This window comes from Rhamphochromis sp. 'chilingali', assembly GCF_963969265.1.
Source record: "Rhamphochromis sp. 'chilingali' genome assembly, chromosome: 9".
Classification (NCBI taxonomy): domain Eukaryota; kingdom Metazoa; phylum Chordata; class Actinopteri; order Cichliformes; family Cichlidae; genus Rhamphochromis; species Rhamphochromis sp. 'chilingali'.
The window spans coordinates 39,597,248-39,669,336 of NC_137936.1; the positions used below are offsets into that span (position 1 = coordinate 39,597,248).

At 44.6% G+C, this 72,089-nt stretch overlaps 1 protein-coding gene across 2 annotated transcripts; it reads left to right on the top strand.

The window, feature by feature from the left end:
- Window positions 1–25,078: 25,078 nt before the first annotated feature.
- On the top strand, window positions 25,079–35,418 carry nicn1 (nicolin 1). 2 transcript variants are annotated; one of them, XM_080890547.1, is made up of 8 exons: window positions 25,079–25,471; window positions 25,744–25,943; window positions 26,307–26,456; window positions 29,149–29,328; window positions 31,663–31,776; window positions 33,159–33,227; window positions 34,505–34,609; window positions 35,129–35,418. In XM_080890547.1, the coding sequence occupies exons 3-8, from the start codon at window positions 26,310–26,312 to the stop codon at window positions 35,168–35,170; spliced, it is 657 nt and encodes a 218-aa protein (XP_080746673.1). In that variant the 5' UTR covers window positions 25,079–25,471; window positions 25,744–25,943; window positions 26,307–26,309; the 3' UTR covers window positions 35,171–35,418. The 2 variants fall into 2 exon arrangements, with proteins under 2 accessions (XP_080746673.1, XP_080746672.1); XM_080890546.1 differs by lacking the exon at window positions 25,079–25,471 and adding an exon at window positions 25,486–25,590.
- The last annotated feature ends 36,671 nt before the right edge of the window (window positions 35,419–72,089 follow it).

The following is a 72,089-nucleotide window of genomic DNA, read 5'->3' on the forward strand; positions in this document are numbered from 1 at the left end:
TGTTGTGAGCGTCTGACTCTGTCGTTGCTTCGAGTGACACATGGACTCGTTTCTTTGTGAAAGACTCAAATTTTCCACTAAAATCCAAAGATGGGATGTTTCTGCTCCTGCTGCCTCAGGGTCGCTTTGTCCAACAAACTATGGACATAATTAGATATGAGGCAGCATCAGGAAGCAGCCAGGCTAATGTTAGCCTCCATTATCCTTATCTGAACCACCACAGGTGAGAGGCGGGGTTACTCTGACGCAGGGCTAACACGGAGAGTAGGTTAGCATGCTAGCTGTAAATGAGCAGCACAGCATGTCTTTGCACTGGTAGCTTCATCACATATCTTCAGGTGTAGTTATACTGACACTCAGGTGTAGCTTTTTACATCATACGTGACATATAGAACATACAGCCGAGCAGCAGCGCAGTGCATGACGGTTCATTAACAGTCACGGGTGTAATTAACACCACGGACCTTCTGACTTCCTGCGGTGCTCCTCTGGTAAAGCGTTTGGCTAGTTCTGGTTCATTCTTAGCCTCTCTGCTCTGAAGGGCTGCACACTACGACCAGGCTTTCAGAGGTCATTGAGCATTTTCATTGAGGAGGCCATAAGTACTACTATGACTGAAGTACTTTACAGTGCGTCATTTCTCCTGCATTAGATGTGGTAGAATTGCTGTTGAGAGCTTTTAGTGCAGGTTCGATAAAACCCGAGTCACTGACTCATTGTTATGAGGATGTTAGTCACTCTCCAATTTACAGTTTTGGTTTGGTGGAAGTAAAAACTGTCGGTTTTGCCAGAGGCTTTGAAGGAGATGTATTCCCTCGCAGAGAGCCTGCTTTTTCATTTTGCTCTCAAAGTTATGACTGAACAGTTTTTCTTCTTCTGCAATTCAAGAATAAATATGAATCCAGACCAACAAATCTTTAAATGCACTTTTTTTATTTCCCCATGCTGTTTACCTAAAACACGTTTCAAACCAAATACTCATTTTTCATTTCCTGTGAAGCTCATCGATAAATACAAATGATTTCCTTGTGTGTTATTTATGCACATAGATTTAGTTGAAGAAGCTCTGACGAGGCGAGCACGATGCTAAATTAACTTCCATCCAGCTTCTTCACCGCGTACTCTGATCCATTTTCTCTGTCAGGGTCCGGACATGTCTCGTTTTCCTATTCCTCTCTTCCTTCTCAGGTGGAGTTTTCTGTCCTGCTCTTCCACCACTGCACCACCTCTCCATCATCTCATTTACCTCAGTACTTAAGGACCAGCTCACACCTCCACTCTATGGCCGGCTGTCGTTTGTTGGGGTTGTAATCAGGTGATCAAACGTCAACCTTGAATGCTTTCGCTTACCTGGTCACTCGTTTTATTGTCGGTGAAATCTTGTGAGTCAGTGGAACACACCCGAGTTGATCAAGGCTGTAAAGATTATTTAACACACACACACACACACACACACTTTTTTTTCCACCTAGTAAGGACTGCATCACCAACTCCAACCACAGGTCCAACTCCACAACTTCACTCTGCAGCCTGATTTTGCCAGCAATTTAAAAGGAGGCTGTCAGGGGTCGTGTGCGGAGGCGAGGAAGAGATGACCCACACGCAGGACTCTTGGTGCAGAATGAGCAGGTTTATTGGAAACGGAGACAACAGAAGACCAGATGGCTGACTGAACTGAACACGCGACAAGAACGACATCAATGACACGACAGTGAACTGGTAAAACTGAGGAACTTAAATACACAGACTGAATGATGACGATAATTGTTAAACCGGTGAGTACACGGCTGAACATAATGAAACAGGAAATGGAACATGTGGAAAAAACAGTGAGCATGAACTGAAAACGCTGGTCAATGACCCAGGAATCTTGACAGGTGGGGTGGCTGTAGCTCAGGAGGTAGAGCAGGTCACCTACTGATCGGAAGGTTGGTGGTTCGATCCCTGGCTCCTCCAGTCTGCATGTCAAGTATCCTTGGGCAAGATACTAACCCCAAGCTGCTCTCCGATGCGTCCATCATGAATGTAGTTAGAAAGCACTACGTATAGAGAAAGTGCTTGTATGAGTGGGTGTGACTGGGTGAATGTGGCATGTTGTACACAGCGCTTTGAGTACTCTGGGAGAGTAGAAAAGAATCAGTCCATTTCTTCCTGTTAAACGGGGTTTTTCCTTCACACTGTGGCCAAGTTCTTTCTCACAGGGGGTCGTCTGCTTGTTGGGGGTTTCTCTGTGTCGTTGTAAGATCTTTATCTTGGAAATAAAGTGCCTTGAGTCAACTAATATCGAATTGAATTCAATTGATTGATTGATAATACTTTATTTATCCAGAGGGAAATTGTTTTAAAGGCTGCCAGATGATCCGGCGCCATCATGAGCACCCCTTCTGACCATACATAGAATACACAAACATCACATTGGAAAGACGGGTCAAAGAGGTACGAAAAAACTAAATGCACAATATATTCAATTCAACTGAACCAAACGATGCCGAGGAGCAAAGCATCACTTCTCACAAAGAAAATGAGTTTTTACTAACAGACCTGTAGTGTTTGAGCGTGTCTTACCATCACCTGCTGGCAGCACAGGCAAATTACATCCGATCAAACAGTAAAAACAACAGTAAAGGCAGATTTATAAGATCAGGGGTACAGAAACTAAAGACGTCATGATTTTTAACATCTGAAGTCTCAAAATCCAGAAAAAGCATCTAATAGTTTCATCAGACTAACTCTGATAAAACTCTACTCTACTTGAAAACAAGAAGAGCCTGCAAATCAAACACATTGGACGATTGTGCAAAAGCCCAGATTATGTTTTCTAACTCTGTAATGTCTGTGTGCAGGGTCACTGTTGGACAGGCTTTGGTACGGGTGTATCGTTAGGGTGGAACATCTGAAGTTCCTGCTTAAAGCTCACTGAAAAGGTTTAAATTGCAGGTCTGTGACTGAACAAAAGTTTCATCCACTATTTTGACTTTCCAACTTTCTACATATCATCCATATGGACTTAATTTAGGAGATACTGGGCCAATCACAGCTGGCAGCGTCTGCCTACAGGTGTCACAGCAGGAAAATATATACATTCACCACCATCTTGGCTCATTTTAAAGAGGTTAAAAAAGTTAATAACACCAAATGTTCCATCAGCACAGCAGTAGAATCAGTTTATACGCTGCAGTGAAATGAGGGCAGTAATCGACACCTTCCAGTGCTGCAACCTTTGCCAGCCGGCGTGCAAACTGAGAGTGTGTGTGGGTGAAATGGAAGGAGGGCATCTGTGGGAAAATAGCCAGGCATGAATGTCTGTGTGGTTCTGGAGGACAAAAACACACAAGTGTGCACAAAGTAGGAAACTTTCAGGAAGTCCCTTCTTATTAACACGGGAGAATATCACATCTTTACAGAGAACATCCACAAGATGTCCCAGAATACACATGACGGGTCACAAACATCAACTACATCCAAAAACAAGGACTCGTGAAACACTGTGCAATATTTAATTTATGTGCAATAACCCACACTGTCAATATATCACCCTGTTTATGCATATAGTGCTGCAGAACTGTGCACCTCACCTCCCTTTTTTCTACATGTCTGCACTGGGTAGGAGTTACTCTGAATCTCACTGTACATGTTTATTGTCACAATAAAATGCATTTTATTGTATTCTATTCTATTCTAACACAACAACCTGAAAGACTGAGGAAGTCAGGAAAGACTACACAGACCAGAGAGCAGGATAATAAAACCTGTGTGAACTCAGTCAAGACAATAATGAAGGCAGGCAGAGAAACAAAGAAGGAAAGTAAAACACAGAGGATCACTCTTCAAAATAAAGCAGGAAGTAAATGCAAAACACACAAAGACTAAACTTTCCCGAGACGCACAGTGTCTGCAAAGTCAGTGATACCAAGACACAGCTTAAAGAGAAAGACCGTGTGTGTGAGTGTGTGTGTGAGGTCAGAAAATTAATAAATATGGTTCTGGAAGACCGATGTCTCCACACTGGTGTTTTGACCATGGCAGTGTTGGTATTTGTGCTAAGCTGTCAGCTGTTACCGTCACTCAGACACCTGCTGATTGGTGCTCAGTAACATCCAGGAAACAGAACATGAGGATTTCACCCAAACTGATCTCAGACTCCGTGGACAGTTTGTTCGTACACTTAACGTCGCAGCAGCCACATTATTAATCATTTTCAATAAAATACTCCAAAAGGCTCCAACCAGCAGCTACAGCCGCCTGTGTCAGATGTGAAGTTGGACCTTTTTACATGGAAGTCTATGGGCAGAGACTCACTGATGGAGCCTCTGCTGGACATTAGAGGAACTGCAGGTTTAGCTTCACGCTTCAGACACAGAGGTTGCTGCTTGGTTCCTTATTTCACCCAGCAGGTGTTGTGGCCACTCGAAGATAAAAATAAGGCATCTGGTGGCATTTTTGAGACAACTGATGAATGTTGGTGTCTTAAGGTTTGGTGCTTCCAACTTAGTTTAAGAAAAAACCAATCAGATGGCACCGTGTGTTTAAATGTAGTTTTGGCTGCCACAGCAGATTTTTCTATACACACTTGTGACCTCTGAGGCCGTGTTTGTATCTCTGGCTGGTGCTGATCTGGTGTAACTGAACCACATCAATGGGATCACTGGGAACTGAAACGAGCTGGAGTTGATCTGGATAAACAGCTGTGATGGCAAAAAAGAATCGGACAGAACGAATGAGAGATAAATAAAAGATTCGTGACTGCAGTGGTGTCATATGCGTTTCGTGTTACAGAGAGGTCGGGTCACAGTACAACAGGCCTGAGAAGCACTTCTGTGCAATTTGTACCACAAGATGGAGCAAATGTACAGTTTATCTAACTTCAACAACGCACTCAGTGGTGGCAGAAAGAGAAAAGCTATTTAAAAATAAATATCCAAAGTTTAACAGCAGCACATGTGTGAAAATATTTCACTTTTAAAAGCCTGCCCCCTGGTGGTGCAGGGTCTACCCTCTGCAAAAAATAACTACAAGTTTCTTTGAAAAAAAATTAGAGGATGTTTTTTTTTAGCTTCCTGTTTTAAAGACTAAAGCAGCTCTTTGATGATCTCAACGTCCTGTTTCTCCATGCTTGTTTTTTTATTCATCCTTTCACTCTTCTCACAAGAGGATGAAGAAGACTGTCACGCTGTCAAGCTTCGCTGCAGTGCTAGCTGGCAACATTTCTTCACACCAATATGTCACTCAACGAGAGAGAGAGGGGTGAGGCAGATAGGGGGGGAGGGAAAGAAAAATAGTGAGGCAAAAAAGAGAGCGAGGAGAGGGCACAAAGAGATGAAGAGGGGAGATGGAAGCAAAAGAGACGGGAGACGGGAAGGCTGGGGGAGAAATGAAAGATGACCCGGGGGAATGAGGAGAGAAGCGTGAGGACAGACATGCGGACCGACAGACGTCGCATGGCAGCTAACTCTGTGACAGCAAGTCAACCACAAGCTTGTGTGCATATTAGAGCGCTGCTGGTCATAAATCATACATCTCTCCCTGTGAAAACACAGACAGGCAGAGACAGAATAAACCTGTTTGGGGTATTTCCCTCTGCAGTCATTTAGATTTGTTCTGAGCCGCGCTATTGCTGCTGCAGAGCCCAGCACTTCTTTCAACTCCAGTAAAACACCCAGAGTGACTGCTCTACGAGGTGTAGCAATAAAGTTTACCCTCTGCTAACCCTAACCCTGCTCTGCACGCTGGGAAAGCTGCACCAACCATTGCTAGCAAACGGTGCTTTGCAGTATCACGCTAAAGCTAATGCTGGAATCCCAAGTGATTGAAATGATCATGATCTAAATCATAAACTGCGCACATTTTTACCTTCGTACATACTATTTAACATAGTTATATATATCTATATATATCTATATATAGATATAGATATATATAGTTTGAAGCTGACATGTCTTGTCAGCTTCAGACTATTTTTTTGTGGACTTGCATCAGTTGGGATATCGAGGCAGAATGAAGGAGGAGAGAAGTATTTTACACTTTAGCTCCTGGATGGAAAGCTCACTGCAGGGTGTTATTGCGAAGCTGCAGACTTTGGGTGTTAATGTGCTTCTGTCTGCAGTAAAACAGTCTGCTGCTGTCCTGGCTTTAGCCACACAGGCAGAGATGTGCCTTGTGGAGTGTGTCAGTGAAGATGAACTTTCTCTGTTTTCCCAGCTAAGTGGAACTACCCCAATCTGGGACTGTTCGATGATTGAATCAGAGCACGTGGCCACATTGGCTTTTTGCCGGCCGATACAGCTCAGAGCCCACAGGTATAAAAAACACACTTCGTCTTGAGTAATGTAGTGTGCACGTATAATGTTATAGATAGCAACAGGAAGTCTAGCATTGTCTGTAATCTCCAACACACGAGTTAATGCTGTTTAGTTTAGTTCACTGTATGGGTTTTGTCTCTTCCACAGGTATGTCCATGCGGCTTTCCAGGACTCGGAAGAAAGAACCACCGTCAAACCCTGCAAACCATTGGAAAGAGATCAACAAATGTCGTGTAGCTGTGATCATTTTGGCTGGATACACTAGGTGGAAGCAGCGATTTCTAATCCAAGGTACCTCAACCAAAGAAGAAGCACAGAGGCGAGCGATCCTTTCTAACTAACGGTGAGCAAAGTCCTTACACATGGAACATGTCCTGCAGCGCTAGCGAAAGAGGAGCGAAAGTACACGGATAACACCAGCTATGGTTCGTACTTGCTGTGCGGTCGGTTGTAAACTTAGATCGCACAACACCGGTAAGTTATATGTTCATATCACTCTTTATCCGGTCTTTAAGTCTGACGTCACTAGCATGGGCTCAAACGCTGCTGCAGGTCCATAAATCACTGAGAGTTGAAAAACTATCTAAAGTCTTTCATCTGTAATAAAACGATCAGCGTTCTGCTCTACCATGTGTAACAATTGAGTTTATCATCCAGGCATCCATGAAAACGGAATTTATGACATTTAACAGAGTTAGAAATTAGCAGGAAGTTAGCTCGCTAGCTTCTATCTAAATGAGGGATTTTGGAAACAAATTCAAACGTACAGCTGTGTTATCACTTTTTAGTGTAATATTTTAAGACATTTCGTTTTAATCACAAAACATTCTGAACCTCTGTTATTGTAACATGTCAATATTTACATGTATTTTAGGATTTGCATATTCATATCAGACTAACCAAAACATCAGGTTTTCTGTTGCTTCTGATTTAAAGAATTACTTTGTATTTAATGTTTTTAACCTGAAAGGACATTAAAAGTTTTGGTTTTTCACACTTTATTAGAAAGCGACGATCTGTTGTAGAAAATGTTGTAGCCACAAGGCTTCTGTGTAGGAAATATTTGGTGTATCCTGCACTTGTGCCAACAAATATTGGTGCCTATTCTTTGCATTTCTGTAGTAATAATGCTTTTATTACACTTGCTATAGCCATGTGAGACCCTGCAGTTCAATTATCGTCTCTTTAGACTACAGTAAACTTAAAATAGCTTAAATTAATTGAGGAGTTTACTAGTTAATTTGTGTCACAGTAAATTGGATTGTGTGTGAAGAGGCTCAACAGTCTGAATCATCAAACAGTGATCTGATGAATTGTTTCCTTTCTCTAGACTGCTGATCTGATCGTCTCAAGTCTGGTAAGTAAAGGTTTTTCTGAGGTGCAGTGCTGGGAAATGTTTCTCATTATAGGAGATTCAGTGTAGTGCTGTGAGTCAGCACAGCTATTGGTGATCATCAAATCGGATTATAAGGCGTATGCAGCTAACCAAATATTCAGATAACTCAAACTATTCAACTCATTCACAATAACTCTCAACATTTTTCAGTGGTAACACAGAACAATACACTCACTTTTTCTGTTCAGTCCTCTTCCACAAATCTATCAAATTCTTCATGGATTGATCGGTTTGAACTCTGCTTCGTACGCATGTCTCTAAACAGATGCCAGGTCCTCATACACACACCATAATATTATGTTTAAGCACAATACGAATTACTCGGCGAGGCTCCTGACTACTGTAGCGGTAATGCTCCAACAATCCATCAAAGCTGCAGCTTTGTAGCTGCAGCGCCGTGTTTGCGCGCCGTGTAGCACATAAAATTGGGTTGAGGTCAGTAAGCACAGCCAGAATTAAATGAACCTGAATTTGAAACTGTCACGGTCCTGGGTCGTGCGACCCGGTGTTTTGTGTTTAGTCTATTTTGATGTTTATTGATTGTTTAGGTTCATTAAGGTAGTCCAGCCATTTGTATATATCACCCTTGCATTACGTCTCCCTTGCCCTTCGTGTGTTTATGTCTGTGCGTCTTGTACTGTCAAGTTCATGCTGTCAGTATTGTCACCTCCCCCTGTACTACGTCTCCCCGTTCATGTCTCATGTTTCCTGTTTTACTTTGAAGGCCTGCATTCACTGTCAGTGTATTCAGTTTCACTCCTCCTGTCCTGTCGTCAAGTTCATGTGTGTCAGCTGCGTTCCCATGTGTGGCCACTTCCCCTGATCATCCCTCATGTGTATTTAGTCTCTGTGTTTCATGTAGTCTGTGTCGCGTCGTCTGTGTTCCCACCCTCCGTGTTTCCATGCCCGGTCTGTTGTATTCTAAGTCATAGCCTTACCTTAGTTCATTCCCAGTTTAGGTTTCTGTTTAGTTATTGCTTTTGTGCTGCCCTTATTCTTGTTTGTGTCTCTTGTGTTACCAGTAGTGATGGGCAGATGAAGCCCCATGAAGCACTGAAGCTTTTCATCCAATTGGTTCACCCCAACGCGAAGCTTCATGAAGCTTCATTTGCTCTAGCAGGGCACCTACTGGACGTAAAAATAATAGCTGGCATGAATTTGAAGAGTGTGGCATTTTGCACACAGCCTGTAAATGTCAACAACAAAAGGAGTGTGTAAAACATGTATATTGTAGTGATGGCAGTATACTGTGTATATTTATAGTGGCAGTATGGGAAATGATTATTTGGAAATGCTTGAAATGGAAATGATCATTTACTGTGAGGTGAGGTGTGGTTGGGGTGTGGACAGTGGTTGTGCTTTTGTAACGTTGAGGTATGGACAGCTACACACTGAGGCTTTGAGCCTCAGTCCTGCCTGTTCACATTTTATTCTGTAAAAACTAAATTTTCACTGCTTTTATGACCTTTAGTGGGGAGAACATAGCTGGGATTTAATGATTTAACAAATCTTTTGAATCCTTTGTCCTCCACAATGCTAAATGGCTGGGAGTCCTCAATCACCATGGTAACCAGGTCTTCATCTATTTGAGATGGTTCTCTGAGGAAAGACAAAGACAAAGCACAAGTATAAATATCACACACGTAACTTATAACAGTTGTATAATATTGTTATATCATTTAGTAACATTACTGCATGCTATATTATCATTGCATTTGATGGCTCACCTGGTCTTGCTCCACAATCGGTGTTCCCCTTATTCTCATGCAAAGCTCTGTAGTGCCTAAGCATGGATGAGGTGTTGTTGTTATATCCCAGCTCCCTGGCACATAGCAAACACTTCACCTTGTACACAAGTAACGACAGCTTAACATAAATTGTATTGCACCATCAGTATTATGAAAATACATCTTCTGTAGAAATTTACATACCTTGTTGGGAGGAATAATATCAAAATGTTCCCACACAGGGGAGGACATCCTCCTCTTCTTAGCTGGCTCCATTCTCTCCTGACTTTCTCTCCTCACTCTCATAAACCTCCAAACTGTCTACAAACTCTCTCTAACCGCAACTCTCCATCAAACACGTACATTTTTGAATGAAGTCTGAGGGGTTTATATCGCTGTCATATCTCGCGGCAAAGTTCGAACCACTTCATGAACCAGTCACGTGGTACAGCCGGGCAGCGAGGCTTCGGACGTCATCATTTTCAGCTCCTCCCATAAATGAAGCAAGCCTCGATACGCGCTTCGCGGAAACGCCCCCTCCATTACTCGACACACGCTCCGAAGCCTCGATACAGAACGTCACATCACTAGTTACCAGCCACAATAAAAGGCTCGCCTTCTGTTAAAGCTCACTCCCGTCTGCTCACTTGTGTACGCACCTGGGTCCATTACACGCATTCTCCACTCGGTCCGTCACAGCGGACCGTGACAGAAACCCCAAAATCCACTGAGCAGACACAGAAAACTGTGGCCGACACTTCAGCTGCTGAAGTGATGTCATCCAGAGCTGATTCTTCAAATGAGACAGCTGCTCCTGAAAACAACCATCATCCTTCTGATTATTTTGAAAAGGAAACCTCTGCATCTTCTGTGAGAGAAACTCCGGTAACTCCAGATTCTGTTCCTCAGAATGATTCAAACACTGCCTCCTGTTCAACTAAGACAACAGAGGAACTCTCACATACAGTGTTGAAACGTAACAAACAGGAAAGGAAAAAAATGAGGAGAAGATTATTGACCCAACAAAAACTACCAGAAAGGAAGGAAAATCAGAAAAAGAAAGAAAGGGAGATGTACACTTCTGATGAACGCTTTAAAGAATGAGGTTGCAGACGCAAGTGTGAAGAAGTCTGACTCAGCCTCAGAATACTCCTTCACATCAGAGGGGGCCAGCTGAGGTGGCTGATTGGTTATCTGATCTGACTCCCGGAGGCTTTTCGGGTTCGCCCAATTGGGAGTCAGCTCACTGGGGAGGTTTTATATCTGACCTGGCAGCACCCCGGGATCCCGCAAGGAGGGCCTGGAAAATAGAAGCTGTAGAACATCCTGCTTACCCCGTGTGACTCCACGTAAGCTGAAGGGATGGATAGAAAGTCAGGGAGGACGGGACAGAAAAGCTGTTTTTGTGCTGGGTCAAAGTGGAAAATAAGAGCATGAAGGGGCTGCCGAGGAGGCCTCTTCGGGATCGCTGAGAGTTTCTGACGGTGGGAGATAAACTCTGAAACTTTCTACCAGCACAGCTACATCGCTCCGAGGCGTCAGAGTGAGAAAGGAACAAACCAAATTGAGTCCTCTGGAATTAATTTGAATTTTGCAGACATGTCCCTTCTACTCCCTGAATTAGCCTCTGCTTCGCTCGCTCTCTCTTATTAGCCTGTTGAGGGCAGATAATTAAAAACACATTCAAATGAGCCAAAGATGGAAATGAAGAACAAATCTAGACAGACACAAAAAGGACAGACAGGCGCCCAGATCCCCGCAGACACTGATGCAATCAGTGACCTTTGGATGTGTGCACATTTACATTCACACGCGGGATAGGAGAGAATTCATTTGCCTTTTTAGACGAGAGGGAAACAGAGGAGGAGGCGAAAGGAGGAACAGCGACAGAAGTGATGGAGGGAGACGCGAGGGAGAAACGCAAACCCAGCAAAGAAATGAAACTGAGCGTGAGCGGCAAATGCAGTGGATGGAGATGTGTTCGTGTTGCTGCTTTACCTCCTGCTGACTGTGGCGGTTACAGTCAATAAACGCGTTTTCTCACTGTGTGTTTTTTCTCAGCGTGGATTCCCGTCTCTGCACACCTGAAAGAATCTGACTCTGTAATGAACTTCAAATCAATAAAGCAGATGGGAGGCACAGAGCGGCTCAAACTGGAGCGAGGAGCCGGTCGAATGATCCAGCCTGTCACCAGGTAGCGACGTCTGGGCTGAAGTGCCACAACCTGCAGTTCCTCTAACGTCCACCTGAGGCTGGTGTTTACGCCCTGATACAAGAAATGTTTCTGCTCTGATTTTCCTCCTTCAAAATAAAATTCTGGAGGTTCACTCAGAAGAGCCTGTCCTTTGTCGATGGGCACATCGTGTCCTTTGAGCTCAGTGTCCACCCTCAGACTGTGACGGACAAAACCATCAGCTAACCAAAGGTGGCCATTAATGCAACTACGTCCATTTCTGTGAAGGTTCTCAGTCACACAGGTCAAGACGCCCAGTCGCTTTTCTTTCCAAGCTCCTTATATAATAAGTGAGACGCTTTACCTCGTACTTCCGGTTAGGGAGGACGAGGCATTCCTCAGAGTCAGTAAACTGCTATTTGGCATCTTCAGTTGTTGGGTGGTGCTCCCACATCGGGGACGCAACAGTAAAAACACAGAACTTGTTGAAAGCAGTGATTCTCAGGCTTGTGGACATCCAAAGTCTCAGTTAACACATCATCAGATGAGGTGTAATCAAATGTCACCAAACTAAGAAACAATAAAACGTTACCCAGCGTGAAAACCCAACTTTCTGAACACAATAACTCGAGAACGAGGCAACATAAGATTTTCAAACAGATACCTTTGATGCATCGACTAAAAATCTTGGATGAGTTTGAATATCTCGACCTCAAAGTCAGAGATGACGTCACGTGGCATTTTCGCCTTCGCTGGGAGGCTGTGGAGTAGTGCTGGTAACTGAAATGTTCCATCTAGTTTTAGCTTTAGTTAACTTCACTATAATAACCTTGAGAAGACAAACAGCTGCAGGTAAACAGAGAGAGGAGCGTTTGGCTTCTGAGCTCAGGTGGTTGTGAGGATCTGGGCAACATGATGGAAACAAATGTGTAATCGATGGAGAGAGGGACACCTGCAGAGTCCAGGCCTCAGCAGGTCAGAGGTGAGGAGGCTAACCTTGGGTGAGGACGACGCTGTCTGCCTGGAGATCGAGACCTCAACCAGCCTGCTGTCGAGCATCCGTCCTCCCACGTCATTAACTCAATAAAGGAAGGAAAATGGCACAAATGAAAACAAAGTAGACTACACGACAGTATTAATCCACCTAATCTGTTTACACGGCGCACGCTCATTTTCAGACACAAAGAAGCAGCATTTCTCGATCTCTTATTCCACTGTGACGTCTCAGCTTTTAACAACTCGCCTCCATCTTCCTCCATTATCCATCTTTCCTTTTAAGGAGTGGTGGGCCCGCCACTGCTCCTGACTTGTCAACTGTGATTTACCGTGCCATTATAAGAGCCGGGTATAAAACACAGGGCTGATAACAAATGCATGGAAAATAAAAATCTGCAGATGTTTGCACTGCTGGGTTTGTGTGCTTCTTCAGGCGAAAAATCAGACAGAGTTTACTGAGATCATTTCTCTTCTTCTCTGACGATGCCACCAATCTCTTTCTCTCTCCATCTCTCTTGATGCCGTCTTTCTTTTCCAACTCAATCTTTCACCGTTCCTCTCTGTTCTCTCTCTCTCCAAAAGCAACGTGCATTCCTCACTGTATGATTAAGAGAAAGCGGCAGTAAAAAATAGACCCAGACATCACTGGAAAAGCACATAAATAATACTTTTGCCAGAGGGATAAAGAATAAAACGATGGCACGGCGTCTTATTCGCCATGTGTCTTTGGAACAATGTGATCTGTCTGTTAAAGCGGGACGTAGAAGTCGGGGCACACAGGGGGTGAACGCGGCATATTCATCTTTTTAATATTTGAGATAACAGGTAAGATAACTCACGAAGTTCAAGCATTACTTCTCTGACTGCTGAACATAATGAACTTCAGATTTCGAACCTCTCTATTCTCACGAGCTGTCGTGTGATGCTGCTTTGTCACCGTTACACAGAAAGCTTTCTTTGGTGTCGGTGCCGTGGCTGTGGAGCGATACCAACCCTGTTTTATAGACCCTGAGGTCTCCCGAGGAGGCAGCGGCGGTGTCAGCTGGTTCGTGTTTGTCTCCTTTTTGTTTAGAAATTCCTTTGGGTTCAGGAAACGTTTCCAGTGTGGCTAAAAAACTGACCAGTTGAGAGCGGCTGAGCTGTCTGAAGCCATAAAGCGGTCACAGGACACATTCTGCATACATGAGCCACACCAGCATCTTTGACAAACTGGCACAAATTGATACCCGGGCAGTGATAATGGGCTGGACTGTTGGGCTACAAGACGTGCTAAAAGAATGATGATGTTAAATCTCGTGTTGTTCCTGGTTTATTCCTACATGTTCCCTGCACAACATGATTTATACACAGATCTGGCTGTTTTTTAAAGGAGCAGGATGCTTGCAGTTTTTGTCCCCAGTTTGCTATCATGAAGTCCTGTTTTTCTTAGAGTGCACTTCAGTTCAGGATGATCAATAAGGTTGTAAATCACAGTCTGCATTTCTGCAGAGAGCTGCTTGCAAATCATCAAGGCGTTAACAAATGTTGATGGGGAGTAAAATTATGTAGATGATGTTGAATATTTTCTAATTTACTGGAAAACTGGAGGTAAGCAGCAAGACAGAAATGACTAAAAACCCCAAAAAGTGTATCTGAGAAATGAAAGGACAGAAAACTGGGCTGGTGATGGTCAGACGATGAAGAAAGCGGTCATCTTCAAACAGAGCATCGCCCCGGGAACATCGCTGTGATCTCGCAGAGTTCACAGGTCCTCCGAGCCCAAGCCAAAGAAGCTGATGACATCATTTTTTTGATTTTTATTCCTCACATGAAACATCCAGGCTCCGGTGTGAGAATTTAAAGAGAAACATGATTTCTGACTGTAAATATGACCAAAGATGGATTACATGCAAAATATTTCCTCCGATAGGTCTTGTTTTTAATCATTCCAAGAGTTCAGTTCAAACTGTTGATGTTTCCTGTTTTCTAATTTGTTTGAATACAGCAGAGATGAAGCATTTTATACTTGATCAATCTCCAAAACTGAAAAATAAAGCAAACACCCAACCACCAAACACTGCAGTTCCTCTAATGTCCAGCAGGGGCAGCAGTGAGTTAATCCCCATAGACTGCCATGTTAAAACTTTGCAGCTGAAATAAACACGCAACACACAATTTGGCCCCTCATAACAACTTCACAATAACTCACACTTTTAACTTACAGTTTGCATTATTAGGGGCGTGGCCTCTAGCTGTCTGCTAGCTTCACCTGAACTGGACCTGTGGACTGTGTTTGTGCTGTTGGAGCCTTTTGGAGCGATTTAATGACACTAACAGAGGAGTGTGTGTAACATTATATGCTAAATGTCTCCTGTGCACGTGAAGTCGTATTTCAAGAAAGCGAACCATCTTAATTTTTTTAATCTTTTTTAGCCACAGTTTTAAAGTTTGATGTAAAAATCTTTTCTTTTTCACAGTGAATGTGGGATGGAGCAGGGAGGACACCACGGTGGGATAAAAGTCTCAGCAAAGAAAGCACAATATCCGTCTTGTAGAAGTGACAGAAAAACTTAAGGGGAAAAACCCTGACTTGTCCCCGTAATGAGGCCACTGCATCCTGAGGCGACGCTCTAAAGCCACAGATCGATAGCAGAGGAGATGGCTCTGACAAGGCTGACTCACTGAGGTTAAGACAATCACAGCATTTTTCAATCTGCAGGCCAGAGCTCACTGATCTCTGCCATCAAACTGGGACTCGACTGCTCCTCCACAGTCCTCATACTTGAATTGTTTTTTAACACAGCTTCCTCTTATGTTGGGTCATTTCCTTGGCATACCTGCTGCAGGTAGGCATGCCAGCGCTCTTTCTCAGGACGACCCACTAATGATTTTTTTTAAAAATACTGAAATCAAAATAAAATCTTGACTTTTAGAGGGTGTGGGGTGTGGCACAAGAGAACAAACTAAAGCTAAGCTCGCTCTAGAAACAAGAATAACTGCGCTGCTTCATGAGTGGATCCATCAGGGCCTTATGAGATATTGAGATAATGTTAAGTTCTAGTTATTATTAGTTTGTCTTAGTTGAGTTTAGTCTAGTTCACAGGTCTCAAACTCCAGTCCTCGAGGGCCGCTGTCCTGAAACTCTTCCATGTGTCCCTGTTGCGGCACACCTGGATAAAATTAGCAGGTCATTAGTAAGACTGACTGCATGCTGAGGTGGAAATTCAGCCATTTGATTCATGTCACAGCAGCTCATTAGTGAATGAACATGGTGCAATAAAAGTAAAAAATTTCAAACACTTATATTTACTTCAGTTTACTTGAGCAGGGTGAGGGGTTGCCTTCTCAGCAGTCAGTCTTGCAAACTGTATCCAGGTGTGTTGCAGCAGGGACACATTTAAAGGTTTCAGGCCCTCGAGGACTGGAGCTTGCCAGCCTGGTCTAGTTTCTGTTATCATCTGTGGCTCCCTGTTTATGGGTCTTTTCCTGCTTGTCTGTGTGGGTCTTCCTTGTGTCTCTATCCTCTGTCCCTGTTGGTGTGTTTCCTCCTCGTGCTCATGTCTCCTGTCTGTCACGTATATCCATGAATGTTTCCTCATGTCTCGTTCCCTCCTTCTCATGTCCTCTGTGGTTCAGTTTCTCTCTCTCTCTCCTTTGTCTCAGTGTATCTCTCCCCATGTTTCCTGTTTTATTTTGAAAGTCTTGTGTTTCCATGTTCAGTGTGTTTAGTTTTGCTGCCCCTGTGGCGTCATGTTGTTTGTGTCAGCTGTGTTTCCTCTTCTCTCATTCTGTGTATTTAGGTCCTCTGTCTGCCTCTGTTCAGTGTCAGGTCGTTTGTTCAGCTCATCTCATGTCTGTGGATTTTTCACGTCTTCATGTTTCATTTTACTTAGTTTCGTTTTTCCCCAGTTCACCTCGCCTTGTTTTCTGTTGTGCTGTCAGGCTAATAAACAGCTTTTTGCTATACTTAGTTTTCTTTCCCGTGTCTGCACCACAACACCCGGCTGCTCCGCTGTAACGGGACCCTTCAAAATCTGGGAGGTCAGATTTGATGAATCAATTACATGATACAATTATGGTGATTTGCTAATAAAATAAAATGGTAACAGACTTTACCCATATTTAAAAGAACCGCATAAATTTGTGACCCACACGCAGCATTTCATGGACAAACTATGGCATCAGTCAGAATCACCTGAGAGTGCTGCTGCAATCAGATGTTTAATCGTTAAAGCCCTCACACACAGACCTTACTCTGCCAACTTTGTGTTTCAGGACAGTCCATCTGTGCAAAGCATATATGTTCGTAATATTTTGTCACTGTGTGTACAGCTACAGAGTCTAAACTCAAAAACTTGATGAAAGCAGAGTTTAAAGCAGCGCTGCTGGATCGAATCAGATGATTCAGCTTCTCATATTCCCTCTTAATAGAAACTCATCTCTCCAGTTTTCTTCAAAAAAAGAGAAAATCTTTATTGGAAAACCTCGGCAGTGCCATCAAACATTTAAAGTGTTGTAAGCGGCGCGTATGAGCATCACTGACTTTAATTAGAAGATGCTTTAACACCATGCTGTGATCTGTGGCTCATTCAGGAAGCTCGGTTTCAGCGCAGCGGTGGATCCAAACATCAGACTGCAAACACACCAACACTGAGCTTTATTTTAATCCCAGTAACTAAACCCGAACACCCCAGTGACCCTGACGACCGGCTCGATGACGAGGTGAGGCACCTCTGAGGTCATTATTTGATTTTTGATTTTGCTTTTTACTCTGTGTCAGTAAAAGATGACTTGTATGTAATCCTGTTTGCTTCACGCCGTCTTTGCTGCTCCACACGACTTCCTGTTTGTTTGTGCGTGTGAGAGAGAGAGAGGTGGAGTGAGAGCTTGAACAGGAGGCCGGAGCTGATCCGCCGCTGTCAGGCTTCTCTAACTACTCATTTAATCCCTCTTAACCCACACTTCACCGGGTGGCTGGAAGGCAATTTAGTTTCACAACAGGTGAAACATCTTGTTATGATTATTTTTCTTATTTCTTGTAAAACTGCAGCAAATTGAACACACAGTGGGAAGACCGGTGCATAAGGAGGTCAGAATGACCTCGGAGCGGCTGCCCCCTCTGCACAAACACAAGCTGTTGTGTTGAAATATGAGTCGCATGTTCACAGATCAAATTCTGGTAAATAATAAACAAACACAACATTTTTTAGATGGTTTTCAAATTTCAGCACTTTGCCTCAAACTGGAATTTTAGCAGTGCTGACATTATAAAAGTGACCACAGCAAGCTACAACTTTCAGTATGCACATCTGCAAAACATCAAATATTCACCTTTTCAGAGCAGATTCTTCCAAACTCACAGGGCTGCTTAAAGCTAAGGTGAAGGTGACGAAGGTGAAAACAGTCAAATAATTTAAGACCAAATAAAAAATGATCAAAATACAACAAAAACCTGCAAAAAGGATCAAACAGATACAGCAGGTTAAAAGTCACAATAAATAAATGTTAAAGGGCGACAGAGTCAGTCAGTCCGCAGCAAGAGTACGAGGAGGGAAACTGTATGGCAGTTGGTTCAACAAATGGATGAAGTATGTTTAAATATTTATATATTAAAACATATAGAAGAAAAAATACAGTATGAGCAACATATTCTCATTCTGGGCTTAGCAGACTGATGACCTGGGGGGACGCTGATGCAGAACCTGTGCAAAATGTTGTAGAACCTGTTTGCAGAGGCCAGCGGGGAGAACAGTCCACGTGGGGGTGTGAGGAGTCCCTGACCGTGGTTTTGGCTCAAGACAAGCAAAGGGAAGAGAAATCTTCCAGTCAGAGGCTCCACAGTCTCACACAGACATGCAGCCGGTTGAAAGGATCTCTGTGATGTTTCTGTAAAACGTAGCGAGGATGGGCTGGCTCTCTCTCAACTCCACAATGATCTGTATGAATGAAACGTGACAATGAGATTAGCAGTGGCCTTAAACTGGATCGCTCCTTCTGAAAGTCCAGAAATAATTCACGGCGTTAGTAGAAATGGAAAATCCTTCCAGGTTTGCCGAACACAGAGAGACACAGAGAGTAGCATTAAGCTAACATTGTTGTGTGGTAGCAGTGGCTAGCCTGCTGCTGCCCACACAGCCAACGACAAGCTTTGTCGTTTGTTCACCCAGAGGCCGCTTGTGTGTGTTATTAATGAGACCATTGCACACTTTTGTTGCTACATCCATGTTTTATGTTGCTGTGAAAGTGAAATATGAAGCTCACATCAGACGCCCCCCCCCCCCCACAATGAAGCTTCCTCTTTCCTCTGTGCGTCTATAGATACGCACAGTTCGTGCACATTACAAAAACATGCTGTCGCACAAAAAAAAGCTGATCTTCATAACCAAATCTTTGTTGTTCTCTTTGCACACTGAATAGCAACACAACAGAAGTACCAGCACAGGAGGGCAGCGGCTCTGGGCCTGAAACAATGTACTCTTCATCACCAGCCAGAGACCCCCTCCTCTCCTCAACACGACCCCCGTCTCCCTCTCCGACCCCACACACTCCACATCCTCAGTGTTTCCTGCGTCACCACAGTGCCACTCTGCAGCCAGAAAGAGAAAGCGGGCAATGGATGACATGCTTTTACAGAAACTGGAAGCGAGGAGAGGACAGACTGCAGACGTACGAGGACTGCACACAGGAGAGAACAGGACAACCCAGAGGCGCGTTTCACCCTGCATTTCACGTCAGCCATTCAAAGCTGCAGCACAGGACACAACTGAATAACCTCTGTTACCTTCACAGTGCAGTATGAGTGTGTGACTGATGAGAGCTTTCTTTATTTTGTTCTTTATTTTTTGATGCTTGCACAAATAAAAACAGGACACATCTTGGAATTACACAGGAGACGGTCTGTTTCCCACTGCTTCCCAAAGACGTGCAGCGTTACAGGTACTCTCTGCTGAGGCTTTTGTTCAGTGAGAGCTGGGTCTGATGCAACAAGTCACCAAACTGATGTGCAGTCATGCAGATTTAGCTCAAGTGCATCTCTGTGTGAACAACATGCTCAAAGGTCATCATCATCATCATCACCTTTATTTATAAAGCCCTTTAAAACAACCACAGCTGACACAAAGTGCTGTACATTGGAACTGTAAAATAAAATTACATGAGATATAAATAAAAACCAAATAAAAGAAGAGTGAAATCATTAATTAAATAACTACTTCAATTAAAAGAGAAACTAAGTCTCACTGAGGTTAAAAGCCAAGGAATAAAAGTGGGTTTTAAGAAGTGATTTAAAAGTGGACAGTGAAGGCGCCTCTCTAACATGCATGGGCAAATTATTCCATAATTTTGGAGCCACGATAGAGAAGGCCCCGCCCCTCTGAGCTTCCTCCTGGATCTCGGTACCTCCAGGAGCAGCTGGTCAGCTGACCTGAGAGACCGACAGGGTATGTGGGGATGAAGAAGCTCAGAGAGGTAAGGCGGGGCAAGACTGTGAAGGCACGGGGGTTATATGCTCTCTTTTTCGAGTTCCTGTTAGGAGTCGTGAAGCCGCATTTTGAACCAGCTGCCGACCTGAGAGCAATGACTGACTGACCCCCAAATAAAGTGAGTTACAGTCCAGGCGGAAAGAAATGAAAGCATGGATCACTGCTTCAAGGTGCTGCCTCGAAAGAAAAGATTTTACTCTTGCCAGTCGCCTTAAATGATAAAAACAAAAAGGTGACATTTGTCCGCCAACGTCTCGAGTTCTGCTCTTTGTTAAGGAAGAGATTCCGAGCTTATCCTCTGCTCTCTTCTTTAACTGGCTGTGGCTGTGTGATGACATCACTGTCAGCGTGCGAGGAATGAGTGTGGTGGGCGTTGTCCTTGGTTCAAACCAGTGTTCCTTCTGTCGCCAAGATCAAGTCAGCAAAGAGAGCAGTTAGCCAACCACTGGAGCAGCACAAAGGTGTGATGAAGAAGGTCCCTAAGAAGTAGAGCAAGCTGCTCAAACCTGAGGTCTCAGAAACTGCCAAGCAAAGACTCACAGCCTTGGCTAACTGCCTGAAGAATAAACCAGCTATTCCCTACAAAACCATCCAAAGTGTGCATTCAGCGAAACAATATGAGAACAGCCCCACCAAGGCTGGAGACGGAGCAATACTGGAAGAGCATGTGGGATCTGAGCATCCTCCCTGAACAGGATCCCATAACCATCACAGAGTGTCGTGCATGAAGCGTTGGACGGCACCAGGCCCTGACATGATTCACATCTCCTGTCTGAAGAGGCTGACTGCACCCCATGAGTGTTTGGCAGCACAAACGAACCAGCTGCTAATGGACGAGACACACCCACAATGGCTAACGGAAGGCCAGATAGTCCTGATCCCCAAGGACCCTCAGATGGGACCGCTCCCATCCAGCGATAGGGAGGATTGATAACCTGCCTCAGCACCACATGGAAGCTCCTGTCAGGCATCACAGCGGCTACGACGAACAGGAACGTGGCTTCATACATGAAAGGAAACAGTCAGAGACACCAGAGGAGCAGAACCCCAGCTACTCGAGACCGTGAGACCAGACATCAAAAGTCGGAGGGTAACAAAGAGAGGGAAGGTAGTCAGAACTGAGGTTTATACTCTTGTAAGGCAACACTGCAGACATCGAGGAGAGCTACAAGTACCTGTGAGTCCCACTGAATAAACCCTGGTTTGGCTTCCCTAGATGAGTTTGGAGTTGTGGGTGTGACGTGTATAAAAGCCAGAGCACTGAGATCTGAAGTGATGTGCTGAACTTTCATCGAAATCTGTAATAATCACGTCCACCGTTAGAGTCACATCAGAGGTTAGAGTTCACGTTTGTATTTGTTTTTATTACATCATTTTAATTTCTTCTGTTTTTGGTTGGATTTCATCAGTGTGTTCTTCTGTTACTCAGGTACAGCTATGCTTTGAAATATTTGAAACAATTTTAAAGAACTACATTGAACTTTGGAAGTTTTTCTCCCTCCAACAGCAGCCTAGAAATCCTCAGACTACCTACATTTTCTGCACTAATTGGATCCGTGGATGGCTTACAGCCAGAGTTTGAAACTGTTTGAAATTGTTTTGGCATCTTCTTCTTATTTTACCATGACAAATACTCTCCGCAGCTCTCCTCCCTTTGCCTACATTCTTTCAAGGTTATCCTGTGAAAGGGGAAGGAGGCGGGACTTTGTCAGCTGCATGTTTCTTACGTAAGAGTGACACCTCAGCAGCGCTCTTATGTAAGAAACATATCATCGACCGGGCCCGGTGAATTTTCTCTCCCGTCTCAGAGGTGTTTCACCCGGCAGGGGAGACGGGTTCAAAAGCGACAGAGAGGAATATTACAAACAGTCATCAGCCTGTCCTCGTTTGTCTGCTTTAAAAAACAAGTTCTTATCGTGGAGAAACCAGACAGATGGTGCTGACAACTGGCACACAGACAGAGAGAGAGAGAAAGGCAGAAGGAAATAAAAGAAGGAAGGAGACAGATAAACTGCCAGACAGACTGAATGCCAGGGCTCCGGGTCTCTGAGATAAAAACTGGATGTTGCTCCTTGGACATGATGGACTTCTCCCCCCCTCTCCTCTCTCTCACTAAGCTCCTGCAGCTCCATGCTCGCTTGTGCAGACCATCTGGGAAAAAAGGGGATTGTTTTTGCCGAGGGACCACGGTGCCAGCTTCCTACACCGACTGATCTGAGGGCTTTGGAAAGCCCATCTCCCCCTGCTTCAAACACAATAAACAGAATGGATGAATGTATGCCATTGTACTGTATCTCGGAGGCGGGCGGGCGGAGGGGCGGGGGGCACAGTGTTTGGTTTCAGAGCTGGAGTGATGGCAGCACAGGGATAGAGGGGCTTAGAGGAAAACACGGAGTGAGAAACTGAGTGACAGAGCAGCCGCTCACAGCAGAGATGCCAACATGAAATCTATTAGTCTGGACACCCGGTCGCATTTCAAGTCATATGTTTACGGTTACGTTTAGCTAAACTAAATGTGATTTTTCATCATTAATCTCATATGTACCGATTTTTTTGTACTTTTACCTCAAAGGATTTTCATGTTGTGCCTGCAGGAGCTCCTTGCAGACACTCCTGCATCTGATCCATGCTGCAGATCTGCACCTGCAGTAGTGAGCTATACAACCACTGATCTGCATCAGTGTTAAACTGCTAAACCTTTTTTCAGTTTTACAGTTAACTAGCAAGACTGTCAGAGCTACTAGTTCAGCCAAGAGGAGCCTACAGCATGAAAATCCAATTGGATCAGACCAGTTTGGGATTTGGATCTCGTGCCACAGAGTCACTAGTGGATAAAGATCTAATGATGAACTAGTACTGATGAGGAAAAAACAGTGTATACCTCTTAATGGTCAAACAGCCTTTACCAGGTGAAAATTAGGCCACGCCCTCAACCATGCAAACATTAAGGCTTAAAAGTCAGGAATTAAAATAGGACATGATCTATAGACAACAAAAAGAGTTTTTGTGTCAGACTGCAGTCATGTTTATTCGTTATTATGAATCTCTGGCTCTCTTCCACAGCATGTCTTTGTCCTGCCCTCCTTCCTGTTTGTTAGCTAAACTTTGTCTTTGACTATGAAAGTCAAACAATGTCAGAAATCAGTAATAATATGTGATATATTCTGTGAGGCCTGGGCTGAAGATGATTTTGCCAATTTTGGTGACGATTTAAAAATGAATGTGCTGTATAATGTTTTATATTTGACCTTGTCAGTGCCTAATTTCAGTCCTCTTCACCACTCGGCCTCAGTGTGCAGAAGAGGAAGATGTAAAAGGAAAGGTAGAAAGGTGGCAGCTGTGTCCACAGCTTCAGCGCTCAGCCTCTAATAACAGCTGATTCCTGCTGCCGGCTGATAAAGCCATAGGTGTGCTGCCTCACCCTGATACCGCTGCTGCACACCCAAATCTCATTTTGACCAGAGATTGTCTGTTTTTATGTTTTTTGTGCAGGGTGGAGAAGGAATGAAGCAATGACTCTTGGAGGAGGAGATGGAGGCCGTTAAAATGATGCAGGTGAGATCCGTGCAGTAAGGATGCCATCTGCTGTCGGTGAGAGCTCACAGAACAGGCTGGAATATGTAACTGGTACATATTTACCCCTTAATGGTCTCACCACGAGATGGTCTCTAACAATGAGACTTACACTTGGTGTAGCAGCACAGTAAATAACTATTAAACATGTTTTATTCATATTATTATCTAAGTTAGCTGCCAGACTTGTATCTGTTTCTTTAATCAATGATGAAGGTGAACATGTATCAGGTAGCTGACTCTGTGGTTTCCAAGTGATTTGATTGGTTTTGGATGCACTGTGTGTTTCAGTAAGAAGCTCGTGGGATCAGTAGCTGGCAGTTATTTTAAAAGATCCTTTATTTAAACCCAGAGTTAAACAGGAAGCTTGGACCAAAGTGTAGGAAAAGCAGCAAATGATCCCAGATCTGAATAAGAAGAAGACAACCTGACAAAGACACACAGACTGAGCTCACAGAGAGGAGGGTAACGAGAACAGGTGAGCTGAGACTCTAACCAGGACAAGAAATACACAGGAGGGAAGTAAAAACACAGAAGAGCACACCAAGAGATGACTTTCAAAATAAAGCAAAAGAGACAAGGGACAGAAAAATGAACAAAAAGCAACTAAGACTCCGTGCCAGGTTTCACTGACTAGTGTCCGTGGCTGTTTATTCAGAAGAAAACATGATAAATGTTTAAAGAATAAAGACAAATGTTAGAACAAAGCTATTATTTGGGAAAGCATTGGTTTGTTAGGAAAAAAAAGAATTTAAGGTCAATATTATTATTTGATCCCCATGGCGGCATATATAAACACTCGTCTTAGCAAAGCAAAATCAAATAAAGAAACACGAGTTTTACTAAATCAGTGCTGCAGCAGTCACAGCGCAGTGTCTCGGGACCAACAATGCAAACTAAATGCATTCAAAATACATTAAAATCAATCAACAAACAACCAAAAATTCTTCCAAATATTGCGTCACATTCACACAGGATGAAAGGAAAGAACAGTGGCACATTTTCACTGCTGTAAACTGGACTGTGGCACAGGACAGGCCCTGTGGTAGGTGTCTGTAAATAAGTACAGGCATGTTTCTATACAGGATTATGATGTACACACCTGCAACATTATTAGGTACACCTGTTCAACTGCTCATTTTAACAACTATATAATCAGCCAATAACATGTCAGCAACCCACTGTTTCAGACTTGGAGGTGTGGTCATGGTGACCTGCTGAAGCTCAAACATCTCTCATGTCTATCCAGTGTGCAGGAGTTCTCTGGGAGGAAATGTCTTGTTGACATCAGAGGTCAGAGGAGGATGGACAGACTGCTTTTAGTGATGTAAAGACAACAGGAACTTCTGCATTCTTACGACCAAAGAATGCAGAAGCGCTCAGTTCATCCCTGAAGCAGATGAGCTTCTTTCTTTCTTTTCTCTTTCTTTTCTTTTCTTTTAACTTCAGCAGAAGAGGAAGAGCAGGAAACCGGGGCTATAATCACACAGACTGACCAGAACTGGAGACTCAAATTTTTTTTTTTTATGGTTTTCTTATTTGTTTCTTTGTATTTCTTTCTTTTTTCTCTTTTTTAAAGTGTTAGGTGTAGAATGATTTGATTTAATAAAAAGAGATCATAGGCAAGCTGGATGTGATCTGCCAAGCTGTCATGAAAACAGTGGGAGGACCTCAGTTAAACTTCTTTATGATTGGGGGGACTTTTTAAGGGGCCCACACTCGCCTTCGTTCTGCCCCTGCACATTATTATAAACTGAACAACAGGCTCCATCTGTGAGGAGACTGCTGCGGCTCAGAGGGCTGCTGGCCCTTTAAGACTCTTCCGGTCAACAGAAGGATTTTATTTTGTAAGTTACACTAACTAACCAAAGGCTTTTATGCTGAGGAGTGCGTAATGGCGGGCGGGGGGTAGGAACGACACTTTTTGAAATGTCCTGATGACTTCTTGTCACTAACATTTGGAAAAGTATGAAATATTTTAAAGTATACGAGTCTTTCTATAAGAAACCAATAGCTTTTACTTTGAAAGTTTGATATCATGGCACCCACCACCCTTTGTGATACGTAATGAAAAGTTTTCATAATTTTTCAAGCAAAAACGTATATTTTCTGGTTTCAGCTCCATTGACGGGACGGTTTCAATTTTTTTGACATACTGCTGGCCCTTTTAGACTGCCCCGGTCGCCATGGTGACAACCAGGAAGCAAAACTGATTCTCTTTAGCATGTTGACATCTGCGACTTTCAGCGGTTCATTTGGGCCTTTTCTTCATCTTTCTGCTGACCTCCACCGACTGCGAGCCCTCTGAAACACGGACAGGTGAGCCCCGAAGCAGCGGAGCTTTTCCGCTTCGGTTTGTTTTAGCCTGAAATCACCGACAGTGCTTGGCCGTCGGTTAGCTGTGGAGCTTTTAGCCTCTGTGCTAACTGGATCCAGCGGCGGTGCCGTCGCTGTCCGTGGTGCTGACAGAGCGCGCACATCTGCAGCTGCAGCACTGACAGCTGTCCTCCTGATCCTTTCATTAGACTGCAGGACTAGGCCCAGGTTTAGCTTTATTTGTCCGAGCTGTACGGCGCGTAAAGAAGCGTTCAGAAACCACAGATCAGCTGTAGAACAGAAGCGGGAACTCACCTTGTGTGGCAGACAGGTCACTCACTTCAGACCTCTCATTTGTTCTTCCAGACGATGAGCGGGACCCCTGACGACACCAAGCCTGTGAACTTCACTGTCAAAGCTCCGGTCTACCTGCAGATTGGAGATGCCAAAGCAGACACGGCTCACTCCGGTGTCTGTGTCGTCGACGTCAACCTCCCGTTTGGAAAGCCTGTTAATGTAAGCAAACGCAGAGAGCCCCCGAGTGCCTCACATGATCAGTTACCTACAGCATCCTCCATGTTTTTTGTCTGACATCCTCCTGAGGCTTTATCAACTTCTATGCTTTCTTCCATTTGTGCAACATCTCTAAAGTTAGAAACATCCTGTCTCAGAGTGACGCTGAAAAACTAGTTCATGCATTTATTACTTCCAGGCTGGACGACTGTAATTCATTATTATCAGGAAGTCCTAAAAACTCCCTGAAAAGCCTTCAGCTGATCCAAAATGCTGCAGCAAGAGTCCTGACAGGGACTAGAAAGAGAGAGCAGATTTCTCCTGTTTTGGCTTCCTGTTAAATCCAGAATTCAAAATCCTGCTCCTCACATACAAGGTCTTAAATAATCAGGCCCCATCTTATCTTAATGACCTTGTAGTACCATATCACCCTATTAGAGCACTTGGCTCTCGCTCTGCAGGCCTACTTGTTGTTCCTAGAGTATTTAAAAGTAGAATGGGAGGCAGAGCCTTCAGTTTTCAGGCCCCTCTTCTGTGGAACCAGCTTCCAGTTTGGATTCAGGAGACAGACACTATCTCTACTTTCAAGATTAGGCTTCAAACTTTCCTTTTTGCTAAAGCATATAGTTAGGGCTGGACCAGGTGACCCTGAATCCTCCCTTAGTTATGCTGCAGCAGACGTAGGCTGCCGGGGGATTCCCATGATGCATTGAGTTTTTCCTTTCCAGTCACCTTTCTCACTCACTATGTGTTAACAGACCTCTCTGCATTGAATCATATCTGTTATTAACCTCTGTCTCTCTTCCACAGCATGTCTTCATCCTGTCTTCCTTCTCTCACCCCAACCAATCACAGCAGATGGCCCCGCCCCTCCCTGAGCCTGGTTCTGCTGGAGGTTTCTTCCTGTTAAAAGGGAGTTTTTCCTTCCCACTGTTGCCAAAGTGCTTGCTCATAGGGGGTCATATGATTGTTGGGTTTTTCTCTGTATCTATGAAGCGCCTTGAGGCGACTTTTGTTGTGATTTGGCGCTATATAAATAAAATTGAATTGAGTCATGATGATCATAATAGTAGGTGTCTGTCTCCGGCTCCAATCAAAGAACCAATCAACAGCCAGAACAAGAAGGATGTTGATGCGCTGACACACAGTGGAGCTGAAGGATGTTTTTGTAGGTAAAAGAAAAGCTGCAGACAGAGAAGCTAATAATTAATCTATAAAAATAATGAAAACACACAACAGAAGGCTTTTATTTTGTAAGTTATGCCTGTTAAAGGGCTTTTGCTTAGGCAGCAGTTGTCTTTCTCTCCGTTGGTGCTCCAGTGGATGATGAGTCACACCTTAAATACTGATCCGTGGCTGTTTATTGTTCACGTTGACTGTAAAATGTCCCCCATCAATCTCAGTTGAGTGATTTGCAGTTTTGCACATTAACAGTCATGAAGCAGATCTCGCCTCACTGTTAGTCAGTGGTGTTGGTGTCGGCTGTTACGCAGCTGTACGGTTTATAAGGCCTGAGAAAACGCTGCGTCCAGGCCGACACAATCGACTTTCTCACATCACCTGCATTACTGAACATGCATCCAGACACTCTTAGATACTTTTTACTGTTTGTTCACATGTCTTAGACAAAATAATGACACGATTTCACAATAAGATATTCAGTAACAGTAATTATTACGTGCAGCCTGACTTTGTTTGTGTTCGTTATTGGAAGTTAATTTTCTGCTGCTGGAGAAAGACGTCACTAAAGTTCTGTTTGTTGTCTTTTGCCCCCAGAGCAAAGTTAAAAACCTGAAAGCAGCAGAACATCCCTCCATCTGGGCCTCTCAGCAGCAGCGCACGCACTCACAGCATTTGTTTAAATAGAGAGCTGTGCTCCTGTCTTGGGAGCGACTTCAAACATTTTGGGTGCTGACCCACTTTTCAGCATTTAGTCCTAATTTAAAGTCGTCTTTAATGCAGAGTGACTCCTCATTAGCTCAAAGCTGCGAGCTTCAAAGGCGTCTGCCTGGAGCCACTAATGCACAAAGGAGTTTTCAGCAGCGAGCTGTGCGCTCCGTTTAGGCCTTAATGCAGAGATTTGGCAGATACAGCGTTTCTTAGATAATAGGTTAAGACCCAGAATGGATGGGAGGCATTTCCCTTCCAGGCCCAGCGTGGTTTAATGAAGTTTCACTTCATCCAGCACATCACCAAGGAACTTTCTTTTATTCCTGTCAGCAGCCCTGTGTTCCAGTCAGAAATGCAAAATACAAATCAAGTCACAATTTAATGTTTCTTTTAATCAGATTATAACATCAGATAAAGCTAACATCCAAAGCTTTTGTTCTCGTGACTGTGACTAGAAGACCTGAAGGACAAGCTGAGGCGAGCCGCGGAGGCTGAAGGGAAAAGTTGAGAGTATTTAATGAGGAGTGCTTCTGGAGTTTAGCGTCTCTCTGTGTGGAAGGTTTTTACATATATGCACTCACAGATTAAAAGGAAGCCCTTATTAAATAATATTTCCCATTAAAGTGATCTCGAGCCCTGAGGAGGTCAAATTTCTGCAGATTTTTTCTGATATTCGTGCTGAATCCAACACATCTGCTGTCATTAGTTCTGGTTTTCAGTCTTTTTTAAATAGAAATTAAATATCTAAAATATCCGAGCTGTGCTGGGAGCTGATGTTTCTCCTGCATCACTGCGTTTCTTCCAGATCGAGGAGGTCACCTTTAAGAACTACTACACAGCCTACGTGACGGTGCGCCTGCTGAGGAGGAACCCCGAGCAGGAGGCCCCCGCCAAGTGGTGCACGGCCGTGAGAGACCTGCCCCTGATGGACAACCCCCACACTGAGGGGGGCTCCCAGGACTACTACACCATTCACCGGACGCAGGTGGGCTTCACCTCTTCTCACCTTAAATCTGGCTTTTCAGTCACTGCTACGGTTTAACGACAAAGCAGCCATAAACATATTCGACTGCAGAAACGCAAAACTGCTGAAGATTAAAACCTGAACTTTTCACAACACTTGATGATCAGTGTTTCCTGTTTAGCATCTGATAAGTTTGTTGTACAGAAACACGTCGTTTCCTCTGAGTTCAAACGTTACTCATTTCAAACCTGAATGTAGCTTGGAAATCATTCTGGCATCATGTCATCATAAACAATTTAAAAGGCATTTCTTTTTTATCTTAAAATGCATAAACCGGTTGTTTCCTACTGATCTGATCTCTCAGTCAAACCTTCCCAGCAGGTCGTATATGAGGATGTGAGGGAACGCTGCAGGTCACGTGCTATTTTTCATTCAACTTGTTTTTAGTTTTTTATAATGTTGCATTCGTTTTTAGACAGTTTGTGCTTAGTTTGGACATGATGACTGACAACAGAGTAACCTGTCCTCACGCTGTCGGTGCATCAAAGAGCCACACCTGTTGTGATGACCTTTAACGCTGCAGGCGTGCTGAGGAGGAACCTTGACATCAAAAGTAGTTTTCTTTTATATCAGACCTTTTTTTAAACTCAACCCAAGGTCATTGTTAAATAATTAAGGAATGACCTCCATTAGTTAAAAGAAACTGCTGCACTTATGACACCAGGAGAAACTGAGACATCTGCTGCTGAGGTCTGTTTTCAGCGAGCTGAAATTCTGCAGTGCAGGAGGCTGGAGGCTCACAGCTCATATTGATCTCTGTCTATGCGCTTGTTTCGTTTTCCTGCAGGATTTTTTACTCTACCTTCCACACTCTGTTCAGGGTTAATATGGTTGTTTGGGTTCAGATACTGTTGTTGTGAGGAAGTGTGATGAACAGCGTCAGGCTCTTAGTGACAAAGGATGGTTTCTTACTCCACCTCTGAAACATGGACGTCACTGACTGGTTCTCCTGCTCTCTGTGCAACAAACATCTCCCTGGATGTAAACATGATAACGGTGTGTGTTTAAAATGTATCATTGTCCTCCACAGTTTTAGACGTAAGACAATTCTCAGCTCATAACAAAACTCACATCAGGAAAAACATCATCACTGAACCTGCAGTTCCTCTACCGTCCAGCAGAGGCTCCAGCCGAGAGTCGGTCTCCCTAGACTCTACATATTACCCTCTCATCTAAACATGGTCTCATCTAGTACCAGAAACCAGCTTGGCATTAGCCAAAACACTAACGCTGACCCTTTGATATAAAGATCAGTGACCGTGATGACTCAGCCAGCAGAAATGAAGCTTTCAGCCAGCTGCAGGACAGGAAGTCAAAATATATGAGAAGCTGATATCACATGTCTGAATTATACCAGATGTGTTTGAGACCAAAGGGGCAACAATGTTTCTCCAACTAATCACGCCAGGTGTGATCAGGTGTTACCTGCAGTATTACAGGTAGTGGCCCTACACAAAGCAGTGTGACAACCCACCAGAGGTTTAGAAAGGCCCTGCAGGTCAAAGTTTGGGAGCAGCTCTGTAAAGAAACGAGAGGAAACGGGCCGCAGAGCAGCGTCTCGTTAGCCGCTCTGCCTCCTCGCTTCTGATGGCAGAAGTTGAGAAAACCGTGCCGCCTGTTGTGCTGCCAGACCGAGCTGCTGTGCCTCTGCTAATGACAGGAGGATTAACCGCAATCGTCAGATCTGTAGATCGATGCATCCCGCTGGGCATAAAAACCACCACAGCCGGCTCCAGTTTGTTTTCCCTCTCAGCTGCGGTGGCGTCGAGCCAGCCGGCTCCCTGAGAAACTCACAATAAGTTTGTAAGTTTGGAGACAACACACAGTGACTTATTCTTCATTTCCTCTGTTTATTCTCCATGCAAATAGAGCCAGGTGGTGAATGGAGATTTCATTTTTGTTTACTTCAGTCGGCACTGCGAGGCTGATGAGTTTAAACGGTAACTGTGATAGCATAAATTATGTTCAGTCACTTCTTATGGGTTTAGTGTTCGTCACATTTAGCCTTGAGGGAGATTCATTGTGTTCTGTTGCTGCACTGATTTTTGCACCTCGTCGGGACTCAAAGGACTCGAATGATTTGAAGAAATGTTGGCGAAAACGTTCTGATCAGAATCACAGCAGCTTCTGGTTCTTCAACAACTTTGGTCCATGTTTTTGTATTTTGTGTTATACCAGTGGCCACGGATGGGAGGCGGCCACACCCTTGGGTGGGTGGATGGATGATGGGTGGATGGATGAGTGGATCATGTATTCTGATGAGCCGGTTTTCCTCTGCTGTCGTTCGTGCCTCAGATGCAGGTGGAGCCGGATCACGTGGTGTGTGCGCGGCTGATCCTGAGGCAGCCGTCCTTGGCCTGGTTAACCTTCAGCCTTGAAGACATTAAAATATTTCCTCACACGGAGCCGGTGAGTTTGTCTAATGTTGTCATTAACGTGCAGCGGAGTCAGGAGTGCAGGAAGGTAAAGTGACATTAATCACAGACTCAGTGAGAGAGCATATAACTCAGGCCCTCAGGTAACATCAGCACGCTGTCACTTTGAAGGGAAACGTCAGTGCTTCTTCCAGTCCAACCCAGCATCACAACACCATGACTGTGCAGGAGAGGGAGGAGAGTCAAAGTTTCAGTAACTCCTCACAGCACGGGCAGATGGGCGATATTTGAAGTTGAGGTGGAGGATGTTTTGTTGACCCCGCCTGGCACTCTTTAGCTGCTAAATGCTTCTCTGTGTTTACACTGTGTCTGCTAAGCAGCTGCGCTCACAGGGCCTTTTTCTGGCTCTCCCAGAAGGTTTAAACCAGTTTGAACTCCACTGATTCGCAGCAGTCAGTGGACCACATTTAAGGAAATGTGTGAGAAGGTGGAGCAGTGGTGCCAGCCCTTCTATCGTGATTTGAACTGGAACACCTCACAGCTTATACACGTAGCCTCCTCCTCAGGCTCTGAGGGTGCTCACATGCTAATAAATGATCCCTGCGAGTGTCAGCTGCTCCGGTCAGAGACGTTATTAGATGATAAATGGTGATAAAATCTATCAAGAACATAAAAATCTAACAGTACATCAGACAAATGATGAAGATGCAGGTTAATCTGGTGATTTCTGGCACAGAGCGGTAAATGAATGATTTTGTCTCTGAGCGCGCTCAGTGCTGCTGTTTGGTTCTGAGGTGACGGCTGCACATTAGAGCTGAGACACTTTAAACTGGGTCCATTTAAACATTAAAGCTTCTGGTCCCACAGGAAGGACAGGTGCAGATCACAGTGAATGAATGTGATTGGCTGATCAGGTGTTCTTGGTGTGTGCTGCGTGTTTCCAGCAGTGTGACGAGACTCAGCAGCAGATCAGCATCAAGCAGAGCGACTTTGAGACGTTTTCTAAAGCCCGGGTTAAACACACAGAGCTGGAGCTTCATTCTGTGGGTTTAGCAAAGTTTACCTGGTTTACCTTCCACAGGTAAAACCACCCAACATGCTGTAAATAATTGCATCCGGCTGATTTTAACGGCACCCTGAACATAGGTGATATGTTAGTTGCCGTGGTGATTCTGGTGAAAAAGTCATGCACTGTATTGCACGGGCCACGTGCTGAGGATTGAACTGACGTCAGAATCAGAAATAAACCGCAGTGGTTCCTGCAGCTGTGGGTTGGATCGGTGGGGGGGTGTTGGGGTTTGCTGTTGAACCACCAGCAGGTGGAGCCAGAGTGAGAACTGAAGCAGAGATCCAACTGAACAACAAAGTAACAGAAACTCGACTGCAGAGTTTAACAAACGCTCTTCCTCGTTCCAGGACCCAGAGAAGGAGGTTTCTGATTGGCTGTCTGACCTGACCCTCACTGACCAGCACCCCGATCTGGAGGTACGCACCGTGTTTCTGTCTACACGAGGGCGCCGAGCTTTGAGAGCCTGATGGGAGTTTGCTGCATATTTTATTAGCTCATTTCTCAGTTTTCATACTTAAATTCAATTTCAGCTTCTTCAGGGCTGAAACGCAAATGAGGGTTTTATTATTCTGCAGCTCGTCTTCCTCTGGGCTCTGATTTGTTTTTGATAAGCTTCCAAATGAAAGAAGCTTTTCTTACTTTTTGTCTGTGACTCCGGAAAAACAAACTATTAAAAAGGCAAAAAGCAAATCCAGCTGAACAAAGAGTTTAGTTTAGTTGGAACAGGAGGAAGGATCAACGAGTTCTGGCTGACCTCAGGCTCTCATAGCCTCTAAGCTCACTTACAGGTTACCTCTGTGACACGTTTTTAACTGTGAGTCAGGAGCAGAGCTTTTTATTGCTGTTGAAGAAACAAACTAACCGATGGAGGCAGCAGTAAACCGGCAGGTCCAGCTGCTCCTGCTGATCCAGAGTCAGGTCACGGTGGCTGCAGATAAGCCGTCCTTTCCCATGGCGATGGTTTCCAGCTCCTGGGCCAGATGAGATATGAAACTGTGTCCTCGGCCTCCTTCAAGCAGAGGCAGAGGATACTGATCTGATTGCTGAACCAGCTCTGCCTCACTCCTCGCCTCATCTCCAAGCCCAGACGCTCGTGTGACTGTGAAAAATAACATCACCGCCTCTGTCAGCGCAGTCTGGCGGCTTCAGCTTAACCAGCAGAAACACGTCTAACAGATGGCCCCGCCCCTCCCTGAGCCTGGTTCTGCCGGAGGTTTCTTCCTGTTCAAAGGGAGTTTTTCCTTCCCACTGTCACCAAAGTGCTTGTTCATAGGAGGTCATATGATTGTTGGGGTTTCTCTGTCTGTGTTATTGTAGGTCTACTGTACAATATAAAGCACACTGAGGCCGCTGTAGCTGTGATTTGGTGTTATATAAATCAAACTGAATTGAGTTCGCATCACCGACGTCCGTAGCAGAGCATTTGGTGCTCATCAGTGACGCACGCCAGCTCGTGGCGCTGTGAGGCGGTCTGATTACCAGCAGGTTAAAGAGACGCCAGCGAGTGCGTTTACTTCCTGATGACATGGGCTTTTGGCGTCTCAGATGCTCGTGTGGTCAGGGTTTTTTGTTTGGTCATGTGACTGAGTACGTGAGTTCTGATTTCTATTAATTGATTTAATTCAGAGCTTCAGCTTCAAATGTTAACTATGATCCAGGAAGGAGCATGATTGTGTCCCCGTGTGTCCCTCAGGGCCTCCCTGACCCGCAGACCGTATCCTCCAGCATCCAGCAGATGTGGGCTCTGACTGAGGTGATGCAGACCAATCAGACGACAGCATCCATCGGACGGTTCGATGTGAGTGAAACACACAGTCAGCCTCATCTGTCCTGTAATGAGTGTGTTCATGATGGAGGTGATGTAATAACATTTGGCCGTTAGCTCGTTTTTCATGTTCTCAGAGATGATGAACATTTTAGTTTATCAAATGATCTGAAATGACATTTTTGTGAAGGCACGTGTGCTGTGTGTGTGTGTGTGTGTGTGTGCGTGTGTGTGCGTGTGTGTGCGTGTGTGTGCGTGTGTGCGTGTGTGTGCGTGTGTGTGTGTGTGCGTGTGTGCGTGAGCGTGTGTGTGTGTGTGTGCGTGTGTGTGTGCGTGCGTGTGTGCGTGTGTGTGTGTGTGTGCGTGTGTGTGTGCGTGTGTGTGTGTGTGTGCGTGTGTGCGTGTGTGTGTGTGCGTGTGTGTGTGCGTGTGCGTGTGCGTGTGTGTGTGTGTGTGTGTGTGTGCGTGAGCGTGTGTGTGTGTGTGTGTGTGAGCATGTGTGTGTCATTAGAAATGAGAGCAGAGTGATGATGGTGGTTCTCTGTGCTGCAGGTGGATGGATGCTACGATATCAGCCTGCTCTCCCTGACATAAAGAAGTTGGTGTGTGTGTGTGTGTGTGTGTGTGTGTGTGTGTGTGCTGTAACAGCATGAAGAGAAAGTGCTGACAAAGACAGGACGTCTCATCTCTGCTCGTCACGCTGAGGTCATTTCCTGTCCTGATGCGATGCTGTCACAGAGTTTCAGTCTTCGCTGTAATGTGTATTTATTAAACTGAGAAGACCTGCGCGTCCTTCAAGTACCTGTATTAAAGACTCATTCACTAATAAAAAAATAAAGTAACACATCGTCTCCTGTGTTTGCGTGTGATTTCATCTTCAACCTCAACTCTTCTTTACATTTAAAACGCTCCACACTGTGCTGGACTCACACTCACAGTGATGATGTCAGCTGAAGAACATTTTTGGTTCTTTCTGTAGTTCTGTAACGTGTTGATGGTTCCACTGAGCTGGAGAAAGATCATCGAACCTGTTGAAATGAGAATGACAATAGAAATGAGTCACTGCAGATAAAAAGCGAGGTCTTTCATTTTTATGTTCACACGAATAAACGCAGGTAGAAAATGTTGAAGTCAGCCCAGTAGGTTTGTTTGGCCTTCGTTTCATTCTGAGCTCACATGACTCGGGAGACAGACACTATCTCTACTTTCAAGATTAGGCTTCAAACTTTCCTTTTTGCTAAAGCATATAGTTAGGGCTGGACCAGGTGACCCTGAATCCTCCCTTAGTTATGCTGCAATAGACGTAGGCTGCTGAGGATTCCCATGATGCATTGAGTTTTTCCTTTCCAGTCACCTTTCTCACTCACTATGTGTTAACAGACCTCTCTGCATTGAATCATATCTGTTATTAATCTCTGTCTCTCTTCCACAGCATGTCTTCATCCTGTCTTCCTTCTCTCACCCCAACCAATCACAGCAGATGGCCCCGCCCCTCCCTGAACCTGGTTCTGTCGGAGGTTTCTTCCTGTTAAAAGGGAGTTTTTCCTTCCCACTGTTGCCAAAGTGCTGCTCATAGGGGGTCAAATGATTGTTGGGTTTTCTCTGTATCTATGAAGCGCCTTGAGGCGACTTTTGTTGTGATTTGGCGCTATATAAATAAAATTGAATTGAATTGAATGACTGTTTCCTGTTCGACCTTAAATTTCATTTGTTTGAGTGTTTGGAGCCTGACAGTGATAAGACTCAAAGCACAGGAAACAGAAGCTGATTGGCTCACAGAAGGCAGGCAGGAAGATGATTGGACCAGAGCGATGATGAGAAAACTGAGCATGACAGCGTGGGAACGCTGTGACGTGCTGCGTGAATGGCCAGGAGACGGCAAAGGACTGCACTCTGTGTGTAACTGCCCACTGTGGACACTTGGTGGCAGCAGAGCGTCATTTCTGAGCTCCTTAACCTCCCAGGACTTCCCGTCCACATATGTGGACGTCACATTTTGGGTTATTTAGACCAAAATACTAAATTTTGCGCTACAAGGGCCTGAATCCACTTATGAGGACAATATAATGCCACAAAAATCAGGTTAAAAAAAAATCACGCCATTCTTTGTTTTTACATTAATCAGGTCCCAATCAGCCCAAATAGCAAAGAGAAATTAAAAATGCTGCCACGAAAGCGTTAAACCTGCTGCTTACTGAAGTCCCCGTGAGGACGATTTTACTCAGAGAGCTGAGGAGGACTGCAGACTGCCAGCATTGACTCAGTGAGGAAGGCGCTGACAGTATAAACGTCAGGAAACATTAAAGTTTTCAGCTTCTCGTCATGATGTGATTGAGTCGGCTCGTTTCTCGCTGCTGGGCAATGAGCAGCTTTGCATGATTCACAGTTCAAAATAATCCTTCTTCATCTGATCCTCTGCAACCCCTCATTATCATCTGAAACAAAGTGTTTTAGCTCCGCCCCCTTAAAGCCAATTTTCTAATTGAAGGTCAGATGAACAGCAGGTGGGTGGAGCTTCTGTGCCCGAGGGGCCCAGTTAGAGATATCCCCTCTCTGTGACATCATCCAGAGCCAAGCACAGAAAAGTCAGTCAGGGATGTCAGGAGAAAAATGACTTTGGGGCAAAAGAAAGTTTTGGATTTTTTCCCTGACTGGTGAGACCTGGAAGAACTTTTCAGAAGTCATAAATCACCCACTGGAGGTTTTATTAGCGATACTGAATCAGCCCTGCGAGTTCACGCTTTCAGAAACGTCTGCATGTTTTTCACATCTTGTTGCCTCAAATCAATAAAAACGTATATTGCAGTGTTAGCTGTGCATGACTGAGGCCTTACAAAACAATATTAGTTTGGAGGTTTGTGGAGGAACATCACAGACTGTGTTTAGCAGCAGCTGCTGGCTGGAGTCCCTGCGGTGCTTTATACAATAAGGCAGCCTTATTTTAGCAGAACAACAGTGGCTCGGGGGGATTGTCCAACAGTGCAGACTGGAACCAAGACAATGAGCGCTGGGATTTTTTCTTCTTCTTGTTTTAATTTGCTGCAGCAGCCTGCTCTTTGTCATAGTTGGGTTTTGTTTTTCACTGAGGGGGATTTTGAAAACTACAACAGACACAAAGCAGGAAGAAGAAGAACGCAGCAGAGGACCTGAGGTCTCCACGGCTGGATTCAGAGGAGTGGAGAAAGGCCCGCTGTCTGCCTTCAGTGTGACGGAGGCCTGAGGCAGTCGACGGATGTGGTTTGAACGTTGGGAACAAATGAGTGAGGTGTTAGAGGAGGCTCCTGGGTGTCTTTGCAGAGACAGTAAATCCCCCCAAATAATCCTCCCTGCTGTCTCTGATGGGCTGAAATTCACAAAATGAACTTTATGCTTTTTTCAGTCAGACTCAAAATACAGCCTGAGACCAAAAACTCACCAGGAAAGAGTTTTACTGAGCAGGAGGCTCGTTCTCTCCTCACAGGCTTCTGCACAGTCACACCCAGAGGAGTCGCCCCCTGCTGGACGCAAGAAAGAACGCAGGTTTTTGACACACCATCATTGGCTCTACTTTTCAGACCCGATAACAATAAAGAAATTATAATTAATACTAATATCATGCTTGAAACCAAACACTGACAGAGAGAGAGGAAGTGAAAGGCTGTGAGCGAATGCTGAGGAGGAGGAAGATGAAGAATGAAGAAATACCAGAGTGACCGAGCCACAGGGGGAGGGCAGATCTTCAGACACAGTAGATGGTGTTTTTAATACTATGTTAGTCTAATTTGGCTGTGTGGGGTCTACATGGACCTTCTGTGTTGTAAGTTACAATGACTGCACAGCCATTAAGGATCAAACTGGTTTCAGTTTTTTCTGTTTTTTCTCCCTCTGCTTGCTTCTTACTGTCTTTGAGGGACCAGCACTCCTGCTGCTGGACAGAAAGACATCAGTAAGTATCTTGGTTTTCCAATATATTAGCAACTGTCAGTGACATTTATATTAATCAGGCTGAACTTTAATCATACTTTAGATCAGCCTGTTTTACTTATTGTTTTATTTGTGCTTTGGTTTGGGGAAGTTGTTTCTTCACTGATCTTTTCCTGTCTTCTGTTATTAGACTTAAGATATGACTGCACTATGCTGTTGCTGTGACTCCAGTTAATTCTACAAGACATGCTGTGGAAGTAAACAAACAACAACAGTTTGTCTGCATTTCTTGAAAGATCACATCCCCCAAACTTAGTTTAGAGGGTCTACACCGTATATAGTGAAGTCTGCAAGTTTTCTAACAGCAACATTTGTTTTGTGCCCAAATCATTTTGCACATCATTAGAATGAAAGTATTGGCCATGTTTGCATAGCCCTTTTTAAAATGATGCTTTCATGACATTATTGTGTGTTGGGTGGGGGTCAGGGCTATCCAGACTGACAGTGGGACATTGAATGTCACCTCTCCGGTGGGGAGGGGGCCTGAGATTGTGTAAATTGGAGTCTGTTTTATACCAAATGCAGAAAAAAATGTTTTAAGAAAGCAATTAAGTTCATGTTCCAAAAAAATATGATTGTTTGCTTGCAGGACACCAGGAGAGATGAGTCCTCCGTCACAGATGGTGTGGTCAGTGAAGATGGTTGCCTGCAGGTTCAAGCTCATTGCATCTCCAACCCACATCCACTGCCACTGTACTGAAGGGAAGTTAAAGACTTTCTTCTGCACCTACATGTGGATCACCTCGATCCATGACAGTCATTCAGCAGTAATGCCTGGACTGGAAACAAGCATCCTTAAAACATTACAACATTCCAGCTCCTGAGTTGGAATGAAAAACAAATGTGTTGTTTTAATCAGAGATGCACTTGTGACAGAACAACAAATATTTATTTTGATTATGTAAGTAATGTAAGTACAAAACAAACTTATTTTCAGAATAATTACATCTGAGACTTTGTTTCATTGTAAGATTATAACAGTGATGGCAATATAACTGTTGTTCAGCAGAACAGTGTCCAGTATGTTGGCTGTTGTACTTTGTTGTGTTTGAAAATAAAAGTTGGGCTCATTTTAACATCATTACAAAAACTGTTGTTAATTATTTTTAGTCATATTCAGGTTACCACAAATAGTTTTTCATTTAGTTGAACTTGAAATGTTTGTCAGTAGGTAAACAATTAGTGTTGTACAGTCAGAAATATCAAGTTATTCTTCAGAATCAGGAATCAGGAATCAGAAAGGGTTTTATTGCCAAATGTTGAGCAGGTTTACAACATTAGGAAATTGCTGCGGTGCTTCAGTGCAAACATAGTGTCATAAATAGCACTTAAATAGACATGAAAAAATAAAAGTAGGGATAGGAATTAAAAGTGCTACGTAGAAAGATATGTGCATGAGCTATACATGAGATATATACATGAGAATAAGAATTATGAGTGCTACGTAGAAAGATATATACATGAGTGCAGGTGGTGATCAGTGCCAAACATGGAATGATGCAGTGACACAGCGTAGGGTCATGTGTTAGTGGTGGGAACAGTCATATGGTTATTGTTCATGTGTCCAACAGCAGAGGGGAAGAAACTGTTCTTATGGCGAGAGGTTCTGGTGCGAATGGACCGGAGCCTCCTGCCTGAGGGGAGCAGGTCAAACAGACTGTGTCCAGGGTGAGAAGGGTCAGCTGAGATCCGAGCTGCACGCCGCAGTGTCCTGGAGGTGTACAGGTCCTGCAGAGATGGGAGTCTGCAGCCAATCACCTTCTCAGCAGAGCGCACAACACGCTGCAGTCTCTGTTTGTCCCTGATAGTGGCTCCAGCGTACCACACGGTGATGGAGGAGGTGAGGATGGACTCGATGATTGCAGTGTAGAACTGCATCATCGTCCGTGTTGGCAGGTTGAATTTCTTCAGCTGCCTCAGGAAGTACATCCTCTGCTGGGCTTTCTTGATGATGGAGGTGATGGTGGCCTCCCACTTCAGGTCCTGGGTGATGGTGGTACCCAGGAAGCGGAATGAGTCCACAGAGGTGATGGGGGTGTCAGTCAGGATGATGGGGGGGAGTGGGGCTGTGTGCTTCCTGAAGTCCACAATAATCTCCACTGTCTTCTGGGCATTCAGCACCAGGTTGTTGTGGCTGCACCAAGACACCAGACGTTCAACCTCCCTCCTGTAGGCAGACTCGTCCCCGTCCGAGATGAGCCCAATGACGGTGGTGTCATCTGCAAACTTGATTAGCTTGACAGACTGGTGGGTGGAGGTGCAGCAGTTGGTGTACAGGGAGAAGAGCAGAGGAGAAAGAACACAGCCCTGAGGGGAGCCGGTGCTGATGGTCCGGGAGTCCGAGACATTCTTTCCCAGCCTCACATGCTGCTTCCTGTCCGTCAGGAAGTCAGTGATCCACCGGCAGATGGGATCAGACACATTCATCTGGGAAAGCTTGCCTCGGAGATGGTCTGGAAGGATGGTGTTGAAGGCAGAGCTGAAGTCCACAAACAGGATCCTGGCGTAGGTTCCTGGGGAGTCCAGATGCTGCAGGATGAAGTGTAGGGCCATGTTGATGGCGTCATCTACAGACCTGTTGGCTCTATATGCAAACTGCAGGGGGTCCAGGAGGGGGGCCGTGAGGGTCCTGAGATGGGAGAGAGCTAGGCGCTCAAAAGACTTCATGACCACAGATGTCAGAGCCACGGGTCTGTAGTCATTTAGTCCAGTGATCCTAGGTTTCTTGGGGACAGGGATTATGGTAGAGGACTTGAAGCAGGCAGGCACATGACATGCCTGCAGTGAGGAGTTGAAGATGCCAGAAAACACTGGGGCCAGCTCGTTTGCACAGTGTCTGAGGGTGGCAGGAGACACGCCGTCTGGGCCGGGAGCTTTCCGAGCATTCAGACTCTTAAACTGCTTCCTCACATCTGCTTCATGAATATGAAGAGTTGTGGTGGGAGGAGGTGGTGTGAAATCCTCTTTTGTGTGGGGTGAGGAGGGGGGTGTTGTAGGTGAAGTGATTGAAGGTGGTGATGGCTCTATGGAGGGGGGAGAGGTGGGGGAGTCATACTGCAAGTCATACTGCAGACTTGTGTAAGTTGTCCTAACAGTCGTCTTAAGTTTGCTTTACTTAGTTTGTTTGAGTTCTGTGAACTAATTAGATTTTACAGCGTATGAAATGATGGAGAACAGGCAGAAAATAACTGTTTTTATGTTTGTTTCACTTTTTGTCTTTTGCATCTGATGTCATCATAAAACATGAGGACACATGAGGTAACTGTTTGTCCTCCTTTCACCACTGGATACAAAACTGAAGCTGTTCTGTAAACCAGAGCAGACGGAGCCAAAGATGATGTAAGAATGTGTAAGTAAAGCAGACGTGTGCGTGTGTGCATGCGTGTGCATGTGTGTGTGTGGAATAAGTGGTGAGTCCTATCAGAGGAAAAGTGCACTTGATTAAAGGCGCACACGTCGTATCTTCTGGGAGGAAAGGGGGCAGTTCTGCGCCCCGCTGAGCTCCTGCTGAGTTTTATTTATTGCAGTTCAACATTTGGATTATAAAAGCTTGAGGGACAAACACACACAAACCTCACACTGTGTGCAAGTCTCTGAACGAGGACAACAACAAACCAGGAAACAGTCGAGTAAGGATCAGAGCGAGCGGTGAAGTTTAGCCAATAATATTTATAATAATACCAAACGAAGTCAAAGTGCTCCACAGAAAGAAAAGGCAGCATTGATACGAGTCAAACTAACACTGCTGCCCATCAAAAAGGTTCAAAGACTTTTAAAAGACAGTAAAGATGCTGCTCTGAGCTCAGAGGCAGTAAAATCATGATGTCAGGAAAACTGAAAAACACGAGAGCTGCTGTTGGACATCAGACAGACTCTGGTGTGAAACTGAAACACAGCTCAGGAGGAAAACGCAGCTGCAGCGCTGAAGCCTGATCTTACAACAGCAAACATCGTTTTCCATCATCATTTATGTCACAGCGGTGCTGCCAAACGAGCCTGCTGGTTAGTGTGGGTGGAGCCTGTAGGTGTACCTCTGCCTGCTGACTAGATGCTTCAGCTCTGAAAGTCTGTGAGAAGTTCAGAGTGAGATGGTGTAACGCATGTTCGCGCGTTCTCCTTCGTGATAAAGTTCGGTGGAAGCTCCTCGGCGTCGCGAATTTACTCCCGTCAGCAGGTTTGTTTCTGTTTGAGGACAAACCAGGACAAACACTGCCAGCATCTCACTGCTGGACCTCAGAAGTCCTCTTTTCCACAGATGCTGGGCATGAAAGTTTACTGCAGCACCTGGAGAACATGAATCATTTTATTGGAGCTGAAAGAAAATTGGACTCTTTTTTAGCTCAGTCTGACTCAAAGTGAGCGTTGGACCCAACAGCAGACTGGAGTCTCAGTGGTGCTTTAACTGGTTCAAACAAACGTATTTAATTATTTGCATTTAAATGGCCTGTATTTATATAGCGCTTTACTCGTCCCAAAGGACCTCAAAGCGCTTTACACATCCAGTCATCCACACATCCACACACACATTCACACACTGGTGATGGCAGCTACGTTGTAGTCACAGCCGCCCTGGGGCGCACTGACAGAGGCGGAACTGTGCATGCCATTTTAATTGTACCCCCGTGTGTCCCTCACGTAGGATATTTTGCTGCCTCTGAGACATGAAATGTCACACCGGTCTGCAGAAATAAACTCTACCTTCGATGCACGGCTTCCAGCGGAGCTGCAAATTGGAAGGAAGGTTGAGAAAAATAAATGAGGTGAAAGAGGCACAGAAACAGAAACAAGTGAGGAGGGACAGGAGGCTGTCTGCACCTCCACATACAAATCAGCATCTAGCAAAGAGAGCGCAGCACAAATGTGCAGAGCCAGCTGCCCGCTCAAGTGCACTTGACATTTAAATTCATGCGCTGGCCCGCTTTGTGCACCCCGCATTTCAATGCACTGTGGAAACATCTGAGTGAATGAATGTGGATGTTTGTGTGAGAAGACGAGTCGACCATCACCCCCCAAAAAACCTCCATCTCCTTACTCCACCTGCACACGCACAGCCTGCTCCCACACAGTGGAGCTACGTCAGCTCTGTGAGGAGGCGACACAGCAAGAGAGGAGCCAAGCTCACCTCCTTTATCAAGACCAGGGCTCCTTGATTTTTGGGAGGCTGACTCTTTCAGACAAAGGGCCATTTAACAGTTAAGCACATGAGAATGAAAAAGAAATAATAATGAAATAATGTTAAAGTTGATATAAACTCTTAGTTTATATTCTCTTGCATAATGCCAGTCTTACTTTTACTCTTTTTAACTAACTTCATCTTTTCTTTGGTTTAATCCCTCTTGTAAACTAGCAGAGGGATTAAACCATTTGTCTATCATCTACCTACCGACCGACCCATCAGTCTGTCTAGCGGCCCAACCTGAGCTGTGATCCAGCTGTGCAGCACTTTGGATGTTTGGATGAGAAGAAAAGATTTCTCACCAAAGGATGCTCCTTTCCTCCTCGCTTCCTCATATCTTTACTGAGAGGAGCTGATCACGGAAACCTCTCCCACTCTTCTTCTGTCATGACTCCTGCTGCCACTAGAGGGCAGGATGACAGAGTTGCTGTTTAAACTAGGAGCCCAATCTTTGCATTTTACCCTCTTTTCTTTTGTTTGCCGTTTGCAGCAGGACTTTTCTGAACCGGTGGCCCAGATCCATACATCAGCACTTATGTCCTACTTTATCTCCTTTCCTCTGTCCTCTGCAGGCAGCAGCGGACTCACAGGGATTTATCCGTCAGAGTAAAGCAGCTCGATGTGGCTGTTTTTGTGAATTAATATCAGAGTGACAGAAGTTAAAGACCTGGCGCCTCAGAAACCTCCTGCAGGGGTGTTTCTGGGCTCTCCTTCAGTTCTGTTGGAGGAACCATCTTCAGCAGCGTACGGCTCACCTGATTGGCTCGGCTCCGTCTGCTCGTGTCATTAATGCAGAGTTTGTGAGCAGTTTAGCCTCTCTGAGTGAATTCTCTGGGACTTTGTCTTCCTCTCATTAACGTCCCGCCCAGCACACCGTCACTCTCCACCCATCACCGTCCTCCATGTTGAAAATCTGATTCCACACCTGTACCTTTGCGTCCCTCACCAGCTCACAGGAAATGAACACATTTTCATGGTAACCTTCACTATCATAAAAATAAAAAGACCTTTCCATCATGTCTCTGCTTTTCTAGTAACGTCATCTTATTGCATTGTCTTTTGTAAGACTCCACCCACTCTTTATCTAACCAACCAACTCACCCTCACTGACCGCACCCAAACGCCTCCAAACTTCCATCTTAATAACTTTAACCATCACTACAAACTATGTTACTAAAATGGAAAAAAGGGGCAGATTATCCACGAATCAGAGGCTCCGATTACGAACAGATCGTGTAAAAAAAGACTTTAAAACAAAGCAGGAAAAAAAAGTTTGCAAAGCGCTTCAGTGTTTGCTCCACTTAAAGCTGCACAAGCCTCGTATTAATAACGTGTTATTTGATTTTCCCCTCAGACTCAGCCTCTTCGTGCCCTGTGGAGAAACACGAGGAGAACGTATGAGCGCTGACCTTTACGCTGACATTTCAAAGAACAACCAGAGATCTCTGGTTCAGATACAGCAATAATACACATGTTTGTTCCCAGAGCACTTAGGGTAACGCAGCTTGTTGCTGAGGCTAAATGATGCATAATTAAAATGATGAACGTAATCATGTTGCTTTCCTCTGGGGCCGCGCGGCAAATCGTTTCTTCTCCTAATTGGAACACAGACGATTGGTTTTGTTTCGAGGGTGTGTGATTTGCGTCAGAGCTGATTCGTTCTCTTTGCTGCTGAAGACTTTTTCCTTTAATTCATTTGTTTTTCTTTTTGAGCAAATAGGAATACAAATAGCTTTCAGATTAATATGCCAGTCAATCTGCAGGGCAGCCAACACTTAATGGGGAAAAACTCAATTTAAACTTTCTCAGACTGGTGGCAATAATAGAATAATGCCATCAGCTCATGTGCAGCAGAATCCCAGATAAATGGGGAGAGTTTGCCAGATTCAACAGGCAGATCATCCAGAATGAGATTTCCATACCAGATCAGTTGGGTTCACAATGATGGCCACGAGAGAAACGGTGCATGAGGAGCAGAGGAGTATGTGAGGGTGGTGCAGGTGTATGAGGACAGAGAGACAGTGGTGGGGTGTGCAGCAGGAGTGGCAGGTGGGTTCAGGATGGGGGTAAAGCTAGCGAAGGTGGATGAGCTTAAATACCTGGAATCAACCGTCCAAAGCAACACAAGAGAGGTGAATAAGAGAGTGCAGGCAGGGCGGAGTGGGTGGAGACGAGGGAGGATTTGTAACAAGAGTGAAAGGGAAGGTTTACGAGATGGTAGCGAGACCTGGTGTGGTGGGTGGAAGCACACTGCAGGTGGATGTCAAACATCTGGATTTATGGTGACGGACCAAATCCAAAAACCCGGATTAGCCCGTCAGGTGAAGGACCTCGTTGTGATTAGCAGTCACGTTCCTGTGGAGGCTAATTTCACTGCACAAATAACCCGAGCACCATTTCAGCAGGAATAAAAAGTACTCTTTGAAAACTCTGCCTGTGTCCCATCAAAGTTCAAGTTCAGCCCAAGTCGCCCGAGAGCAAATCACGGGCCCTCTGGAAAGTTTCGCTGTGTTCCTGTTCAGTCGCCTTCAGGATGGAGCGATGCACATCATCCACGAGGTACGCCAAGCACGGAGCTGCTGGACGTGGTGAAGACAGAACGTGGACAGGTTTGGATTCCTGAGAGCACAGAAACGTCACCAAGTGCTGGGTGCGATTATTCAGAGCTTTATGGCTCTGTCACATCTGACGAGACCATTTGCATCTCCTTTATTTATGTGCAGCGGTGACTAAGTGCAGCTGCTCAGACGCCTCCAAATGTGCTCTCTGATTCTGACGCTGTATTAATTTAACACTAAATGGGGTTATTTGTGCAAACAAGCCATCCAGCGTCCCCAAGCAGAACAAGCAGGGAAAAAAAACACATTTTCAAGCTGCAGGGTGGAAACAGAACAATCAAATCATGCATCATGTAAGAGGGGAGAGACAGCAAACTCCCGGAGAGCACATTCCTGCACGACGAGCAGCAAACGTGGCTGATGGAGCCGTGAAATGTGTCATACATGTGTGTCACAGGCCAGACTGAGGGAAACAGTGACGCAACAAACACTGCAAGAGGAAACACGACACCAAACTACGCTGATCTATGATTAGTGTCCAATTACACCTCTATTACACCAAAACACCGGAAAACAGCTTGTTTCAGAGAGAGGGCGGACTGAGGAGCCAAGCTGAGGCCCAGGATCAGACAAAGAAGGATTATTTCCAACTATACATCATCCAAAGCTGCTCAAGAATGGAAATAGATAGAGATGGGCACATCCTGATTAGCTAACCCACAAGAATCAAGCTTGGTCTTGGCCCAATGCGACACGATATGGCTCAATGACACAATCAAAACAGTCCAAAACCAGAAAAGCCGGCAGAAATAAATCAAACACACAGAATCGTCACAAAGCTCGAGCAGGTAAAAGAATCAAACAGCAGGCGTCAGTGAGAGAGGAGAGTTTCTGCAGCAGGAATCATAAAGAGCTCTTTACTGATGCAAACGTTGCTGGAAACAGAAAATGAGTCAAAGGGTGAAGCTGCATGAATCAAGGTTTAACTTTAAGTTTCAAGGATGCTTCCGTGAAGAATTCGATGCAACGACTCTACAGATGCATGCAGCTCCAGGTTAGAGAGGAGGGGGTTTAGGAAGGACACTGTCAGCACACCAACGGCTACTTTCTTTGCATAAATGCTAACTGAATGAGACACAGGTGGAAAGCTTTCAGGTAATTGGAGAAAAGACAAAGACAGGAAACGCACTTGGAGAAATATTTAGCAAAATAACACAAAGCGGAAACCAGACAAGGGAAAGCTGGAGACACAATGATCGTGTGAACATTAGAAACATGAAATCACAACAGGAGCAAAACCCCAAAATCATCAGAAGATTCTGGATCAGAGCTCAGTCTTTCTTTTTCTGTCAGAATCCAACATTTGTGATGATGTTGTTATTTCTCTGCATCAGTACAGACATAAAGATAAATGTGCCGTACCTGTTGGTATTGTCTGCCTGTTGTGTTAAGTGACAGCAAAGAAAGAGTCTGAACCTAATTCTGTGTTTGCGTACACATGGAAGTTGATTCTGTGTATCTGGTCGTTCTCAGAGGGAGAAACGTTTCATCCTCCAGGTGTCTTCTTCAGTCTCAGCTGTCTGCAGGTTTCCAACCTCCAAACTCTGTCAGTGAACAGCTGATGTCTTTTAGGTGCTTGCTTGTGAGGTGGAGGGTGTTGCACCAGCAACCTCTGGACACCCGCTGGTTTCTGCAGTGGCAGAAATTCAGAGCAAACACATTTCACCGTCCTATTTTTACTGCAGTATGACTGAGCTGAAGGTGATATTAACTTCCTCCCACATGACAAAAAAGCAGACTGTTATTAAAATTCATGCAAATAGAAAAAAGCCTCTTTTTTATTGCTTCTTTCTTCGTCCTGGTCCGTTCAGACTTTACGGTCTGCCTCCTCGCCGTCTCAGCGTCATTCAGAGCTCCAGGAAGGTCACCCCTCAGGAACAGAGGCGTCCCGCCTGGATTGATGCTTTCATTTCCACATACTTACATGTGCTGTGTTACTGTAGCTGCGAGGTGAGGCCATGCTGCTGGAAGATAATTTGACAGCTAGATCTTTTCGGGGATTGAAGCCAGGCCTGATCGATGTGGCAGGCAACCTCATTAAGGAGCCTCCTGCTGAACACTCACCGTGAGGAGGAGATGACAAACAAGGCAAAGTGTGTGACGCACATACAGGAGCTGAAGTGATCCTGCTTTTCTGTTTACACACACGCACAACTCTGCATCAGACACACAATTATGTACACAGATTGGAGATGGCACGATACCTCTTTTTTATGTCCGATACCGATATCATGAATTTGGATATCTACCGATACTGATATGAATCCGATATAGAGCATTTTATAATCAATAAAACAGTTTTTTTTATATCTTGCTGCATTTTGTATAAGTTCATACTCAAGTTTAAAAAACTAAACTAAAGCTATTCTGTTAACCTGTATGCAAGAAATACACTGCAGCCAAAATATGTCACAGATCAGCAAAACTGATCAATCTAACAAACGTAAACCTGCAGCATCCTCCCTATTCTGGTGTTTTACTTAGTGGAAATATTAAGCAACCTAACCAACAGGCTTGCACACTCTGAGCAAAAAAAATAAATAGGGAACCACCCCCCACCCCCCACCTCGTGATGCTTAATCGACATAATCAACCTTAATTTAATGCACATGTTAAAAAAAATGCACAGAAATCAATTATTTTTCTACAGTAATTAAACAGACTCAACATCTTCCTTCAGCAGAACTGCAGACTGCACAGACGGTTCCCAAAGGAAAAAGTACTACAGCTTACTGGGGTATATTAGACTTAACAGTTACTATATACAGTGATGGACTTCTATACATTTTACATCAGATGAAAACTTCCGTTTTAAGATTCAGATAATTATTTATTAAAAGCTCGACATGAAAATTAGAATGAAAAGTAATTATCTGTGCCCCCTTTCATGCCCTACCTGCCCCCCTGCACAGTTACATCAGCTCCGTAGAAAAGGATCCTGGTGTAGAAAGTAATATTAGATACATTCTAACAGCTTTTCAAGCTTAAAGATGCTGCTGTTGCTTTACTTCTCTGGGATGAAAGTGACTGTCTGCCAAAAACTGATTGCTGGTATTTAAAAGTAACTTGTTGGGCTATAATATGTGAAACACATGTCAAATGCTTCCCTCATGGACGACATAAAGTCATCTGGAGCCACAAACAACATTCGTGTAACACGGTGGAAGCCACAATCAGTTTATGGCAGTGACTTTTATATAACCTTTATTTATGCAGTTAAAAAAATCTAATTAACATTAAAATGTCTTTTGTCAGAGTAAGTTGGCCAAGAGCACAGCAGCAAATATTACAATAGTTCTGTAAAATATTTTAAGTGGGGACAAAGGACCGGAGTGGTTATAATGTAAGTAACACAGAGTTGTAAAGATACTTGAAAAACAGATAATTTGTTAATTCTATATATAACCTCTCTGTAAACGCTGTTCACCGAAGTCTATTTACCAACATACGTAAAGATATTACACATAAAAAATACACGGAAACATTGGGAATCAGTTTTTGGAAGCACGTAGCTGCTGTAAATGCTCAGCCAGACCGCCGACAGGTCTCGCACGCCACAGCCGCTCTATCACGAGACGCATACTGGGAGGTGCTTTTGTCATATTTAATGGATCGATTACATTTTTTATTCCTCTCCGATATCAGATCCAGTAATTTAGGTCAGTATCTGACTGATACCGATACGTAATGTCGGGTCGGTCCATCTCTAACACAGATTACATAAAAACAGCCAGAAAAACCACAACATCTGTCTGTCTCTCACACACACGCGCACACACACACACACACACACACTCACGTCACACGCGCGCGCACACACACACACGCACGCACACACTCACGTCACACGCACACACACACACACACACACACACACTCACGTCACACGCGCGCGCGCACACACACGCACACGCGCGCACACACACACACTACATGAACACCTCCCAGTTTAACCTCCCAGGTGTGATTTGAGCTTCGTGCAGAATCAGGATGGTGTTCAACAAACAGGAGCTGCTGTTTAAGAATCTGATGCTTTCTTTGCTCTGCGGCGTCGAGGCCGTCAGGGAAACAGGAAACAGCTGCCGTCTCGTTTACTTCCCCACAAACACACAGCAGCACGTTTCAGGTGACACCAAACACCTCATCACTGTTTCACTGCATTTCAAGCATTACGAGCTTATTGTTATTCTCCAAAGAGCATGCGTTCACAATCAAGCGTCATGCTGTAATGAGGGGCGGAGCTAAACTTTGCACACAGAGGAGGCGGAGCATTCTTTCAGGGCTAAACTGTAAAACAAGGAGACAACCCCCAAAGCAGGAATGGTGTTTCAGGTGGAGACACTGACATCGTCATGCCCTCCTCATCTTTCTCGCTGTTTGTAACTAGTCTGCATTTGACCAGAGTCGGTGTCACTGCTGGGAGGATGAGGCCACACCTGGCCAGGTACACACACACCTCGTTTTCAACGGTTGATGAAACAGAACTTGTGTGTTTGAAAAGATTAAATCTACATTTGGAACTTTCCGCCATGTTCTCACAGCAGGTGATGAACTCGAGTACTGAAACTGTAAAATACATTAACATCCAAACTTTGTGCAGCTGCATAATGCAACAATAACATCGGGCACACCTGCACGTGCTTCAGCACATCGTTTGGAAACCCCTGCAGCGAGGTGAGTACAGGCCGCTCGCACAGATGTGTCTTCATTTCGTTATTGTGCTCCTGACCTGCAACACAAGCAGAACCAGCGTCTAGCTTGAACTGTACAGTAGGTCCAAACATTTCACTGAGATGGACTTAAAAAGCATCTCTGTAGAGGAGCGGTGATACAAAGGCACCCTTCTAATTTTTGATTGGTTTACTTTTTGAAGGCCTCGTGAGGCTGAAGCACTATCAACTGACTTTAAAGGTGGAGACTGAGTTCCAGTGACGCTGGGCGCCACTAGATGGAGCTGCAGCTCCTCCGTCCGTCTGCTCTCTCAGCTCTCAGCTCAGTCTGTCAGCGAGCTTCTGTTTTTGTCTGTCTGCTGTGAAATTTAAGGGATGAACTCTTTATTTTCTGATTGCCGTAAGCAAGTCATGCTTGTGCGTATACCATAAGGCAGGCGAGGTACAGCTTTCTGATCCCCGTCTTTACCAAATAAGCAATAACGCTGTGTCAGTGAGGCTGTAATGAGCACCGGTCTGCACCAAAATCCAATTTCAGAGGCTCTGATGGACTGTCGGAGCGATGCTAATTGCTCTCCCTCCCACCGACAAAGACTGGCAATCAAAGTCGACTTTTGTCATGCTCATTAGCCTGGTTACCGCCCATTCATCTCAGACGGGTTTAACCCTCGAGGAGCCTCAGTGTTGTGAGATGTGCTGCTGTAAGTGCTCCTGACTGAGCGAGCAGAAGGGTGCGTGCAGGATCAGGATTAAGCTGCCGAGTTGGGATGATGATGCGATGCATGAACACAGCAAAACAAACACGACAGAGGTAGAAATGGGATATTGCACAATGCGTGATGCCATCCAGCCTGAGCGGGTTACACCCTCCACCGATTCAAATGTGCAGGGAAAGCATGAAGAATGGGGAGATTAGTTTTTCCTCTAAGCCTCTCACAAGGAGAGCAGGAAGTCATGAGGCAGCACTTTCTGCTGTATCACTGCTCCGCAGTCAAACTCCACAACCAACACCTGTGTCCACAGATGCAGCCATTATTTTCACATTATCCTCAGCTCGCTACAACATGCTGCACGCAAATGTGCTGCACTCTCCTGCTCCTCCCTGCAGGAGAAGTCCTCTTAGAAAATGTCACTTCTTCCTGCATCCGTCGCATCTTTCATCTGCATGATGGGTTCATTCTGACCGTTACTCTGACAGTTATCCATCTGGGAGCTTCAAATTGTTTGAGCACGTCCAAACATTAAGGATTAAGAGACAGCAGGCAAACTGACAGATGCACAAAACGAGCACGCAGACGTTTTCTCTCGTGTGTTTCTTTCTTATTTTCGTCACTTGGGGTCTAAAATTGGTTGATATCAGTTTGTTTCTTCACCGTTGGTCTTTATTATTATGATATTTTATAAGTGAAGAGAGCTGTCCTCTGAAACAGGGTTCAGGTGTTGGTCAAGTTACTTGAAAAAAGTAATCAGTAACTAATTACTGATTACTCCCCCCAAAAAGTAATCCAGTTACTTTACTGATTACTTATTTTCAAAAGTAATTAATTACTTAGTTACTTTTTAAAAACACGTTTTACAACCTGAATAGGTGATAAAGTGATAGATCTTTCAGCCAAATTCTACTTTTTCTGCATAACCTGAGCCTGAGGTTGGGAAGAGTCCCACAGCTCTGGAAAACCTCCTGTGTTGTACCAGTGCCAAAGACTTCACGCCCCAAGGACCTCAACAGCTACAGGCCGGTGGCTCTGACATCCCACCTGATGAAGACCCTGGAGCGGTTGGTCCTGGCTCAGCTTCGGCGCCTAACAAGCTCATCACTGGACCCACTTCAGTTTGCCTACCAGCCTGGCATTGGAGCGGATGATGCCGTCATTCACCTCCTACATCGTTCCCTCACTCACCTGGAGACCGCTGGAAGCACTGTGAGAATCATGTTCTTTGATTTCTCCAGTGCCTTCAACACTATTCTTCCCTCGGTTCTGAAGGACAAGCTGGTGAACTCTGGAGTGGACCATCACCTCACTACCTGGATTTTGGACTACCTCACCGACCGACCACAGTATGTGAGGACTCAGGGCTGTGTGTCGGACAGGGTCGTCTGCAGTACGGGGGCCCCACAGGGAACGGTTCTGGCTCCGTTCCTCTTCACCATCTACACTGCAGACTTCTCCCACAACTCCACCCAGTGCTTCCTGCAGAAGTTCTCTGATGACTCTGCAATAGTCGGCCTCATCACTGATGGGGACGACAAGGAGTACAGAGGTCTGACCCAAGACTTTGTGGACTGGTGCCAGCTGAACTACCTCCAGATCAACGCCAGTAAAACCAAGGAACTGGTGGTAGACTTCCGCAGGCACAAGCATTCTCCACTGCAACCACTGAACATCCAAGGTATGGACATTGAGGCTGTGGACAGCTACAGGTACCTTGGTGTTCATCTGAACAACAGACTGGACTGGACTCATAACTCAGACGCCCTCTACAGGAAAGGGCAGAGCAGGCTGTACCTGCTGCGGAGACTCAGGTCGTTTGGAGTGGAGGGCCCACTCCTGAAGAAATTCTATGACTCTGTTGTGGCTTTTATGGCGTGGTCTGCTGGGGCGGCAGCATCTCTGCTGGGGACAGGAAGAGACTGAACAGGGTGATCCGAAGGGCCAGCTCTGTTCTAGGATGCCCTCTGGACCCAGTGGAGGTGGTGAGTGACAGGAGAACGGCGGCTAAGCTGTCATCCCTGTTGGACAACATCTCCCACCCCATGCAGCAGACTGTGACAGCACTGAGCAGCTCCTTCAGTGGGAGACTGCGGCACCCACGGTGTGGGACGGAGAGATTTCGCAGGTCTTTCCTCCCCACTGCTGTCAGACTCCACAACAAAGACTTTAACTGATCAAGCACACACATCCATACATATGCAATAATACTAAGTGCAATAATCCTTTCTGTCATTGTTGTATTTTTACTCAGTTGTATATAGTATTTGTATTTGTATTCTATTTTTATCTTATTGTATATTTATTTTATTTTATTCTACTGTATATAGTATTTTATTTTATTCTATTCTGTACAGTTGTGTACTGTATTTATTCTTATTGTATTCTAATTTTTGCCTCATAACTTTTGCACTGTCCACTTCCTGCTGTGACAAAACACAGACTGACCAGAACTCACATATTACACGTCACACTATTCATGTGAACACTGTGTGAGCTTCTTGGCTCCTGCATCGATCATAAATAAATATTCACTATCTGCTGCAGAAAAACAAAGAAACACAGCAGGAACCAGCTGATCAGGACCAAACATGGAGCAGCTCATTTCCATAAACATTCCTGCCTTTGGGCTTCGTGGGCTGTCGGCTGCATCGATGCATCTGGCTCAGCTTCAGCACTTTGGCCAGATGTGGAGTGAAAATCATAACAATCGTGGTTTAAGGTAGAGCTGTATCATTAACCCAATTTTAATCTCGATTGTTTTTTCAGCTTCCCGCAATTAAATAAAGAGACGGAGTGATACTGAAACTGCTGAAATATTCCACCAATACAGGACAAAGCAAAAACGAATTAAGCGCTCCCTTAATCACCACCTGATGATGTACCAGCACCGAGTTCCTGGATTTACTCTGGATGAGTAACACCTCATTCAAACGCTGATTATACAACAAAACCCAAAAGCCCAGCAGAGGGTGAAGAGCTTTTCCTCGCTCGTTGCCTCAGATTTGGAAGCAGAAATCACGAGTGCTGCGTGTTTGTGTCAGCACCACAAAGCTACACAAATAACTTATTCAACCTCCTGAAAACACTCCACAACCTGCAGCATGACGAATGCACGAAAGCCAAGAGAAACAGTGCAACAGCTGCTCACATGAAGCATCACATGTAAGCCATCAAACCTGTACGGAGCATCAGCGTATCCGTCCAGCTCACAAAGACGCTGAAATCACCACACGTGGGTCTATTTTCAGGAAAACGGTGGGCATGCTGGATGAAAGCTTTTGATCCACTCGCACAGGTATTATCCCAAAGTAGAGAAGCCTGCGCTGCACGCACACACCGAGGATGTCACTTATTCTTCGTGCTGCTGCAGTGAGTGCAAAAAGATTTCATATTTTAACTCTCTAGTTTAGAGATGCTCCTCAGTCAGGTGAAGAGAAAGCTGGTTTGAATGCACTGACCACTAACAAGGAGCTGTATGAGGGGAAACACGTCCCCTTTAGCCCTGCTGACCACTGAAAGCTGTTCTGGTGCCTTTTTAAAACAAATGCAACCATGAAGGGACCCATAACCAGAGGAAGGCGTGACCCTGCACGTTCTACATGGGTTTCCTCCTACGAGCACGGTGCAGGGCCTTCGACTGTCATCTGCTCCTGCTTCTTCCATCTCATCCTCAGACGTGGGAGGGATGAGAGATAACTTCTAACAAGCACAAACACCTGCCAGCAGCTTGGAAGTGTGAGCGTGGCACTTCAAAGGGAGCGCACTCACAGCTGTGACGCTCTCGGGGCGAGGGCACGACCACGTGACCGTGGAGAGGATGAAAAGGACGGAGGAGTGCAGATGAACATCAGCCCGGCAGACTCTCAGAGCCTGATCCTGACCTCGGCGCCACCCGCGGATCATCGCTCAGCGTCTCTCCGAGTCAGCCCGCTGCAGGCGGCGAGCGGCGGTTTATCTGTCCTCCTCCTGAAACAGAGCACCCTGCAGACACTCATTAGCACACCCAGACAAAATGTTCCTCTAAAGTTACTTTTTGGGGGGAAAGTCAGTCTTGTTTCTGTTCGCTGAGCGCCACCAGACCTCAGACTGATTTACCTTCTCCCAGAGTGGAGCCTCTGTGTCCTCTTTATCTCCAGCGGTCAGCAGGGATTTGATTTGCTGACTGGGAAACATTAGTGAGATAAGTGTGTCCCTCCACCATCGCCTCGGGTTTCCTTGAGGGAGGCGATCGTTCACTTGATTGACTCTGTGTTTTCCTTTCTTCCCGTCGGGATTGGCAGCAAATAGAGTTCATAATTGACTAGCTTGTTCTTGGAAAATGAGCTCAGTTACTATCTAAGTGGCTGCGGTGTCTGAGTGGTGCCGGCGGGGTGGATGCAGCGGTTAGCTGGGGCTGCGAGTCCCGGAGGTGTCCCTGCCCTTTGACGGAGACGTGGTGGGAGTCACGATTCTACACTCGCTGCACAGGAGGAGGAGGTGCTCGTGCGTTTTGTGACGGTCTTCCTTGATTTTCTTCGTGGCAGCGATCACCACCCTGGCAGAAACTCGGACACGTTGTCTAAAGGTTCGGAGAAATGTTGCTGAGTGGATGCATATCCAGCTATAAGAAGCAACAAAAGATGAAGATGAGCAGACACAGCGGGAGTTACTGTTCATAACCTGAAGTGTTTGTGTGGAACAGACAGTCTGAAATGATTATTTGCCTTTAACAACGAAGAACTGCTTTCTGTCACTTAAAAAATATATGAAAGGTTAGAAAATGTTTTCTTTCCAGTCCAGTCAGACAGGTCTTTGAACTGCTCCCAGAATCAGATCTCAGTCTGTTGAAGGCCCTGTCAGTGACTATGGTCCTCAGCTGCCTGCTGACCTGAGATCAGTTACATCTGTACCTACGTTCAACAACAGACTGAAACTATTCACACTGAAACGACAGCCCCTTCTCCATTAGTGCCTACTCGGATCGACTCGCCACGACTCGGTTCGACTGGTTTTTCATTACAATCGAGTACCACTTAATGTGTGTGCCTGTCGTCATAGCAACACAGCCAAGCATCCCATGACATGGGGCGATCGTGGCTCAAGAAGCAGTTCGTCTTGTAATCGGAAGGTTGCCGGTTCGAGCCCCGGGTCGGACAGTCTCGGACGTTGTGTCCTTGGGCGAGACACTTCACCCGTCGCCTACTGGTGGTGGTCAGAGGGCCCGGTGGCGCCAGTGTCCGGCAGCCTCGCCTCTGTTATACTAATTACCTCACAGGATGCTTGGCAGCATTGCTATGACGACAGCCATGCACATTAGGTGGTGCTCAATTGTAATGGAAAACCAGTCGATCTGAGACGAGGTGAGTGGGTACTGATGGGAAAGGGGCTTATAAAACAACTGACTCAGGCCTGCAGTAAATATGCATGTTTTTGTTTGTTTGTTTTGCTTGTTTGTGTTCAGGTTCCACAAACCTACACAGGGTTTCATGTCTGTATCTTCTGTGTTGAACGCTTTGAGCACACTAAGCAGATTAAATGGAGGCTGAACTCTGAGATTCTTAAACCTGCTCGTAGCTCTGATTCGGCTGCTGTTCTGTCTGGTTATCATCATGTCCGTGGAATCACAGCCGCCTCTTTTTTAGCCACGGCGTTCTAACATGTGTGAGCCTTTACGAGACTCACTCGTGCTGCGTCGCTTCATGACGTATTTCCCAAAACTGACATAAGACACAAAGCAGAATCCCCTCCTGTCCTGCAGTTAGTCTCCTGCAGGCGCGTTACTGATGCAGAGGCAGAAACGAGGATAATAAAGATGATGAAGACGAGTGCTGACTCTGAATGTTCCACTAAATGTAGAGTCTGTGTTTCCATTCAGCCTCGCGCTCAGGTTAGTGCCACTCCTCATTAAGTTACCTGAGTTTATTTGTATTTGCTGCTCAGCAGAGTTTATTGAGTTACTTTGACTCAGATGTAATCCAGCTGCACTCAGCAGCATCAGAGCTGAGCTGTGACTCACAGCAGGTTACGTCCTTGTTAAAAGCACATGAATGGATCAGTAAAGTCACAGAGAGCATCATAAGGCGATAACTCTCCCGTACATGAGAGCGCTGCAGAGCTGCTTTTGTCCTGAATCATGAATCACAGCTGAATGATTCAAGTCAATTGCAGCGTCCTTTACTAACGGCGAACAAAGCGACTGAAGTCGGAGCGATTTTCCACCTGTAATGTGAACACGAGACTCTCGCTTCAAAAACACACTCATCACGCTCGGTGTGGGGGGGGCTCCTGATTGCATCTGCGGGCCTCCACTTTATCTCGGTCCTGTATATAAGAATGAATCAAAGCTGCCCTCCGACGAGTTTCAAGCACAGTCCATTGATTTAAGACTGTCGACCTTATTGAGGCACCGCAGGACACGCCTGAGGAATACAGAGGCGATTCATCTTTCAGACGCGAGACAGCGTGGACTCAGCAAAGCAGCGCGGTGATGCAGGAAAGATGTTGGGGAAAGGCAACAAAGAGGCAGAGCGCGCACAGCTCGCTGCAGTCACAGAGCGAGCATCAGAAACAGACGTCTCAGAGGTTTCAGCGCTGAAACATGAAGCCAGTGAAATTAAAGCTGAGGAGGATCAGCTCAGCGTCCTGATGAGTTTCTGCTCTCAGACATGATGTTCATGTTAGAGACACAGAGGAGCAGGAAGCAGCGTGAAAGCAAAGCCGTCTTATTTGTAACACATTTAAAAATATTATTAAATATTTGTTAGATACTTTATAAACATGTATTTGGAATTTTAACACATTATTATTCAGCTGTTTTTCTGGCTTTTTAAATTCTTTTTTGGTACATTTTATTAAAATTGTTGCAGCATTTCTGCGTTTGAATCATTGTTCTGTGTTTCTGACATTTCACCAAGTCCTCCGTGATTATCAGTGAATGCCAAACATGTCCAGGTGCAGTGGACACAGCTGTTTCTTTAAAGCTCTGTGACACTCTGCGTAGTGATTAATAAAATGAAGCTCTCCACATTTCTAACAGTAACTAACTGTCAGGACAAATATCCTCTCTGTAATTACGATGTCACCCGTTTCTGTCTCTGCTTATTTTAAGAATGTGATCGCTGAACTCCTGCTGAGAAAACCTCCTCAGACCCGGGATAATTTCACACCAACGTCCTTGCTGCTGAGCATTTGACTGCTTATTTAAAAGTGGAAACAAACTTTCTCAGACTGAATCTGTGGTTTGGTTTGAAAATATTCATTTATTTGATATTTTTTAATATATTTATATATTTGTTTCTGTTCAGCGCAGCCACTGAAATCTCTCGTCTGAACCCTGTTTGTTAGTATGCAGACGATGTTGTACTTCAGTGAAGGGGATTACCAACTGAATCCTTTTTAAAAAATTTACACAATTCTTTGTTGGTTTTAACAAGTTTTACATATTACGCCGTGAACAGAAGATAAAATAATGACAAAACACATAATGATAGAAACAAAAATAAAGCAAACCATGACAGGGGGGGGGGGAGACAGGCATGACATTAGCACTTCATGCCGTCAAATCCAGAGTTACGTTGCAGTTCTCCAAAAAGTTGTAGAATTTTGACCATATGGCCCAAAACTTGTCCGGCTTGTTTCTTAAGGTATTTTCTCCAGAGTCCATATAGACGTCAGTCCATTAAGCCACTGAGAAAGTCCACATATTTTTTTATCTTTCCAACACTTAGCAAAACATCGCTTGGCTTCCAAAAGTCCGATCCTTAACAGAGCTCTGATGTTTGCAGCAGGTACTAAATTGTTCGGGTACATATTTAAAATACATGTTTTGGGATCAAGATTTATCATCTTTTCCCAAAAGACTTTCACATGTGGGCTCTTCCATTCCCAAGTGTTTCAAAGCAGATCATCATAGTGTTTTTCAGAAAGGGGTTCTTGGTTTGTTTAATTACTGTCTTCCTGTCAGCTGAATAAAGATAGAAGTTAGAGGGAATTTAATTTCTGTGGACAGAAACCCACGTGGGAGTCTGCTCATTCACAAAGCAAAACGCTGCCGCTCTGATTTGGGCCCAAAAGTACCACATTAAATCTGGAAGTTGTAAACCCCCTCTTTCATATGGAAGGTAGAGTAAGGAGAGTCTGAGCCTCGATCTTTTATTATTCCAAATAAAATTTCTGAATATTGAGAAACCAGAGACTTTGTCCCAAATGCTAAATGTTGGTGGACAGCCTCCTACATATTGATGATATTGAGATATTGAGAGTATCAACAATCAGTCGTTTGTATCTCAGATGGGACACTGTAGTCACAAATGGATGGGCAGGGTCAACAGCAGCTGTAGGCTGTGGGGGTTACACGGTGCTCAGAGCTCGCCAAGAGAATCTCCCCCACATCATCACGCCACCAGGAGCCTGAATGCTGATACTCGATAGATCCGTGCTTTCATGATCCTGACTGATTGGACCAGGGTGTGATCTTCAGTTTCCAACTGTGTTTTTTTTACAGGTACAACATGTGTTAACGGGGAACCGTCCATCAAAAATATAAGACCTAAACATGCCAGGTTATAGTAAAGCTGCTAAATGACGTGTGCAGGTCACATAAAACTGTACAGTAAACAGAGACAGGTAAACAACAAGAACACACCAGGTTCCCCTGACAGCCATCTGATCATCTGAGTTTCTGTTGCCTTCCTATCGTCTCAAAGCCGTCGGTTTGAGTCTGTTTATTCTTCTGTGACATCAGCAAAGACATTGTACCAAATAATGTGGCTGCTGGATGTATATATACTGAATGGGGATGAGAAGCTTAACAATTCTTAGTGTTATCTTGTGTTCTTATTTAAATCATTGAGTCTTGGCAGGAGCTACACTAATAAAGTTTTTATGATTGTTATTTGCCTGAGCTGCAGATCTCTGAGCGCGCACGGCCACAGACTATTTCCTGGAACCATTCAGTGAAACCTTTCCTCAGCTCATCTCCAGGACCTCTCGGTGCTCGGGCAGAATTACTCTGTCTCAGAGGTGACAAATGGATAATAAAAGACCTGATTTGAGGAAGCAGAATGGACGGCGGGATTTCTTCCCGTGGAAACTCCTTCCTCGCCGTCTTCCTCGCCGGCCACTTGTAGAGATGGCAGCCAATTTAAATGCATATCACCGACAGTTAGACGGTCACAAGTGATGTGGTACAGGTCAGCATGTGGCAAAACTGGTTTAGCAGTTTTCTTGGGAGGATTGGAGAGGCGATGCATAATCAATCGCCCCGGCGCTTTGTAATTCTGATGCCCGAGCCGAGCGCCTCAAATCTCTGCCCTATTAAAATGTAGCAACATAAGAAGGAGCAGCATGGGGCGCTGCTGTGAGGAGCTGCAAACTGATCGAAGCCTTCTGCAGACCAGATCTAATCAGACACCCCTGCAGTGTGTGTGTGTGTGTGTGTGTGTGTGTGTGTGTGTGTGTGTGTGTGTGTGTAAAGTAGCTGGAGATTCATATGTGCTGCTGCTCCTCACAATCAGCACAATCAGCTCTCCTCTGCAGTCACAGGCCTGCTGTCAGATCACACAGATCTTAATGAGGGAGCGTCTCTGCTGTGAATGTTAAACCCCACACTTACAACGAGCCGAGGAGCTCGACCCGGCGCCCTGCTGGGAGTCATGTTCCCCACTCGGCTGAGGAAGCAAACAGGAAGACACAGAGTGTGCTCATGTGTGAAATGATGTTGTCCAGTCTGCGTGCAGCCCGCCGTTACTGCTGTTTGTGTGTTTCCTTTAGTCTCTGTCACAAACACAGGAGTCACTGCAGGAATTCTGGGAAAAGTCACCAGAATCGAGCGTGGGAATGAAGGTCTGACCCACTCACAGCGAGCACAGAAGTCAACCTGTGGTAACGATCCAATCAGACGGCTGCATTAGCATCACAGAGGGAAGTAGAGTTAAAAAACGAGCCCCTCTGTTTCTCGATAGCTTCCAGTACAGTAAATGGAGAGCGCCTACAGGTTTGTACTGGAAGTAAAGACTTTACAATAACACGGGTAAGATTAGCTCGTCTTTGGGGACCTGACCCTCAGTCACAGATACTCTCCTCTGCACACACAGGCGTGCGCAGTACGCATCACACAAAGGACAGAGTGGGACGCTGTTTGGATACTTACACATTTACACACATGGTTATGGATGTGAGAGCTGAAGCAGCTCAGTGAAACAGAGGGTGCAGTCACAGAGAGTAGTTCAGCTCTCTGACGTGAACCTCGTTAAGCATCAGCCCTGCTCGTTTACCAGCACAGAGTGGAAAAGGACACAGACCCACAGCTGGGCAATGCTGGATCAAGTCCGGATGTTGGATCACGTCACAAGTGGAAACTGACAAAAACACATGACACACACTTATAAAAGCCGCACTGGGAATCAAAACTAAGCTTCTGAAAAATGCAAAACAAACTGAAGCATTGAATAAAACTAAAACTAAAAAGCTTGAACATGAACAACAAAACTGAAATATGCTTCAAACAACTAGAAGCAAAACACAATTAAAGATTCAGAAACTGAACAAAAAGACATTTGGAAAAACAACGGAAAGAGGGAAAGAGGTGTGGGACAAAAAACAACCACACACATAAAAAAATCGAATCCTGAATGTCTGAACTTTTTAATCTTTAATTCATTTAATTTTGTGCAGAAACAAACACACTGACCGGAGGGCGCCGCCCTGCACTCTGAAACAAGCGCAGCTTATCCAGGACATCTTTGCCTGGTCCGGCTCATCTTATCCTAACATCAGCAGTCACATGAAGCTGCTTATCAACCTCGTAAGTGAACCCAGAGTTTACCGACTGGGCTCTTAGCTGGTTCACATGGAAGGGGCGGTGCTGGCAGCATTTGGCCAATCAGAAACAAGGACAGGACTGATGCCAGCAGAGTGTCTTTTACAAAGGAAACTATGATTACACAAATAGAGACAGGAGACATGATTCAGCAACACTTCACGTTCCTGAGGGAGTGCTGCTGAATCATGAGGTGACTGAGTGCTCAGGGATATAATTATTGAAACTTATCACATTTAATTTCTTAAGAAAAGGATGTAGATGTGATGTTATCGAATTCCTGTCCACAATCTCCATTTTAGACCTTATTCAAGTGTTGATTGTTATAGATTTATCTTAATTGTTCCCACATGTTTGTTCAGTGTCCTTTCAAAGTGTCCTTGGGCTCAGACGCAGCCAGAATCAAAGCCGAAACGCTGCAGTTAGTGGAGAACCTGCTTATTGTACCTTAATACAAACACTGGTAACACTTTAGAACATGACCCACAAGTATCCTTTAATTTCATGTAACAAGTTTTGTACAGGTAACAACAAAATAATAACATAAAATTAAATTAAGTAATTTTAAGTACTGAGTTATTTCATAGTAAATTTCTGGGACAACAAAAATATTTCCAAATCTTATATCTTATGTAGCCTTTACCTTCCTGCAAATTGCATGTAAGTACGGGGTCTTTGAACATTATTCACTATATAACATATACTGGGTACTTGTCAAAGGCCAAAACAGAGAGAATGAGGAGGAGCTTCTTCCCCCAGGCTATTCGGGGCCTGAACCAGGTGTAGGACTGGACTCTCCCACACACGTCACTATAAGACTGGACTCTCACACACGTCACCACACGCACCACCACACATTTCCTATAATCCTATAATTCCTATAATTTATAATCCTTATCTTTATAATCTCTTCTGCTATTTGCACATTCTTTACTGTAAATTCCTAAGTTAATTTGTAAATTTTTGTAGTAAACTGTAAATATTGTAAAACTTTCTTCTGTCATTTAATGGTCGGGCATTGTACAGCTACAAGCATTTCACCCCCATGTCATACTGTGTATGGTTGTGTGTGTGTGACAAATAAAATTTGAATTTGATTTGAATTTGTTTCATTGTTTCCTGCAAAAACCTGACGTGTTGCCCACAAATTGCATGTAAGTACAGGATACTACACATCAGTCACTCCACAACACGATGCCAGACAGTACAGGCTGTGTTGGAGAGTAAAGGAACACATGTACTGCTGTTACGAATTTAAAATACAAAATATAAGTTATTCCGTTACAGTTACTGTTTAAAAAGGTGTTATTCAGAATACAGTTACTTTGTTGAAATAAATGATTACACTGTTTCATACGGTTATGAACTCCATATTTTTGGTTTCCACGCCGGTGGATACCAAAACACGCATTAAGAGGCTCTAATGCCTGTGATTTATCACTATTACTGAAGGTTACTCTCCACACCAACACCAACCAGATGTTTAAATCTTAATATAAATGAGTAACAGTAGGTGGACATTAGGTAAGGCTGCACTTTCTGCAGCGACCTTGTATAGAAACTATTTCTGTATCAGTAATATTTAAGTATTTAAGTAATTAAAAAATCTAGTTGGTATTACTTTCACAAGATTATTTCTAGCTAGCCGGTTGTTAATGCTATCCATCAAGTCTAACAGTCTAGAGTTAATGAACTAACCTCTGCTAACGCCAGCTAGCAATGTTAGCTTGGTGGTGAGTAACCTTCAGTAATAGTAATAAATCACACAGCAATAGGACATTCATGTAGTTTTAAAACGCATGATAATATAATAAGTAATCCAAAGTATTCAGAATACGTTACTGTCATTAAGTCACATAAGGGAATACGTTACACAATACATTTTGGGGCATGTAATCTGTAATCTGTAGTGGAATACATTTTAAAAGTAACCTTCCCAACAGTGAGTACAGGGTACTTGTTTCATTATTTACTGCAAAAACCTGACTTGATACACAAAATTACACGTACAGGCTACTTGCGCCCTATTCGTGGGTCGTGTTATACAGTGAGACCCAAACACTGAGCGTCAGGTAGCAGCTTCAACAGAGAACACAAGAAAAAGAACCTGAGTGTGAGATCAAATAACAACATTTCAGCCACGAGAATTCAGCTAACAAAATCTTAGGTTTCCTCATTTCTGCTTTTAATGTAATCTACTGTAATGTTATTGTCATGGTCTCCGTGCCTGCCCGGTCGGCCCCACAAGGCTACAATTGCTGTTGCTGTTTTCTCCCTCTCTGCCTGGGCGGAGCTCACTGTGGGCTCCCGCCCTTGGCCCACACACACACCTGACAACACTCACCCATCATCACCGGGAGCACTATTTGAGGCTGGAACACAGATCCTCTCGTCGCTGGATGATTGTACCCCTAACGTTAGTGTTCTCACAGCTCTTGTGCTTCATATCCGTGACTTGTGATTAGTTGGTGACCTGCCTTCTCGTCTGCTTCAGATCTCCCCCCCCCCCCCCGGACCTGCGACCTCCCTGCTACGGGAAAGTGTGTGAGTGTGAGCGGAGAAGACGTGAGCGAGTTACCCTGTGATTCCCCCCGGAGTTTTTGGATCCCTTCACTGTACATATATTGCACTGCACTGTAAATAAACCACACCTTGGAGATACCTTACCGCTCTGCGTTGAATCCCTGTACCAGATCGTGACAGTTATGGGGTGGCGGTAGCTCAGGTGGCAGAGCAGGTCAGCCACTAACCAGAAGGTCGGTGGTTTGATTCCAGTCTGCATGCCAAATATCCAAGATACTAACCCCATGTTGCTCTCCGATGCATCGTGAATGTTACACAGAGCACTTAAAAGCTTAGAAGAAGTGACTGGGTGAATGAATTAGTTGTATAAAGTGCTTTGAGTGCTCAGTCAGAGCAGAAAGTGCTATATAAGAACCAGTCCATACTGTAAACCCTTTTCCATGTAGACAAGCTTTGCTGCAAACATACCTGAGAGCAGCAGCCGGCTCACAGTTTCTAAATGAGCCACAAAGCGTCCCAGGAGAAATAAATCCTGAACACGACTTGATCTGTTAGAATAGATGTTACATCTGAGTCTCCGAGCTGTGCATCCACGTCTGAGAGAGAGAGCGAAAACCTAGAAGGTCATTTTCAAACACGCTGTGCTGCTCTTCAAAAATAATCTGAATTATAAAACAGTTTCTGTAGTTTGCTTTCAGAGTTGCAGCTGTGATTCAAACGAGGACAGGAGATGGTGGGAATCCAGGGAAGAGTAGGTTTTAGTTTAATTCTTTATGTTTTTCACTTCAGATGATTAGAAATTGGCCCTAGTTTTAGTCCAACCCAACTAAACCGATCACTCAGGGTCGGGTCCGAGTGCTTCGTGACCAGCTCATAAATCTGAAGGGATGAAGTGGACTTTTAGAAAGTCATTGTGAATTGTGGATTTGATCGCTGTGGCAGAGAAAGGCGTCCACTGTGCTGCAGGTTTCTATCTTTGTGCTGCTGCTTTCTTTTCTCAGCAGGCAGCTCGGCCGACATGTCAGAGCAGCCGGCTGACACCACCTCTATCCCTGACACTCTGACTCTTCCTCAGACTGCCTGCCTTCCTCTGCCCACGACGCTTTGAACACCAACCTGTCAGCGGTGTGAAAAACAGAGTACGGGTGTGCCGAGGAGAGAGTCTCATATTGATCTGGTTTGTTTTTCTCACTCTTTACAACATTAATGTGTTTAAAAAAGACAAAAATCTTTGTAGCATTCGTATTTTAGCTGCTGACACTTTGACGTGCACTAGAGAAACAGTGTAAAGTGGAACTTCATTAAAGGTTCAGCTCATCTCATTGTGGCTCTGCAGGCTGAAATAAATGCAGCAGCTTTAGTTTGCACAAGCGTAACATTTCCTCCAGTCTGCTTCAGTCCAAAGTGCTGATGCTCCTCTGAAGATGCTGCAGTGTCTCAGGTGTGAACCCTGCTGTCTGCAGCACATGAAGCTCTTTGGTCAGTGTTGTGTTTGAACCTACCAAACACTTTTTACTGCCCAAGTCTGACCCCAGAGTGAAAGTAACACCAGCATCTCCTCAGCCCTGAGACACCAAAGACAACAATCTGTGTACAGCATCATCACTGCCATACCTTAAAACATATTTTTATACATGTCTTTATATTTTTATTTGTTAATAACGTACAGATACAGTTGTCACAGCTTCCTCCTGGAGCATGTTTGCCTTGGTTTGAATGTGTTTCCTCAAACTTATGAAGTAATGTGTGGAACTAAGAGACAGTAAAGGAGCTCTAATTCAAAGCATCTGTAGTTTTAATCACTGCTAATAGCTGAGAGTGCATTCAATTCAGTTTTATTTACACAGCGCAAAATCACAACAACAGTCACCTCAAGGTGCTTTATGCTGTAAGGTCGACCCTACAATAATACACAGAGAGAAACCCAACAATCATATGACCCCCTGTGAGCAGCACTGTGGCGACAGTGGGAAGGAAAAACTCCCTTTTAACAGGAAGAAACCTCCAGCAGAACCAGGCTCAGGGAGGGGCGGGGCCATCTGCTGTGATTGGTTGGGGTGAGAGAAGGAAGACAGGATAAAAGATAAGAAGACTAGATTTATCAGTAATATCCAGCCATGTGTGTGTTTCTCTTTTGATTTTAATCTTATTAACAGTAATATTTAACGTTTCTGATTCATTTAGCTTGACCTAAACTTGGCTGGTCGTGATGAACAGACGAGGTGAAGGAGCTCGTTAACGTTACCTGTTTATAGTTCCCAGAGAGATCTCAGCTTGAATGTGTTAACATCTGAATTTAAAGGCATCGCGCAGAACGTGACGATGAAGGACGATGAAGCTTTTTTAAAACAAAAACATTTGTCTGTCCCGTTGAATGTGCTTCTTTTTCTGTTGCATTTTCATGTATTGTTAGTATGACTGCCACTTCAGTCAGGTCTCTCCTCTAAATGAGATTTGATCTTCTAAAACAAAGGTAATAAAATGTCCTGCCCTCTGAGCAGTGCGAACACAGAGAGAGGAGTTCCTATTTTCAGACAGAGCAGCAGGAGCTTCTGTGTGAATGACAGCAGCTACAAAACTGCCAACACGTTACATAAATGCATGTTTGTCTTGTTGCTTGGACTCTCACCTTCTGTCGGTCCTTTCCAGCGAGCGGGTTGACCCAGTAGCTTTCTTTGGCATGTCAAACTGTTGCTGAGCAGCTCACAGATGATGTCTTTTCTCCTGCTTACATGTGGTCGCCCGGATGTTTCTCGCTCATCGCTCCAGTTTCTCTCAGGTCATGTGACACTTTCTCTCTGCAGAGACGATTCTTTGACTTTTACTGGACGAAGCTCACTGTGTTCTGTTGCTTTTTATCAGGATTTCATAGTATTTCTAAAAGTCGTGAAGTTTACTAATGAGTTAGACCGTCACACAGAAGGCGACGAAGCTGAAGATTTGTGAATTGCTTTGGGCTGATTATGAGTTTTTTCTTATTTCTGTGCCTCCAAGTGCATCCCTGCAGTCTCAGAAGGATCTGAGGCCGAAAGGCCCACTGCCCACTGTGAGCTGTGGGCAGTAGTCTGGATACAGTTTTATAGATGGTGAGGTCAGGGGTCAAATGCACACAAGTAGGTGTTTGTGAGCACTTAAAAATCAAAGCTGTAAGCAATGATGATGCGACCCCTGCACATCTGCACATTTTAAATCTGCAGTTGAACTTGTGTTTGGCAGCACATCAAAGTCCTGCCCTTTGATGAAAACTCTCTCTGCAATACAGCAACTGATCAAGTCTTTTAAAGAAACGAAGGACTCCATGAAGAAAGGCCCCCGACGATGATATACTGGTCTGTATCCATCTTTTCGTTCACCTGACTCATTAGCTCACACATCTGTGCCTGTGATTGGTCCGTGGACAGAGATATGTACAGCGGCAGCATCTGTGGAACATAGTGATAACAATTAGAAGTTCAAATGTGGAATAACTGGGATGGAAATACTGCAGGAGCGCAAACATATGTCACATGACCTCAGCTGACTAACAGGTACAACCCCAGAACCTGTTAATGTGAAGCGTTAATGCAGATGTGCAGTGTCCAATAACTCTCCAAGGGGCACTTTTGTGATTTACAACACTGCTTAAACAAGTCCTACCAGTACTCAATATGTCTCTATTAATGGGCTACGTACCTCAGGCCTTTAAGGTGGCAGCAATAAATTATTAATTTGCAGCTCCAGTCGAACTACAAAACGCTCCTAACGGAGATATATTTCCATGTTTTCTTTCCTTGTTCCTGCTGCATTATTGTGTCTGTCAGTTGCACAAAGTTCCCACAGAACTTATTGTTCCATCAGAGACAGATATCACTTTAATTTTAATATTCAAATCCTGGCTGGTGCAAATTAAGTTATCTGTGTTCATCTTCACGGCAGTCTTTCTGAACACATCGAGGGAACGCATTGACGGGAAAGGACGTGAGTGTGAGTTCAGTTATGAGATTTCATGTTGGTGGAGCTGCAGAGGTGGAGTTTCTCACTACTTTTGTTTCACTGCATGTTTTAATATCTGAACTGTTCTCAACTCAGAGACAGCTAACCCTGTGTAGGACTGTCAGCAGCAAGAACAAAATAATTCATTTCTCTGATATTATATGTGTATGTATATGTACAAATGTTTGTTGTTTTCTAGGGTTACCTGGTATCAGTATTACATTGTATCAATCAATATGTTGCTGGGACAGAAATGTATCCACTGTGTTGATCTTGGATGAATGTTATCTTGAAAACAGGTTAAATTTGAGCTCTGTCACTTCTCTGATGGCATAACAACACTGTAATAACTGCTGTAACATCATCGCTCGTGTTGACTCCTTTCACATCACGTTAAGTCTTGCCTGTTGCGTCTGTATCACCTTTATAATACATTTCTAATGGGAACAGATGTGCATTGTTTGACGATGGTTTGCACATTTCACTGATCCTATGTCCATCTTCCTCTGGCATGTGCAGTACAGAAGAGCTGCTAATAATCTGTTTCACTGCACAGTGAAACATTTCATCTGACACAGCATGCAGTGGAGTCTGTTTCTGTTCATTCTGGTTGGTAAGTGGATCATTTCACCACCGTTATTGCAGTTCTTCTCTTTCTCTTTAGTTGATCAGCTCTATCTACGATCTCTCCACTTAACCTGGACACTGTCTGCATACAACAGACACTGTGTGTGAAATCACTTGTGGCTCAATCAGCAGCTGTAGATAAGATAAGATAAGAGATAAGATAGAACTTTATTAATCCCTCGGGTGGGTTCCTCTGGGAAATTCGATTTCCAAAAAGCACAGCACCGACAGAAGTTACAGTTACAGAATATTATATATATATATATATATACACACACACACACACACACACACATATATAAATACAGAGACAAATATAAATAAAATATACGAAGGGGATAAATAGAATAAATAGGAATAAAAATAAAAATACAAGTGAATTGCACATTTCAAGTATATTCAAGATGAACCAGAGTGTACATTTGTCCCCGTCTTGCCTCTGTCAGCACAATTTCTCACATTTCTAATGTTTTTAGGTCAGAGTCACTTGTTCACATGTCAGCTGTATGAGTACCACTTTATCAGAGAAAATAAGAGCTGGTATGATGTGTCGTCTCTGATTTATATCATCTACTCTGACAGCACACTGTTTATGCTGTCTGTATACTAGACAGTATGCAGCTGATGGGAAGGTGGAATTCAGCCAATGAATTTCAGCATCATCAGCTAAACTTCAGATTAATCTCTGCTATGATGTAACATAACTCTGACCATCTAACCACAGCCACTGTGCACCAGTCACACACTGTTCTTTACTTTAAATCCATCACAGTGCAGCAAACTAACCTGTTTATCCTGCACTTACCCGCAGATGATTCTCACGCAGCCTTTAAATATAAAAGTTAGTCTGCCTCAGTTTGTTGTACAGCATGTTTCACAATATGACAAAACATAATAAGCTTTAGTGGTGGAAATGAGCTTCCTCCAAGGGGTGGCTGGCCTCTCCCTTAGAGATAGGGTGAGAAGTTCGGCCATCCAGGAGGGGCTCAGAGTAGAGCCGCTGCTCCTCCACATCGAAAGGAGCCAGCTGAGGTGGTTCAGGCATCTGACAAGGATGCCTCCTGGGTGAGGTGTTCCGGGCATGTCCCACCAGGAGGAGGCCCCGGGGCAGACCCAGGACACGCTGGCGAGATTATATCTCTCTGCTGGCCTGGGATAAGCTGGAGGAGGTGGCTGGGGAGAGGGATTTCTGGGTTTCTCTGCTTAGGCTGCTGCCCCCGCGACCTGGCCCCAGATAAGGGGAAGAAGATGGATGGATGGATAATAAGTTTTACATTTCCAGTTTATCAAATCCCACTGAGCAGTTGTTACCTCTATATATTACCTCTTTCTCTTCCTAAAGTACAGATACCATGAAATTCTACTTCCAGCCTCTGGGCTTTGTGAATAATTGGGTAGCCTTCTGGGGTAAACCTGGTCTTGTTAGGAGAGATGGCATTAATCCCATAGAAATCTGACCAAATGTATTAAATCCCCCAAAATCTTACTATCCAGAGTTGGGACGAAAAAGAAGAGTTGCAGTCCTCCCTGCTTCTTCTCCCCTTTTATCCCCCTAAAACCCACCCCCTTAGAGACTTTATCTGCTCCCAGACAACAAACCAAAAGAAACATACTAAAAAACCCAACTTAAACAAAAAAATCACAAATAAAACACAGAAAACAGTTTTATTTGTTAGAATTTATCGTCCACCTGGGCCTTTCACAATTTTTTTTAATTCTCAGGCTTTTATCAGATATAATGCTCATCTCAAATAAAATAATTGTTGTGGGTGATCTTAACACCCATGTAGATGCTAAAGATGACAGCCTCAACACGGCATCTATTAATAGTAAATGGCCTGCATTTGTATAGCGCTTTTCTAGTCCATAGGACCCCAAAGCGCTTTACACTACATTCAGTCATCCACCCAGTCACACACACATTCACACATTGGTGATGGCAGCTACATTGTAGCCACAGCCACCCTGGGGCGCACTGACAGAGGCGAGGCGGACACTGGCGCCACCGGGCCCTCTGACCACCACCAGTAGGCAAACACGGGGTTAGTATCTTGCCCAAGGATATTTGGCAGCCAGGAGGCAGCCTGGGATCGAACCACCGACCTTCTGATTAGTGGCTGACCTGCTCTGCCACCTGAGCTACAGCCACCCCATTATTACTATTACTAACAGGAACTTAAAAGAGAGAGGCCTTGCATCCATCCATCCATTTTTCTTCCACTTATCCAGGGCCAGGCTGTGGCGGCAGCAGCCTAAGCAGAGAAGTCCACGTCAACTGGTTCCTTTCAAAGTGGACCAGTAGTGGCTCTACTTTGAGCCACTCCTGGATGACAGAACTTCTCACCCCATCTCCAAGAGAGACACCAGCCACCCTTTGGAGGAAGCTCATTTCTGCTGCTTGGATCATCTGAATCGCTGTTTCTCTGGTCCTTCACCGAGGACCAATTTGACCA

Excerpts from the sequence above, each read along its gene's own strand:
- nicn1 (XM_080890547.1), top strand. The coding sequence starts at position 26,310 with ATGAGCGGGACCCCTGACGACACCAAGCCTGTGAACTTCACTGTCAAA. Across the intron at positions 29,329-31,662 it reads ACACCATTCACCGGACGCAG|ATGCAGGTGGAGCCGGATCA; the intron begins GTGGGCTTCACC and ends TTCGTGCCTCAG. Across the intron at positions 34,610-35,128 it reads CATCCATCGGACGGTTCGAT|GTGGATGGATGCTACGATAT; the intron begins GTGAGTGAAACA and ends TCTGTGCTGCAG.